The following is a 72,089-nucleotide window of genomic DNA, read 5'->3' on the forward strand; positions in this document are numbered from 1 at the left end:
TGACGGCTTCTGGTGTTCTGCTTTAACCTTGGAACAAGTTAAACACTCCCCAACATATGTTGCAACGTCTGTTTTTAAATTAGGCCACCAATAATGCGTCTTAAGATCTTGGTACATCTTTCCAACTCCAGGATGTATCGAATATCTTGTCTTATGTGCCTCGTTCAATATCAACTTCCTTAATCCACCCAACTTCGGTACCCAAATACGATTTGCAAAATATCGAATTCCATCTTCCCGCATAACGAGTTGCTTCGCATACTTCTTCATTATTTCATTTCCTATATTTTCTTTAGTAAGTGCTTCTCGTTGAACTTCTTTGATTTGTGAGTTGAGATTCATACGAATTTTTATGTTCATTGCTCGAACTCGAATTGGTTCTCGTTCCTTTCTGCTTAGTGCGTCAGCCACCACATTCGCTTTCCCGGGATGATAACGAATTTCACAATCATAGTCGTTTATTAACTCGACCCACCTACGTTGCCTCATGTTCAATTGTTTCTGATCAAAAATATGTTGAAGGCTTTTATGATCAGTAAACACAGTGAATTTAACCCCATACAAGTAGTGTCTCCACATCTTCAATGCAAACACGACTGCTCCCAATTCTAGATCATGCGTCGTATAATTTCGCTCGTGAATCTTCAATTGTCGGGATGCAAATGCAATTACTTTCTTTCGTTGCATAAGAACACAACCAAAACCTTGTCGCGAAGCGTCACAATATATTTCAAAATCATCGTTCCCTTCAGGTAACGATAAAATAGGCGCCGTAGTTAACTTCTTCTTCAGTAATTGAAATGCGTTCTCCTGCTCCGAGGTCCATTCGTATTTCTTCCCTTTTTGCGTTAATGCTGTCAACGGCTTAGCTATTCGGGAAAAATCTTGAATAAACCTTCTATAATAACCGGCTAAACCCAAAAATTGGCGTATCTGCATTGGTGTCTTAGGAGTCTCCCATTTTTCAATGGCTTTAATTTTTGCTGGATCAACCTGAATTCCTTTGTTACTAACAACGTGGCCAAGAAATTGTACTTCTTTCAACCAGAAAGCACACTTAGAAAATTTAGCATAAAGTTGTTCTTTTCTCAACAACTCCAGTATCAACCTTAAATGCTCTTCATGCTCTTGCTCACTCTTGGAATAGATAAGAATATCATCAATGAAAACGATAACAAACTTATCTAAATACGGACTACAAACTCGATTCATGAGGTCCATGAATACAGCTGGCGCATTCGTCAATCCAAACGGCATAACCAAAAATTCGTAATGACCATAACGTGTCCGAAAAGCAGTTTTCGGAATGTCCTCTTCTTTGACGCGTAGTTGATGATAGCCCGATCTTAAGTCGATTTTTGAATAAACACATGATCCTTGCAATTGATCAAATAAGTCATCAATTCTCGGTAGTGGATACCGATTCTTGATAGTTAACTTATTTAATTCACGATAATCTATACACATCCTGAAAGATCCATCTTTCTTCTTAACAAACAAAATTGGAGCTCCCCACGGTGAAGTACTCGGTCGTATGAATCCACGGTCCAGTAATTCTTTTAACTGACTTTGAAGTTCTTTTAACTCGGACGGTGCAAGTCTATATGGAGCACGAGCCACTGGTGCAGCTCCTGGTACTAAATCTATTTGAAATTCTACCGATCTAAATGGAGGTAATCCCGGCAATTCTTCCGGAAAAACTTCAGGAAAATCTCTTGCCACAGGCACGTCGTTGATGCACTTTTCTTTCTTTTCGACTTTATTAACATGTGCTAAAATAGCGTAACATCCCTTTTCTAAACACTTCTTGGCTTTCAAACAGCTAATGAGTTTTAGCTTTGAATTACCCTTCTCTCCATAAATCATCACTGGCATTTTATCCTTACCAGGAATACGAATTGCCTTCTTGGCACAAACAACTTCCGCTCCTATTTTGGACATCCAGTCCATGCCGACTATTACATCAAAACCTCCTAATTCTACGGGTATCAAATCAATCTTAAATGTTTCTCCGGCTAAATTTATCTTACAATCACGACAAATTTTATCGGCTTTAATTAGTTTACCATTAGCTAACTCAATCATGTACTTAGCATCTAGAGGTAATGATGAACAATTCAATTTAGTGTAAAAATTTATACACACGTAACTTCTATCGGCGCCAGTATCAAATAAAATAGATGCTGATAAGTTATTAATGGTAAACGTACCCGTAACAAGCTCCGGGTCTTCTCGTGCCTCTCTAGCATTAATAACAAACGCTCTTCCACGAGCAGGTCCGCCATTCTGATTCGGGCACTGACTCTTATAGTGACCTTGTTTTCCACAACCAAAACAAGTAATGGTAGCCAAAGCAGTTCTATTTGCGTTGGTGGCAGGAGTCTTGTTGCCATTTGTAACGAGAGCCTTACAATCTTCCGCAAGATGACCTTGTCGATTACACTTGGTGCATAACACACTACAGTAACCAAAGTGATGTTTGTGGCAACGGTTGCATAAAGGATTTTGTCCTTTATAACCAAAGCTTAAACCACTACCCGCACCTTGCGTGTTTTCTTGTTTCTTAAAAGATTGTTGTTGGTTACCTCGATCATAATTTCCATTCCACTTTCTTTTGTTACCTGATACCTTCACATCAGTATTGGATACTTTCTTATCCATGATGACCTGATCCATTAGCTCGTTTGCCATGGTTATAGCTTCATGAATTGTCTTAGGTTTCGATGCTGTAACATTTGCCTTGACCTTTTTGGGCAAACCAGCTTTGTACATTTCAATCTTCCGTTCTTCGGTTGGAACCAATTCAGGACATAGCAAAACTAATTCCATGAATCGCTGGTTGTAGTTGGTGATTTCAGTACCAACCACCTTCAAACTTCGTAACTCATCTTCTAACTTAATAACCTCATTCCTTGGACAATACTCGGTGATTATCATTGCTTTGAATTCTTCCCATGGAGTATCATAAGCTACATCTCCTCCTACCGCCTTCACATAATTCTTCCACCATGTGAGTGCACTATCTTGTAAAGTGCACGATGCAAACTTGGTCATGTCTTTTTCATCACAACCGCTGATTTTGAACACCGTCTCCATCTTTTCTATCCATCGGGTTAAACCGATAGGTCCTTCCGTTCCACTGAATGATGATGGCTTGCAAGCTTGAAACGTCTTGTAGGAGCATCCTACACGAGGATTTGGATTAACTGCAGCAGCTCTTGCAGCTTCGACCCATAACATTCTATCGTTCACTCGTTGATTGATGAGTTCCTCGAGTTCTTGTTCCGTCATTCGATTCAATCGCGCCATTTCCTAATGAAAAAAAATAATCATTCACATGGATTATTATAGATGTAGTGTGTATTTATAGTACATTATAGCTTATTAATAATATGAACCAGGTATTATTATAAAAGCCTTTTCTTCTTATTAGCGTTTTATAATTATATCTTGGGTAGTACCTACCCGTTAATGTTCATACTTAATAGCTTAGTACAGAATCAATTACTACAATCTAAATAATACTTAACCATGGAAAATTATTGCATTTCATACTTCAATATTTTACATATGCTTATCTTACATCGAACATTAAGCAAACCACACTATTAATATTATACAAAACATTATTCGGTTCCATGGTTTGACACAGCAGCGCATCGTTTGATCTATTTTCTAGGACGTTTAGACACAAAGATTTGCTTAACGCTTATCCTAACTGTCTGCCTATATTTTGGCTGTGGGACTGAAGAACTGGATGCCGAGACAGAACGAATAGGAATAGCGGGGATAGGGGTGGTAGTGTTGAGTGGAATTGGTGCCACATCATTCTCATTAAACTCGGGATTTGGATTTTCTAATTCATTAGCCTTTCATTTCTTTCCTAGTTCAAACTCGTCTTTTGTAATTTCCTGTATTTCTTCCTCGGGTTCACTTTCCTCCTCGGGTTCACTTTCCTCCTCGGGTTCACTTTCCTCCTCGGGTTCATCCGGAATTTGTGAGTCTTCCCCAAGGATATCATTTTCGTCATCGGACAGGTTAATGACTGGAACGCCATCTGAAGATTCTGATTCGGAGTCGTTGATTGTGATAACAATTTTTGAGCTCGACATCTATCACACAACAACTAACCCATTAGTACTTATATAATATTTACATATAAATTTTAACCAACAGTGATAAGCAATGGTTTTTTTTTTTTTTTTTTTTTTTTTTTTTTTTTTTAAATCAGACCCGGTCAAAGTCCAGACTTACTAATGTATCCTAACGGCTTCTCGGTTAGACACACTAATGCAGACCTGGTTCGCTAAGACCAACGCTCTGATACCACATGTCATAACCCGTCCTTAACCATAAGAACGTGTTAGATAACGTATGATTTCATTGCGAGGTATTGACCTCTATATGCGACATTTTTAAAAAGGAAAACTGCATATATTATACATTACAAACCAAACCATTATTTTTGTTACAAGCTTTAGACAATAAAAAGATGATTATCGTTTAACGATAATCTTCGACTTACAAACTTTACAAATGATAATAACAACACGATTTCTAGCATATTTTACAACACACGTCCTCGGATATGCAGTTTTATTTTTGACACAAATATGAGTACGCATGATCCTGCTTAGATTCAACATAATGCAGCGGAAGCTTTAATTATCACCTGAGAATAAACATGTTTAAAAACGTCAACATAAAGTTGGTGAGATATAGGTTTAGTGCGCAGCAATATATATATATAGACCACAAGATTTCGTATATAAACATTTCAATAAAAATATTCTAAGTGGTTGAGCACTTGGTAACCATACTTAACATTTTCACGTCGCATATTCCCTTTAATATGAAATCTTACTACACCGTACCAAGTGTAGTCACAAAACGAAGTACTGTGCAACCGTTGAATACTGGTCGTCCAGTCCGGTTGGGGTTGTCAGGCCCGATAGATCTATCAACAGGATTCGCGTTTACAATACCGCTGTAAATATTAGTTACCAAGCTACAGGGAAGTATGCCAGTGGTACAACTCAACGTAGAATATATTTTTCAGTTACTTGTGTCCATAATGTAAAACATAAAATACATGTATTCTCATCCCGAAATATTTAGAGTTTAAAAGTGGGACTATATACTCACTCTTGTCTTGATGATATATATATTTTGACTCGGTCTTCCGGTTGATATCACGAACCTATCCATATATAATATATCAATATGTTTTCATTTTAAAACAAACGTTATATATATATATACTTGTTATACTTTTAATATTTTGAATATTTCCTTAGTCCGTAGTTAGCATTCCGATGTTAGTAATTCAATTTTTAATGGTTCATTTTTAGATGTTTAATATACCCGCAATAAACAAAACCCCCAACGAAATAAATAAAACCCCATCGTATATGTATTGGTCGAGATTAATCTTGACCCATGGTACCGGTGTTGTCAAATGACGTGTTGCGTACATAAAGTACCGGTGTTGTCAAATGACGTGTTGCGTACAAACATGGGATCTTATGATTAATCTTCTCGTGTTGTTTACGGGTGATCCTGAACCATATAAAATTGAATTATAAGTACATATATATAAAATATCATGTTATCTTAGAAATATGTGATTTATATCATTTTTTTCCAATTGATCCCGTAGTTGAAATGATCTAGGATAACCAATTTTGTTTCGGTCATAGTTTCTTCGTTACAAATCCGTTTTCGTTGATTCAAATTGCCATCTTCTTGGATCGAGTTCTTCTTTAAGACTATGAACTGTAAATACCTTGGTTTGTATTCAAAATCATACGGCATAAGTGAAACATTAGTGAAACATATGAAGTTAAACATTTTTGTTACAACAAAATCATTTAATGACCATTTTTCTAAAAATACTTATACTTTGAAAAACCAAGTTTTACCTTGTTAAATTAGCATATACATAAGTTATATTACAGGTCTTGAAGTATTTTAAAAGTTAAGTTAGAAGGATCTATTTAGTTTGCAAACAAGTTTGATAACATTCAAACTATGTTCTTGTTGTTAAACTTTTGTACCACAAAATAAGATAGCTATATTTATATGAATCGAATAAGGTTATGAACATAGATTCTACCTCAGGTTCCTTGGATAAAGTTGCTGTAAAAGAGAAGTAAAAATCTAGAATAAAAAGGGTGATGGAAGTGGATGAAAGATTGGAAGTAAGTTGGTGTTCTTGGAAGGTTTTCTTGAAGTGTTTTTGTATGGTTTTCTTATGGTGTTTTAGTATGGTTTTTGAAGCTAGATCTTCATGGAACTTTGCTGAATTGATTAAGGGTTTTAAGGGTTGTGAAAGAGTGTGTGTTTAACTAAAAATGAGGTTAGAAAATGAACTAGAAATGGTGATACTTATAACCTAAAAAAAAAATGTGTATCATGTAATACATGATAAGATTTTTAGTTTGTAATTTTGTTAATTAGTCAAGTAATCATCCAAAAGTAATTACCTAGCTCTAAGGGCATGAATAATGGCTGGTTAGGTGGTGATTTTGATGTGTATTTACTATTAGTAAATACGTATAGGAGCTAGGTATGATACGAGTACAAATACTCTAGGTATACGTATAGAAATTTTGTGAAAAATGAAATGAGGATTCAAATATAGCTATCTTTTGTGAATACACTTATATGGTTTTATGTATTTAAGTTCTTTAAAAGTAATTAAATACATTACTTATACAATATATGTATAACATTATAAGTCTTAAGTATTTATGTCAAATAACGTTACGTATAGTTATTGTTTTGAAAACTTAAGTTAGTAGTTTCAAAATACACATATAACTTGTTGTTATTAATACAAAATGAGATATTAAAACATTTATTAATCATGTTAAATATGTATATATACATTTATATACACAAACGTATAATTATCATATATTGTATAGTTCGTGATATCATCGGTCAAACTAGACGGTCAAACGTTGTGTAAAACTCTTTTCGGAAATATAAGTCTCGACAATTTGGATTGCTTATCATGTTGGCAAGGTTTAATTTATGTAAATATTAATCTTATAAGTATAGTATGATCGAAAAAGTGCGGGTCGTTACATAATAACAATAAGTTATAAGTATATTTTGAAACTACTAACTTAAGCTTTCAAAACGATAACTATACGTAACGTTATTTGACATAAATACTTACGACCTATAATGTTTATACATATATCGTATATATAATGTATTTAATCACTTTTAAAGACTTAAATACATAAAACAATATAAGTATATTCACAAAAGATAGCTATATTTGAATCCTCATTCCATTTTTCACAAGATTTCTATACGTATATCTAGAGTATATGTACTCGTATCATACCTAGCTTCTATACGTATTTACTATTGGTATATACACATCAAATCACCACCAACCAGCCCTTGTTCATGCCTTATGTATAAGGTAACTACTTTTGTTATTTAGTATGACAATTTCACATGATTAAAAGATCTTTTCACAAAATTACAAATTTATACACCTTTTACACCACCATAAATACATGCATCCATTTTCAATTTTTGGAACATCATTTCTCTAGCTAAACACACACACTTACTAGCCTCATGTCTCTCTAAGAACTCCAGCAAAAATCCTCTCAAGAATCACCTTAAACACCACCATAAAAAGATCAACAAAAACACTACAAAAATACAACTTTCAATTCAAGTTTATGTCTTAAGTTGCTTCCAATCTTTCATCCAATTTCATCACTCTTTTGGTTCTAGGTTTTTACTCCTCTTTTACAGCAATCTTGTCCAAGTAACTTGAGGTAGTAACTTTGTTCATAACCTTATTCGATTCATATATATATAGCTATCTTATTGTATGGTATACAATTTTAACAACAAAAACATAGTTTGAATGATTTCAAACTTGTTTGCAAACTAAATAGATCCTTCTAACTTAACTTTTAAAATACTTCAAGACCTGTAATATAACTTAAATATATGCTAATTTAACAAGGTATAACTTGGTTTTTCAAAGAATACCTTAAAAAAACTGTTTTTATGACGTCGGAGTGCAACCGGGGGCTGTTTTGGGTTGGATAATTAAAAACCATCTTGAACTTTGAATTGGAGGTTTATATTCTGGAAAAATGATATTTTTTATGAATATGTTAACACATAAAAATTTCATGATTTAATTCATAGTATAAGTATTTTTAGAAAAATGGTCATTAAATGATGTTTTTGTAACAAAAATGATTAACTTCATAAGTTTCACCAAAATTTGACCTATGACCTATGATTTTGAATACAAACTAAGGTATTTACAGTTCATATTCTTAAAGAGGGACTCGATCCAAGGAAGTGGAAAGTTGAATCAACGAAAACGGAGTTGTAACGAAGAAATTATGACCAAAACAAAATCGGATATCCAAGACTAGTTTAGCCACGAAAATAATTGGAGAAAATTAAATAAATCACATCTTCCTAAAGTAACATGATATTTTATACATATGTACTCATAATTTAATTTTATATGGTTCAGGATCACCCGTAAACAATACGAGAAGATTAATCATAAGATCCCATGATTGTACGCAACACGTCATTTGACAACACCGGTACTTTATGTACGCAACACGTCATTTGACAACACCGGTACCATGGGTCAAGATTAATCTCGACCAATACATATACGATGGGGGTTTTATTTATTTCATTGGGGGTTTATTAAACAACTAAATATGAACCATTAAAATTGAATTACTAACATCGGACTGCTAACTACGGACTAAGGAATTATTAAAAGTATTAAAAGTATTATAAGTATATATATGTGACGATTGTTTAAAAAGAAAAGGTATTGATATATTATATATGGATAGGTTCGTGATATCAATCGGAGACCAAGTCGAAATTACATATCTTCAAGACAAAAGTGAGTATATAGTCCCACTTTTAAACTCTAAATATTTCGGGATGAGAATACATGTATTTTATGTTTTACGCTATGGACACAAGTAACTGAAAAATATATTCTACGTTGAGTTGTACCACTGGCATACTTCCCTGTAGCTTGGTAACTAATATTTACAGTGGTATTGTAAACGCGAATCCTGTTGATAGATCTATCGGGCCTGACAACCCCAACCGGACTGGACGACCAGTATTCAACGGTTGCACAGTACTTCGTTTCGTGACTACACCTTGGTACGGTGTAGTAAGATTTCATAATAAAGGGAATATGCGACGTGATTAAATGTTAAGTATGGTTACCAAGTGCTCAACCACTTAGAATATTTTTATTAAAATGTTTATATATGAAATCTTGTGTTCCATTGTTATAACGCTGCTAGCATCAAACCTATATATCTCACCAACTTTATGTTGACGTTTTAAAGCATGTTATTCTCAGGTATGAATTAAGTCTTCCGCTGTGCATTAGCTCATGTTAAGGATACTACTTGGGACCTTTTAAGCCATGATACAAAGACGTTGCATTCGAGTCATTGGAGTTCAATAGAGAATATAAATAAGTAAATGACAGATTAGGTCATTTGGATATTATGAAATGTTAGACGAAAATGTCAAATATTGATGTAATGATAGTTTGCCTTTTAAGAATAAATGCAACGTTTGTAAAATGTATCATATAGAGGTCAAGTACCTCGCAATGTTATCATATGTTATTGTATTCGTCCCTATGGATTGGGTCGGGTCGTCTCATGTGGTATCAGAGCGTTGGTCTTAGCGAACCAGGCCTTGCATTAGTGTGTCTAACTGGTAGTTGTTAGGATGCATTAGTGAGTCTGGACTTTGACCGTGTCTACATGTCAAAAGTTTTGCTTATCATATCTAGTCGAAAATCATCTGCTTATCATCCTTAAGAATTGCCTGCTTAGTATTCTTAAGTCTAGACACGTCTTACTGCATTTGGTGCATCGATAGTGTATAGACAAAATTCGTATCCTAGCGTATCTGTTGCTATAGACATTGCCTGACGAATTTCAAAGATTCTCCGTAATTCACGGGATTTTGAGTATTATAAATACATATGTAAATTATGTATTGAAGAATACCAAACCCAACTCCTATAATCTATTCCAAACCAAAAATTCATTTCCCCGACTGTACAAGATGAACTCCGCGTCCAGTTCGAATTCCTCCGACTCCGACAGCTACGCTGATATGGATTTCCATTCGGGCTCTGAAGGCAGCGTCACTGGAATGGATCAACCAATTTCTCATCATCTATTCTGGATGAATTGGGGATGGGTTCGTAGTATACTAAATTATTGGAGACAAGAAGAAGGTGATCCCTTTCACCTACCGAATTGCCCCATTGGCGACGAACCTGAAGCACTTACCGGCGAACCTGTTCGAGAAACCATTTTCTCTCTCATTTCTCGAGTATCTCGTCACGATTATATCCTATCCCATATTTCGGATCTTGTTTATTCGCTCACTCCAACCGCCAATCATCCTGGTGTACTAGCAGAAATTAACGAACTTCGCGCTCGTGTGACGGCTTTGGAGAACACGGTGCGAAGGTTACAAACACCAGCAGCAGCACCAGCAGCATAACCAGTACCGTTAACAACATCAACCTCGCAATCTTCAGTACCAGTAGCATCATCGACGTCAACGACATCATCAGCATCAACACCAACCGTATCATTACCACCACCAACAATCACATCCGCACCACGTACCTCAACATCATCATCTGAACTTCGAATATGATCTTTGTTCTACATATCATTCTACACCGATTACCTCTTCTTTACGTATTGTTCTTCGTTCGACATGACGATTATGTAATCTCTAATGTTTTGGAGATTATGTAATCTAGTAATAACGATAAATCAAATGAGTTGAATATTTTATTGACTCATTAAATTCATAGTTACCTCCGAAGAAAATATATATGCAAATATATTTTCATAAAGATTGTAATTAAAAATTTCATTCGTACAAACTGTTAATGATGAAAATATTTTAACGGGTGGGTAGTACCCAAGGAATATTTAGAATTCACATTAACAAGTTACACTGTACATTCTTCGAATCTGATTCAACGATCATTTATTATCCTACTTACAATTACCGATATACGTATCCGTTCACCCCAGATTAACCATTTCCATTTAAATTTCATATTTGGATTTTTACCTATCCGAATCCAACAAGTGGCATAATGAAGAAACATTGGCAAAATAAAAATTGTTAGAAACAGATGAATTAATTAATTGAAATTGTGATAGGATTACACGCTAACTGTTCCGGCTAACTGTTCCCAGCTAACTGATTAATATTTAATTTATCGCAATTTACATTCTTGCAATTTTAATTTCTGTACTTTACATACCGTCGGGACACATGTACAACAACACGTCGGATTAATTCTGAGACAACACGTTGTATAATGGGTCATGATATATATTTATTTATTTTACGCATTTTAAATAATGGGACACGTATACAAGGTTTCGACTTATCATATTGATCCATCTATATATATATTTCGGAACAACCATAGACACTCTATATGTGAAGGTGGGAGTTGGCTATACAGGGTCGGAGTTGATTCCAAAATATATATATACTTTGAGTTGTGATCGACACCGAGACCAGTACACGGGTCACGATACGTATTAAGTAATTCGAATATTATATATTTAGTTCATATATGAATTTATTGAACCATTGGACAATCGGACTATTGGACTGCTAACTTTGGACAATTAAAAATGAGTTAAAATGATGATTATTACATATGAAACTAAACAATCCTTCAAGTTTGCCACTTGATTCTATTTTAAACCTCATTTGTATCTTGACGATTACAATTCGCATTCACAACTTTTCATGATTCTTGAAAACATCTCGATCGAGAAGTTCAACCAGCCGCACCTCGTCTACGGAATAAAGATTTATGCATACAGTTATGCACCTAAAAATTTTTGAACTCGAAGTTATAGTTAAAACGTATCCGCATCGAATTCCTTATCATCCATTAGCAAAAACAATCACGCGATTCCTTTTCAATTAACTAATTTTGTCACAGCTCCACTTCGATATCTCAGTAAGACTACTCTTATTACAATCTCGATATATATATATACGTTGTTCTTTCGCCATCGTTACCGGAGAACCTTTTATATTCCATCATATTACCATCAGCGTTTAATCATCTAAAAATACAATTCTCCTTAAACCATCTTGGTTTGATAACCAATAACCCAGATCCGATAACTTTGAAAATACTGACGAAGCAGCATGTTGTAGAAGGTCTTAATGACCAAATGTTGATGATAAGAGAAGGAAGTGTTAGGAACGCTCGATAGAAAATTGGTACTGAAAACCGGATTGAACAAACCATGAAGGAGACTCTGAACAAGTTACAAGGACTAAACTTGTACATAAAGAATTATGACGATTCTGTAGCAAACACCTTGCTTCTGAATCTAAACCCTTACGGGTCAATCTTCATCATCATCCTTCGACATTAGAAATTCCAAGATATTATCATATCTTTCATTATAAATATCCTCAATATTTCTGAAGATATTTTCACCACTATCCTTATCTGAAATCATTTATCTCTCTGTAATATCTGCGTTACAATATAAAGGAAACTGTGTTAGTTTCTAAATCCTTCAAGTTTAAAATAGGAATGTTCTGAAGCAGTGTTGGGAACTGATGCATGAACTAGTATAATATAATGAAACTTGATCAACTTCATTATATTACAGTAAGTCATGTTAAGTTTCTAATGGAATATGATGATTCACAGTACCGTCATCATGTGCCATGTTACACGACTTTTACATTCTATCCAATTCCGAAACATATTAAGAACAAATCATCTTGATAGTTCTATTTTTCTGGATATTCTGGTAATTTGACAAATCAAAATCGTGCCATTACCATTCCTTTCTTAGAGCATTAGCTATGTTCATTCTGAATTTTATACCTACGAATTTCGAACTATTGATCGCTTGACTCAAGGACGGGAAGAAGAAACGAAGGGACAAAGTCCCAAAATAGAAATTGGGGTATAGATTACAGCAAATAGGAGAGAGTATTAACTATGGATGACAATGATTATGGAAAACAGAAGCAGGAGCATCGAAATATAAGGAAAGATATCCAACCCAATAACCACCCAGAAACTACAAACCGTGTGTATCAATACGTATGGCGACGTAAAGACACGGGAGAATTAGAAACATTATAATTCCAAGAAAATCATAAAAGTGAATAGATTCTTCTAGCGGTAGATGAAAGAGAAGAATGAAAGATATGAAAGTTAGAAGTATAACAAAAATCAGAACGGGATGAAGCATTTTAAAGGATACCTTAAGGTATGAATTAGAGGAGGAAGAGTAAGAGATGTGAGGTATGGAAGTAAGAAAGGGAAGGAGGTGGATTTATAGTGAAATATCCGACAAAGAAATCGAAACAGATTATCGCATTAAATCAAAGGAGATCCTGTTTTCTAAATCATCGAAGAACCAAATCTTATTACATAAGATTTTCTTTAAATCCCTTAAATTCTGGAAATCAATCCTAATCTCGACATCGGTTAAAACAATTCTATATTCACTCATTTCATTCTTTTGTGATAGCTTCACTCGTGCGCTTCACATGACCGAATCGTTTTATCCATATCTTCCAATAATGATAAAACTCTATTAATACCTCATATTCGTCATGAAAACATTCCTATTGTTATTTATGACAACCTCTACCAAATTTCGGGACGAAATTTCTTTAACGGGCGGGTACTGTAACGACCCGGATTTTTCCGATCGTTTTACACTTATAAGATTAATATTTACATAAATTAAAACTTACCAACATGATAAGCAATCTAAATTGTTGAGATTTATGATTTTGAAAAGAGTTTTACATAACGTTTAACCGTCTAGTTTGACCGATGATATCACGAACTATACAATATATGTTAATTATATGTTTGTGTATATATATGTATATATACATATTTAACATGATTTAAGGATGTTTAAATATCTCATTTTGTATTAATAACAATAAGTTATAAGTATATTTTGAAACTACTAACTTAAGCTTTCAAAACGATAACTATACGTAACGTTATTTGACATAAATACTTACGACCTATAATGTTTATACATATATCGTATATATAATGTATTTAATCACTTTTAAAGACTTAAATACATAAAACAATATAAGTATATTCACAAAAGATAGCTATATTTGAATCCTCATTCCATTTTTCACAAGATTTCTATACGTATATCTAGAGTATATGTACTCGTATCATACCTAGCTTCTATACGTATTTACTATTGGTATATACACATCAAATCACCACCAACCAGCCCTTGTTCATGCCTTATGTATAAGGTAACTACTTTTGTTATTTAGTATGACAATTTCACATGATTAAAAGATCTTTTCACAAAATTACAAATTTATACACCTTTTACACCACCATAAATACATGCATCCATTTTCAATTTTTGGAACATCATTTCTCTAGCTAAACACACACACTTACTAGCCTCATGTCTCTCTAAGAACTCCAGCAAAAATCCTCTCAAGAATCACCTTAAACACCACCATAAAAAGATCAACAAAAACACTACAAAAATACAACTTTCAATTCAAGTTTATGTCTTAAGTTGCTTCCAATCTTTCATCCAATTTCATCACTCTTTTGGTTCTAGGTTTTTACTCCTCTTTTACAGCAATCTTGTCCAAGTAACTTGAGGTAGTAACTTTGTTCATAACCTTATTCGATTCATATATATATAGCTATCTTATTGTATGGTATACAATTTTAACAACAAAAACATAGTTTGAATGATTTCAAACTTGTTTGCAAACTAAATAGATCCTTCTAACTTAACTTTTAAAATACTTCAAGACCTGTAATATAACTTAAATATATGCTAATTTAACAAGGTATAACTTGGTTTTTCAAAGAATACCTTAAAAAAACTGTTTTTATGACGTCGGAGTGCAACCGGGGGCTGTTTTGGGTTGGATAATTAAAAACCATCTTGAACTTTGAATTGGAGGTTTATATTCTGGAAAAATGATATTTTTTATGAATATGTTAACACATAAAAATTTCATGATTTAATTCATAGTATAAGTATTTTTAGAAAAATGGTCATTAAATGATGTTTTTGTAACAAAAATGATTAACTTCATAAGTTTCACCAAAATTTGACCTATGACCTATGATTTTGAATACAAACTAAGGTATTTACAGTTCATATTCTTAAAGAGGGACTCGATCCAAGGAAGTGGAAAGTTGAATCAACGAAAACGGAGTTGTAACGAAGAAATTATGACCAAAACAAAATCGGATATCCAAGACTAGTTTAGCCACGAAAATAATTGGAGAAAATTAAATAAATCACATCTTCCTAAAGTAACATGATATTTTATACATATGTACTCATAATTTAATTTTATATGGTTCAGGATCACCCGTAAACAATACGAGAAGATTAATCATAAGATCCCATGATTGTACGCAACACGTCATTTGACAACACCGGTACTTTATGTACGCAACACGTCATTTGACAACACCGGTACCATGGGTCAAGATTAATCTCGACCAATACATATACGATGGGGGTTTTATTTATTTCATTGGGGGTTTATTAAACAACTAAATATGAACCATTAAAATTGAATTACTAACATCGGACTGCTAACTACGGACTAAGGAATTATTAAAAGTATTAAAAGTATTATAAGTATATATATGTGACGATTGTTTAAAAAGAAAAGGTATTGATATATTATATATGGATAGGTTCGTGATATCAATCGGAGACCAAGTCGAAATTACATATCTTCAAGACAAAAGTGAGTATATAGTCCCACTTTTAAACTCTAAATATTTCGGGATGAGAATACATGTATTTTATGTTTTACGCTATGGACACAAGTAACTGAAAAATATATTCTACGTTGAGTTGTACCACTGGCATACTTCCCTGTAGCTTGGTAACTAATATTTACAGCGGTATTGTAAACGCGAATCCTGTTGATAGATCTATCGGGCCTGACAACCCCAACCGGACTGGACGACCAGTATTCAACGGTTGCACAGTACTTCGTTTCGTGACTACACCTTGGTACGGTGTAGTAAGATTTCATAATAAAGGGAATATGCGACGTGATTAAATGTTAAGTATGGTTACCAAGTGCTCAACCACTTAGAATATTTTTATTAAAATGTTTATATATGAAATCTTGTGTTCCATTGTTATAACGCTGCTAGCATCAAACCTATATATCTCACCAACTTTATGTTGACGTTTTAAAGCATGTTATTCTCAGGTATGAATTAAGTCTTCCGCTGTGCATTAGCTCATGTTAAGGATACTACTTGGGACCTTTTAAGCCATGATACAAAGACGTTGCATTCGAGTCATTGGAGTTCAATAGAGAATATAAATAAGTAAATGACAGATTAGGTCATTTGGATATTATGAAATGTTAGACGAAAATGTCAAATATTGATGTAATGATAGTTTGCCTTTTAAGAATAAATGCAACGTTTGTAAAATGTATCATATAGAGGTCAAGTACCTCACAATGTTATCATATGTTATTGTATTCGTCCCTATGGATTGGGTCGGGTCGTCTCACACCAATAGCTCGTGCTCCTTACAGACTCGCACCCAGCGAGATGAAAGAACTGCAAAGCCAATTACAAGAACTTTTAGAGCGTGGTTTCATTCGACCAAGCACATCACCGTGGGGAGCTCCTGTTTTGTTTGTCAAGAAGAAAGATGGTACATTCAGGTTGTGTATCGACTACCGAGAGTTGAACAAACTTACCATCAAGAACTGCTACCCACTACCGAGAATCGATGACTTATTTGATCAACTACAAGGCTCGTCTGTTTATTCAAAGATTGACTTACGTTCCGGGTATCATCAAATGCGGGTGAAAGAAGATGATATTCCAAAGACTGCTTTCAGAACACGTTACGGTCATTACGAGTTTATGGTCATGCCGTTTGGTTTAACTAATGCACCAGCTGTGTTCATGGACCTTATGAACCGAGTGTGTGGACCATACCTTGACAAGTTTGTCATTATTTTCATTGATGACATACTTATTTACTCAAAGAATGGCCAAGAACACGGTGAACATTTGAGAAAGGTGTTAGAAGTATTGAGGAAGGAAAAACTGTACGCTAAGTTTTCAAAGTGTGCATTTTGATTAGAAGAAGTTCAATTCCTCGGTCACATAGTGAACAAAGAAGGTATTAAGGTGGATCCGGCAAAGATAGAAACTGTTGAAAAGTGGGAAACCCCGAAAACTCCGAAACACATACGCCAGTTTTTAGGACTAGCTGGTTACTACAGAAGGTTCATCCAAGACTTTTCCAGAATTGCAAAACCCTTTACTGCATTAACGCATAAAGGGAAGAAATTTGAATGGAATGATGAACAAGAGAAAGCGTTTCAGTTATTGAAGAAAAAGCTAACTACGGCACCTATATTGTCATTGCCTGAAGGGAATGATGATTTTGTGATTTATTGTGACGCATCAAAGCAAGGTCTCGGTTGTGTATTAATGCAACGAACGAAGGTGATTGCTTATGCGTCTAGACAATTGAAGATTCACGAACAAAATTATACGACGCATGATTTGGAATTAGGCGCGGTTGTGTTTGCATTAAAGACTTGGAGGCACTACTTATATGGGGTCAAAAGTATTATATATACCGACCACAAAAGTCTTCAACACATATTTAATCAGAAACAACTGAATATGAGGCAGCGTAGGTGGATTGAATTATTGAATGATTACGACTTTGAGATTCGTTACCACCCGGGGAAGGCAAATGTGGTAGCCGATGCCTTGAGTAGGAAGGACAGAGAACCCATTCGAGTAAAATCTATGAATATAATGATTCATAATAACCTTACTACTCAAATAAAGGAGGCGCAACAAGGAGTTTTAAAAGAGGGAAATTTAAAGGATGAAATACCCAAAGGATCGGAGAAGCATCTTAATATTCGGGAAGACGGAACCCGGTATAGGGCTGAAAGGATTTGGGTACCAAAATTTGGAGATATGAGAGAAATGGTACTTAGAGAAGCTCATAAAACCAGATACTCAATACATCCTGGAACGGGGAAGATGTACAAGGATCTCAAGAAACATTTTTGGTGGCCGGGTATGAAAGCCGATGTTGCTAAATACGTAGGAGAATGTTTGACGTGTTCTAAGGTCAAAGCTGAGCATCAGAAACCATCAGGTCTACTTCAACAACCCGAAATCCCGGAATGGAAATGGGAAAACATTACCATGGATTTCATCACTAAATTGCCAAGGACTGCAAGTGGTTTTGATACTATTTGGGTAATAGTTGATCGTCTCACCAAGTCAGCACACTTCCTGCCAATAAGAGAAGATGACAAGATGGAGAAGTTAGCACGACTGTATTTGAAGGAAGTCGTCTCCAGACATGGAATACCAATCTCTATTATCTCTGATAGGGATGGCAGATTTATTTCAAGATTCTGGCAGACATTACAGCAAGCATTAGGAACTCGTCTAGACATGAGTACTGCCTATCATCCACAAACTGATGGGCAGAGCGAAAGGACGATACAAACGCTTGAAGACATGTTACGAGCATGTGTTATTGATTTCGGAAACAGTTGGGATCGACATCTACCGTTAGCAGAATTTTCCTACAACAACAGCTACCATTCAAGCATTGAGATGGCGCCGTTTGAAGCACTTTATGGTAGAAAGTGCAGGTCTCCGATTTGTTGGAGTGAAGTGGGGGATAGACAGATTACGGGTCCGGAGATTATACAAGAAACTACCGAGAAGATCATTCAAATTCAACAATGGTTGAAAACCGCCCAAAGTCGACAAAAGAGCTACGCTGACATTAAAAGAAAAGATATAGAATTTGAAATTGGAGAGATGGTCATGCTTAAAGTTGCACCTTGGAAAGGCGTTGTTCGATTTGGTAAACGAGGGAAATTAAATCCAAGGTATATTGGACCATTCAAGATTATTGATCGTGTCGGACCAGTAGCTTACCGACTTGAGTTACCTCAACAACTCGCGGCTGTACATAACACTTTCCACGTATCGAATTTGAAGAAATGTTTTGCTAAAGAAGATCTCACTATTCCGTTAGATGAAATCCAAATCAACGAAAAACTTCAATTCATCGAAGAACCCGTCGAAATAATGGATCGTGAGGTTAAAAGACTTAAGCAAAAGAAGATACCAATTGTTAAGGTTCGATGGAATGCTCGTAGAGGACCCGAGTTCACCTGGGAGCGTGAAGATCAGATGAATAAGAAATACCCGCATCTATTTCCAGAAGATTCGTCAACACCTTCAACAGCTTAAAATTTCGGGACGAAATTTATTTAACGGGTAGGTACTGTAGTGACCCGAACTTTTCCATGTTTATATAATTAATTGAGATTGACATTTACATGATTAAATGTTTCCAACATGTTAAGCAATCAAACTTGTTAAGACTTGATTAATTGAAATATGTTTCATATAGACAATTGACCACCCAAGTTGACCGGCGATTCACGAACGTTAAAACTGGTAAAAACGACATGACGATATATATATGGATATACATATGGTTAACATGAGATTATGATAAGTAAGTATCTCCATAAGTATATTAACAATGAGTTATATACATATAAACAAGACTACTAACTTAAGGATTTCGAAACGAGACATATATGTAACGATTATCGTTGTAACGACATTTAAATGTATATATATCATATTAAGATATATTAATATATCATAATATCATGATAATATAATAATTTAACATCTCATTTGATATTATAAACATTGGGTTAACAACATTTAACAAGATCGTTAACCTAAAGGTTTCAAAACAACACTTACATGTAACGACTAACGATGACTTAACGACTCAGTTAAAATGTATATACATGTAGTGTTTTAATATGTATTTATACACTTTTTAAAGACTTCAATACACTTATCAAAATACTTCTACTTAACAAAAATGCTTACAATTACATCCTCGTTCAGTTTCATCAACAATTCTACTCGTATGCACCCGTATTCGTACTCGTACAATACACAGCTTTTAGATGTATGTACTATTGGTATATACACTCCAATTATCAGCTCTTAGCAGCCCATGTGAGTCACCTAACACATGTGGGAACCATCATTTGGCAACTAGCATGAAATATCTCATAAAATTACAAAAATATGAGTAATCATTCATGACTTATTTACATGAAAACAAAATTACATATCCTTTATATCTAATCCATACACCAACGACCAAAAACACCTACAAATACTTTCATTCTTCAATTTTCTTCATCTAATTGATCTCTCTCAAGTTCTATCTTCAAGTTCTAAGTGTTCTTCATAAATTCTACAAGTTCTAGTTACATAAAATCAAGAATACTTTCAAGTTTGCTAGCTCACTTCCAATCTTGTAAGGTGATCATCCAACCTCAAGAAATCTTTGTTTCTTACAGTAGGTTATCATTCTAATACAAGGTAATAATCATATTCAAACTTTGGTTCAATTTCTATAACTATAACAATCTTATTTCAAGTGATGATCTTACTTGAACTTGTTTTCGTGTCATGATCCTACTTCAAGAACTTTCAAGCCATCCAAGATCCTTTGAAGCTAGATCATTTCTTGTCACTTCCAGTAGGTTTACCTACTAAACTTGAGGTAGTAATGATGTTCATAACATCATTCGATTCATATATATAAAACTATCTTATTCAAAGGTTTAAACTTGTAATCACTAGAACATAGTTTAGTTAATTCTAAACTTGTTCGCAAACAAAAGTTAATCCTTCTAACTTGACTTTTAAAATCAACTAAACACATGTTCTATATCTATATGATATGCTAACTTAATGATTTAAAACCTGGAAACACGAAAAACACCGTAAAACCGAATTTACGCCGTCGTAGTAACACCGCGGGCTGTTTTGGGTTAGTTAATTAAAAAAACTATGATAAACTTTGATTTAAAAGTTATTATTCTGAGAAAATGATTTTTATTATGAACATGAAACTATATCCAAAAATTATGGTTAAACTCAAAGTGGAAGTATGTTTTCTAAAATGGTCATCTAGACGTCGTTCTTTCGACTGAAATGACTACCTTTACAAAAACGACTTGTAACTTATTTTTCCGACTATAAACCTATACTTTTTCTGTTTAGATTCATAAAATAGAGTTCAATATGAAACCATAGCAATTTGATTCACTCAAAACGGATTTAAAATGAAGAAGTTATGGGTAAAACAAGATTGGATAATTTTTCTCATTTTAGCTACGTGAAAATTGGTAACAAATCTATTCCAACCATAACTTAATCAACTTGTATTGTATATTATGTAATCTTGAGATACCATAGACACGTAAACAATGTTTCGACCTATCATGTCGACACATCTATATATATTTCGGAACAACCATAGACACTCTATATGTGAATGTTGGAGTTAGCTATACAGGGTTGAGGTTGATTCCAAAATATATATAGTTTGAGTTGTGATCAATACTGAGATACGTATACACTGGGTCGTGGATTGATTCAAGATAATATTTATCGATTTATTTCTGTACATCTAACTGTGGACAACTAGTTGTAGGTTACTAACGAGGACAGCTGACTTAATAAACTTAAAACATCAAAATATATTAAAAGTGTTGTAAATATATTTTGAACATACTTTGATATATATGTATATATTGTTATAGGTTCGTGAATCAACCAGTGGCCAAGTCTTACTTCCCGACGAAGTAAAAATCTGTGAAAGTGAGTTATAGTCCCACTTTTAAAATCTAATATTTTTGGGATGAGAATACATGCAGGTTTTATAAATGATTTACAAAATAGACACAAGTACGTGAAACTACATTCTATGGTTGAATTATCGAAATCGAATATGCCCCTTTTTATTAAGTCTGGTAATCTAAGAATTAGGGAACAGACACCCTAATTGACGCGAACTCTAAAGATAGATCTATCGGGCCTAACAAACCCCATCCAAAGTACCGGATGCTTTAGTACTTCGAAATTTATATCATATCCGAAGGGTGTCCCGGAATGATGGGGATATTCTTAAATATGCATCTTGTTAATGTCGGTTACCAGGTGTTCACCATATAAATGATTTTTATCTCTATGTATGGGATGTATATTGAAATATGAAATCTTGTGGTCTATTGTTACAGTTTGATATATATAGGTTAAACCTATAACTCACCAACATTTTTGTTGACGTTTAAAGCATGTTTATTCTCAGGTGAATACTAAGAGCTTCCGCTGTTGCATACTAAAATAAGGACAAGATTTGGAGTCCATGTTTGTATGATACTGTGTAAAAACTGCATTCAAGAAACTGATTTCGATGTAACATATTTGTATTGTAAACCATTATGTAATGGTAGTGTGTAAACAGGATATTTTAGATTATCATTATTTGATAATCTACGTAAAGCTTTTTAAACCTTTATTTATGAAATAAAGGTTATGGTTTGTTTTAAAAATGAATGCAGTCTTTGAAAAACGTCTCATATAGAGGTCAAAACCTCGCAACGAAATCAATTAATATGGAACGTTTTTAATCAATAAGAACGGGACATTTCATGCAGCTCGTGTTCTTTCTTCATCAGGCGTTGCTCCTTATAATGACGCCACACAGGCGGACTTGCTGTCTAAGCACCCTTCTTCTTTAGCTCCATCCTTGCTTGATATGCCGGTTGATCGGCTTCACCTCGTTACGACTTCTACTGTTGTTTTGGGCCAGATTAAAAGTTTTCCTCGGGGCACATCATGTGGTAAGGATGGTTTACGTGCACAACACCTTATGGATTGCTTGAGTGGTGCTGTTGTGGCAGTCTCGGATGAGTTGGTTGGCTCTATTACCGGGGTCGTTAATCTCTTTCTAGCTGGAAGGTACCCTATGGAATTAGGAGAGTATATAGCTAGTGCTCCCCTCACACCGCTTGTCAAGCCCGGCGGTGATCTTCGTCCTATAGTTGTGGGTACTGTTTGGCGACGTCTTGTTTCGAAGGTTGGCGCTGCTATGGTTGGCCAGTCTTTGGGAAGTTACTTCGGTGGTCTTCAATTTGGTGTTGGTGTTTCTTCAGGTGGTGAGGCAATTCTTCATGCTGTGAATCGGTTGATTGAGGATCGTGGCTCTAATGTTGGCCTCTCTATGTTATTAGTTGATTTTCAAAATGCATTCAATCTAGTTGATCGTACGGTCATGTTGCGTGAAGTTCGCCGCCTTTGTCCAAGCATTTCTCGGTGGGTTGAATTTTGCTACTCTAATCCAGCCAGATTGTATTATGGGAACCACACCTTATGGTCTTCTCAGGGGGTGCAACAGGGTGATCCCCTTGGTCCGCTGCTTTTTGCGTTGGTCTTACAACCCTTGGTTTCTAAAATCAGAGATAATTTTGAGGTTTGTCTTCAGACGTGGTATTTGGATGATGGCACTATTATTGGGGACACTTTGGTGGTGGGGAAGGTTTTGCATTTGATTATGGAGGATGGGCCTCGTTTTGGGCTACATCTCAACGTGGAAAAAACAGAAATTTTCTAGCCTACGGAGGACCCTCGTAGCAGGCAAGTAGGTGTCTTTCCTCCTAATATTGCTCGACCTTTAAATGGTGTTAAGTTTCTTGGGGCCCCCACAAGTTCCGATCCTGGTTTTAGTAGTGAACTGGTGATGCAAAGGGTGACCAAGTCCATTGAGCTTATGGATAAGGTTGCTAAGCTTGATGATCCTCAGTGTGAGTTGTTGTTGCTTAGGGCATGTACGGGAGTTTCTAAACTCTACTTTACCTTGCGTACTTGTCCTCCTAGTATATTTGAGGCGGCTCAACGCGCTTTCGATGGAGCCCTTCGATCTTCCTTGGAGCGTATTGTTACTGCTTCCGGGCCTGGGTTTGGTGATTGGCAGTGGCGGCTTGCCACCTTGCCATTTGCTTTTGGAGGGGGTGTTTATTATGCGGGAGATGTTCGTCATTATGCTTTTGTGGCTTCTCGGTTACAGTCTGCTGGGTTGCAGACCAAGCTCCTACATCATGCGGGTATTGTTGGTCTTGGTCGTGCTTTTGAAGATGCATTGGGTCTGTTTAATAAAACGGTTGGGTTTGATATTTTAGGTAATCCGAGTGAGGTCGCTGCCCCAATACTCATGAAGAAATTGGCAGATGTTTATTTCACAAAGGTTACCGCTTCTGCAGAATCCACTTTTTTGTTATCTCCCCGACAATCGGCCTTATGGAAATCACAGCAGGGTGATCACACCTCTGCTTGGCTAAGGGCAGTCCCTATTTTGGAGTTGGGTCAGACGATGAACGCAAAGACTTACCGATGTGTGTTCTGCTACCGGTTGGGTGTTCCATTGTTCTCTATCTCGACGGCATGCTCTGCCTGTTCAAGGGTTTTTACTGGGGATATTTTCGGGGATCACGCGGTGTCTTGTGCTAGTATGATGGGTATTAAGCATCGACATAATGTTGTTCGGGATTCCCTTGTTGATGTTTGTTATCGATCTGGGATTTCAGCAAGAAAGGAGGTTGACATTGGGTTGTCTGGAGGGAACGACAGGGCCCTCAGACCTGCAGATGTGTTAATTTATTCCTGGGAGTGTGGTCGCGATGTTTGTGTTGACTTGACAGGGTCTTCTCCTTTGACACAGTCTGGGCTTTCTGACTTTGTCCCTGGACGTGCTGTGGTTGATGCGGCTCGTCGGAAGCGGGTCAAGTACGAATCTAGCTGTCAGGCGATTGGTTATGGTTTCATTCCTTTCTCATTTTCTTCCCTTGGGGAATTAGAGAAGGAGGCTGTTTCTTTGCTAAAGCGGGTGCAGAAGAGTTAGATGGCGCAAGATATTGGTGCCGGTGCTGCTGCTCATATTTTTACTAGGATAGGTTTTGCTATTGCTAGAGGTGTGAGGACCCAGATTGTCTCTAGGCTTCCCACTAATTTTTTGTAAGTTTTAAAACTTTTAAGTTTATAATAATAATAATAATAATAATAATAATAATAATAATAATAATAATAATAATAATAATAATAATAATAATAATAATAATAATAAAAATAATAATAAGTATATTATATAATATATAATAGATATATAAATATTAATATTAATATAACTAATGAAAGGATGATTTTAACAAAGACAAAAATACCCTCACATGATAGGTGTTAATAGAAAAAATAGACAGAAAGTAGACGGAAGGACGAGGGATGTAGGTTTTTGATACATTAGGGACGAGGAATGCACAAAAAAAAGAAAAAGGATATAGAGTCAAATTTGATGTAAAGTTCAGGAACGAGGAATGAAATTTTGTCTATTATATACAATATACGAAGTGTCGAAGTATTGTATAAGATTAATATTTATAATTTTTAATGGAAATTTGAGAATTGGTATTGATTTTGAGATATTTTGGGAGGGAGGGATATAGACTAGCTGTAGGCTGTAGCAATATCCGAAGGCAAAAAGGTCCAAGCAACAACCAAAACTAACAATGAGTCTATCTCCATGTTCTGTATCCACACAAACCATACCTTGTATTTTTCACAACAACGTTCCAGGTAATTGTTTATCTATTAACAAATAAAATATCAAGATTTTAGTTTGATTTGACTCGGTTCATGGTTTTTCATTCATAGGTATTTTTATTGCCAATCAAAGAAATCGCAGGCTTCATAGAATAGTCAAGTTTGACTCTTTGAAAACAAAGGTCAATCTTCTTATCTCATCCCCTTTTTTTTTTTTTGAAAGGCAATGTTAGTGGTTAGAGTTAATTCACGAAAATCCCCCCCCCCCCCGAGACTCGAACCCTTGGTCTCCTCGAACACCATGTTAACATGGTGACCAATGAGGCAAAGCCCCATTGGCTATCTCATCCCCTTTATTTCAACCAGCTTCAAGTAGTTGAGTTTCTAATTTATATATTTGTTCTGGGATTTCCATTTTAAGTCAAAAGTTGGTAACTTTATCAAATTATACTAACACAATTGCACTTGGGTCAACACTGAGTTGAAATTTGGGATGAAATCCATCCATATTACTACATTTAATCTTGCAGTTAAAAGTTTGACATGCAAAAGTCAAAAAGAAGTGTAGCTACTGCATGCTATATTATGCTATGCTTAATTTAAGGTGTGTTTGGATATGAATTAGTTTGATTTGGATATTTGAGACTGGTTGTGACTAGAATTATATGGGTTTGAAATCATCTGGTGTGAATAATTAAATACTAAGTTGGCTTTAGTAAACTGATAGTTAAATTTACCTGATGACTACACCAAAGGGCCATTGGCCTAGTTAAACTACATTGTACCATTGTGCTAAACAACCAATTAAAGAAAGCTGTAAGCTTGAGTTTAAGCGGCAGTTTGGTATTTTTTATACCTGGCAATTGAGACCCATTCTCTCAAATTTGGGTCAAATGGGTCAAGCTTTCGGGTCAATTGGATCATGAAAAAAATTATGCCCGACAATGTAAATCAAAACTTAAAAAAAGGTCCAATGAGTTTTCCTACAACCTATTAGCTCGTATACAAAATATAAAAGAACGGGTCAAGTGGGTATCAAATCCTAAAGTTCAATAAAAATAAATAGAGACAGGTCATGGGTCATGTAAATGGGTGAAATGGGTCGAGCTCATCCGTCAACCATATATGAAAGCATTAATGGTTATATCAATTCTTATGTATATTAATATTTTTTCTTATATATATAATAAATGTTAATAATAAATATAAATATAAATAATAATAGTAATAACTAAAACGATATAATAAATGTAAAAAAAAAAAAAAACAATGTAAAACTATATGACCTGTTTGGACCTATTTGACCCATTACCCGTTTTAACCTGTTACCCAAACCGACCCAACCTGACCCGTTTGGACCCATTTAAATTTTTTACCCGTTTGACCCATGACCCATTTCGACCCAAAACCGTTTTGACCCGTTACCCAAACTAACCCAACCTGACCCGTTTGCCAGGTATAGCAACACTTTAAACAAACTAATACTCATTGCCAGGTTACTTCTTGGCTTAAATCTCTTTGACAAATCATTATATTTATTCATTGAAACCCTATCATATACTCATCCGCATATTGTAACGAGAACTGCCATACCAATTACCGGGAATCAGCAATCAGTACTTTGAAAACTCACAGCATATCTACATCAACAGTTACATGTATAACATTTATCTCTTAGAATTATGATCTTTCATTCTAAAATTCTGAAAAGCACTCAGTCGACATCTAACATTGAAGGGTTGTTCCTTTTGTGAAAGTTGCTTCTTTTAGCATTCGGGTTTTATTTATAAAAAAAAAGTTAGTAAAGTGGGGGTTCGATTTGTATTTTAATAAAAGTTAGGGGGTTAAGTTTGTGAAATTTGAAAAAAATATACATATAAAGTGGGAGTTTGATTTGTATTTTAATAAAAGTTAGGGGGTTAAGTTTGTGAAAATTGAATATTAGTAAAAAAAAAAAAGTTAGTAAAGTGGGGGTGCGATTTGTATTAATATCTATTTTAACGCTTAAAAAACTACTCATTTTGTGCCTGTTGGTTTACTCAATGGCAACTATATATGCAGGCGACTGGAGACAACGAAACAAAGCCTAAAACAAAGAGTGTCATATGTACCGATTGTGACGGCAATGGTCAGTTGTTGTTTCTCCTTTTAAACTTTGAATAATAAAAAAGCTGTTATATCTTACTAAAATCAACCTACATGTAATTGTTTCAAACATTCAAACACTTAATTGCAATATGAATATATGCATCAGTATGCCAAATTTTAAACACCTAATTACAATGGCATCTGAAGCCTTATATGCATTTCTGATCCTTCATTTGACACATAACCTTTGAATGTATGGAGCAAAAATGCAGTACTAGACCTAATAAAATGGATTTTCATTGACGTAGTCTGATTTTCAGGGGCAGTTCAATGTTCACAATGCAAAGGTGTTGGTGTTAACCCTGAAGATTTCTTTAACGGACAATTTAAAGCCGGGGCCTCATGCTGGCTTTGCGGGTAATAATGGCTGTGTTCGTCTGTTTTAACATATATGTTTATATTCATTTTCGCGTTAGTCTAAATCTATGCAATTTGTTTCATCCTTATTTCTTGCAGAGGAAAGAAAGAAATGTTATGTGGAAATTGCAATGGAGCTGGCTTTGTAGGTGGTTTCTTAAGCGGATTCGATCATTAGATGTATGTAAAAACTCTCATTATAACATAAAACATGTAAATAACTTTCATTCCAAATAGGCAAATACTATTTCATATTCATTATTCATTATTCTAATGAAACTAGATTTATGGCATAGTCATATTCATATCCTGTAACAAGTTGACCTCAAACAGTATATATGAACTCCTTCATTTTCTTCTCTAACAACCGAGCTGCCTCACAATCAGGACGAAAGACATGAAAAACATGTTTTTCATCTATTGTTTCATATAGCTTCACATTTACGCCTTTTTTCTTCAAAAACTCAGCATACATGACTCCCCGTTCTTTCAAAAAATCCAACTCTGCCACAAAAACAATCACTTTTGGAAACCGGCTCCATTCGGTTTCAAACACCTCCATTTTTTCAAGGTTACAACCATAATAGTCCCGGTTCGAGCCCTCTGGAATACTCAACCGCCAAAACATATCGTTAGACTTCACTTCATCAACCGACCCTTCTTTAGTTTCCAACTCGGTCCGTTTTTCACTACCAAAGTAAGGATGAATAGGCAATATTCCTTTGATTGTGACCGGACATTGTTTATCACGAATCGCAGTGATAGTTACGTGATGAACTATGTTTCCTCCAGCACTATCGCCCGACAAAAAGACCCTAGAAAGATCAGCGTTATCGAGCCAAGGTTCGGTATTTTTTTGTTGGCTTAACCAAATGAGAGAAGTGTAACAATCTTGGTATGCAATAGGTAATTTATATTCGGGGGCTAGACGATAGTCTACCGAAAGAACTATGGATTCGGTAATGGCTGAAAGGTCTCCTAGGAAATGGTGGTAACCTAGCCATGTTGTAGAACCAATGCAAAAACCGCCACCATGAAAGTATACCAAGACGGGTAATGTGACCGCGTTGGTGGTGGTAGGAATGAACATTCGGGCGGTTATTGGTTTTTTCGAGTCAATGGTCACATCTTTGCATTTGTAACCTTGGTATAAATCGAGTGAGGCTGGGGCGCTTGTGGGTATGTGACGTTCAACCGAGCCATCGGAGAGGACTTTGATGAATTCGGATGAGTCAATTACGGTGGTGTTCATGGTGGTTTAGTGGTGGTGTTCATGGGTGGAATGTTTAGTTTATATAGAAGGTGATGGTGAGTTTATAGGTAGGTTGATCATGTTGATTGAATTCTTTTTTGGTCCCATTTCTTTGTGTCATAATCAAGAAAATGAAAAGAAACTGATTATTTTAATATTTGAAACATGTAACATGTGTTCATCAGAATTTTAAAGATTCAATCAAACAGTAAAGTTTTTATTTATTCTTCTTCAATCTCTTAAATTTCGAACTAAATTTTTTATTTCACCAGACAAAAAAAAGTAAACAAAAAGAAAAAGTAAAAAAATAAAATAAACAAAAAATGAAAAGTCATAAAAACGCGCCAGGTAGGGGTCGAACCTACGACTTTCTGCTTAGGAAACAGACGCTCTATCCACTGAGCTACAGGCGCTTTTGATTAATAAAATCATCTATTTCTAACCTATAATATATGAGTCCCTTTTTCAGACACATAACTCATTTCAATCTGATAATTTTGTCAAAAATCTTTTCTGCAATTTCCTCTCCCCAATCTATTTCCGGAGAAAACGGCGGTTTCTAGGGTTGGCAACTGGTGGTAGTATGACGGAATCAGACGGTATGTTTAAAAATTCTTCAATTACTAAACAACAATTAATTAAATCAGTAAGCTTATTATCTTCACTTTTCGATAAGCTCACCGACGAGCTATTAATCGAAATTCTAATTTGTCTGCCATTAAAACCAGCCAGTTTATGTAAGTGCGTTTCATCTCGCTTTCGCTCCTTAATTTCAACTTCATATTTTATTAGATGTTACAAAAATCATCATAATCAGAATCATCACCCGTTCAACAATCCTTTTGCTCTTTATTATCAGTCAAAACCTAATTATGATAACATGATCCAACCTTCTACTATGGGAATCGATTTGATATTTGAATCCCCTATTTTCGAGTCTCCGTGTTTTAACTTATCTTTTATTGCTCATAATGAAGATTTAGAACAACATAGTTTGCAATACTTAGCTTCGAATAACGGATTATTGTTATGCTGTGTGGCTTTAAGTCGTCCTGTTGTTTATTTCGTTTGCAATCCGTTAACGAAACAGTATGTTGCGTTGCCTTTGCCTCCTAGTAATGTTATAGCTGATTATATCGGGTTTATAAGTAAACCACGACATGATTATGATGATAGAAGGGATACCAGCTTTAAGGTGGTTAGAATTGAAGCAGTTTGGTCTGAATCAGAAGGGCACTTATCGAGGACATTGAAATTCGAAATATTTTGTTCGCTGTTGGGAAGATGGACTGAAGAGTATTTTAACTCGAGTTCTAGTTCGAGTTCTAATCCTGAATTGTTTTATTGTAAGGCTTATGGGCATCATAGTGCTGTAGTGTGTAATGGGTTGTTACATTGGGATACACTTTCAACGTGTGGTATTTTCATTTATGATCCTTATAATGGTGAATGTAGAACCATTGGGCTTCCGGATGAGGTAAGTAGGCCGGTATGGGCTTTTAAGCATTTCTTAGGGGAGTCAAATAGTTTGCTTAGGTATGCTCATATTTCTTTGGTTGATTCAAGTTATCAAGTGTTGGAGCTTAAGGATAATGGTAATGGTGGTGAGTGGTTGCTGGTCCACAAGGTTCGTTTCGATGAAATGGAGTCTATGATTCCAAATATTAACAATGATAGTATAAATTTTCTTTTACCACATCCACTAAATCAGGATATTGTTTTCTTCTGGTGTGAATCCTCGAATAAAGTTTTGGAATATAATATGCGGATTAAGGTTTTGAAGTTACCATGTTTTATTCGACATGTTAAGATGATTACTCCTTTGTACCCTATGTTCTTTCCCTTCGTACTTCCTTCTTGGCCTACTGCAGTTCCTCGCCTTGAGCAGCATGACCTTAGCTAGTTAATTAAAATTTCTGTATCGGTTTGCTTTCTGCTGGCTTATTTACGCAAGTATAAGTTTTTAAACCTTTATGACCTTATCATACCATTGTGATTTAATATATGCTCTATTTTAGCTTATTTGTTTTGTTTTTTTTTTGTTTTGTTTTTTTTTGGTTTTTTTTTTTTTTTTTTTTGTTATCGTTTGGTAGTAACGCATTCCTACGCGTTTGATGACAAGAGAATGTTTAATTTTGGCTCAATAATTGAGATATACCATTTAGGAGAATGAGTTTTCTCTTTCCAATAGCCTTGCAGGCAAGTCATACTCCGTTACTTGTCTTGTTTATAAATTACATGTAAGGAATTCAGTTTTTTTGATTATTTGCAGGCAGTTCAACCCTTAAATTAGTTAAACATTTCACTTTTCAAAACATAATTTTTGAAAATCCGCTTGTGAAGTTGACATTGTTAGTACCCATTTAAACTATTTTAGCCAAATTTTAGCCAGTTGTTTAGGGTTTAGGGAGGATAGATGAGGCTCGGTCCTCCACAAATCAGGGAGGATAGATGAGGACGTGACTCATCGTATTAAGGTAGGTTGGTTGAAGTGGAGAGCAGCGAAAGGGGTCTTGTGCGACAAGAAGATACCACTCAAATTGAAAGGAAAATTCCTCAAGGTGGCAATCAGACCTGCCATGTTGTACGGATCAGAATGTTGGCCAATGACGAAGGCCCAAGAGAGAAGGATGGAGGTGGCAGAAATGAGGATGCTTAGGTGGACGTGTGGTAAAACCATGCTAGATATGATCCCAAATGGTGTGTTTAGGGAAAAACTTGGAGTCAGTAGCATCATCGACAAGCTAAGAGAAGAACGACTTCGTTGGTTTGGGCATGTGATGAGACGACCACGTATTGCCCCGGTTAGGAGAGTTGAGGCACTCACGGTAGATGGTGTAAGGAGAAGGGGTAGACCTACTCGTAGGTGGATGGATAGACTAAGACTCGACATGAGGGAGCTTTCGTTGACCGAGGACATGACTTCTGATAGGGATGCGTGGAGGGCTAGAATAAGAATAGTTGAGTAGGGCTACTTTTATTATTATTATTGTTATTGTTATTGTTATTGTTATTACTGTTATTACTGCTATTACTGTTATTATTCTTACTATTACAATTATTAGTATTGTTATTGTTATTATTATTATTTTTTGTATCACTATTATTAAGTATTAGTGTATTAGTATTTGTATTACAAATATTTATTACTATTAATATTTATATGAACTATTATTATTACTATTATTTGTACTACTATTACTATCGTTTTTATTAGTTTTATGTACTGTTACTAATATTATTAAATGAGTATGTTTTTGGTATCTTTGGTTTTGGATGTATGCATGCTTGCTTGGTTGTTTGTACTTATGCACGTAGGTTCTTGTATGTTTGTATGTATGTATGCATGCATGTAGGTTTTGTAATGAAGGTGTGATGCAGTTACACACGTTTTTGTATGTGAGTTTGTTTTTTATGTATGTATATTTGTAGGTAGGTATGTATGTATGCTTGTTTTTTTACTTGTCTGCAGGTGTGGTATATTCACTCATGTATGTATGTTTTGCTAATAGGTTTATGTAGGACTTGGTGTTTATGCTATGTATGTATGGTTGTATGTATGGCTTTATGCATGTATGTATGTACGTAGGTATGTTTCATGCTTGTACGTAGGTATGTCTCATGTATATACGTAGGTATGTCTGGTGTGTATGTAGGTTTAGGTATGTGTGTATGTATGTACGTATGTATGCATGTATGTATGATCAAGTGATTCGCATCGCTCGGTGCATCTTGGGACCATTATGGCTGAGGACGACTTCCCTTGCTCTAGAGTTTGGTTGGTTCCTTTTAGTTGGGTGGTTTCGGGGGTGTCTACCGTAAAGGTGCATGAGTGGTTTTTGGTTTGCTAAGGGTGGTTGGCTCTTTGCTTGCGCAACAACTTTCACCCGGCATGCCCTCGAGTTGCTGTCCACAAGGTCTTTTGGCTCTATTTATTGAGGCAACGACAAGCGTCGTTTTAGTGGCGTCTTGACTGCCGCTCAGAGCCTAAATTGATTCTTAGGCATGCTTTAAACCCCATGAAAATCTGATTCTACCATTTTCATGGCGTCCCCCCTATATTTTATTATTATTATTATTATTATTATTATTATTTTTATTATTATTTTTTATTTATCTTTGTATGTTTTAATTTATTTTTTAATTTCTATTTTCTAGTTTTAAATTTAAAAAAAAAAAAAAAGTCTTTTTTAGCCGGAGGTCCTCACGGAAGCAATCTCTCTACCCTGGAGTAGAGAGGGGGATGAATTTCCTTTACCGTGGGTGGAGAATTCTCTCGACTCGTGGTAACAGAAACGACTTCTCTTCTAGTTTAGGGTAGAGGAAGGATTGTCTACACCTTACCTCCCCCATACCTCGCAGGCGCGGGATTGGGCATTGTTGTTGTTGTTGTTGTTTAGCCAGTTGTTTTTCTTGAAACTGCTGAAAGTTTCATGTCAGAATGTTAAGCTTATGAGTAGCCCATTTGACCTTAAAAGTCAATGTCAAGAAAAAGTATGTGATGTAGCTTACCATCACTAAGCATTAAGACGAGATCACTATCAATAACCGTGTGGATTTTGTGGGCTATCGTGACGATAGTTCTATCTTTAAATTCTTGAGTAATATCTTTTGTAAAATTCCATCAGTAGCAGAATCAGTGGATGATGTCGCTTCATCAAGAACAAGAATACTGCTTTTTTTAAGCAATGCTCTACCAAGACAAAACAATTGTCTTTGCCCAACACTCCATTTTTCTCCCCCTTCAACCACTGCATTCAAACACCACTTTAATTACTTTCATTCAATTGTTTTCTAATTCTTACACAATTTCTTTTTCTGCACACAGTTGTAAAAGTCTCGTTTGGGGACTAGCCCGTCCCGACTCACCCAAAAACGCCTTAAAAGTCGGTCAACGCTAAAAAGTTTGGTCAAAAAGCCGGGCTGAAACATCCCGAGTTGGGTTTGAGTCGGTCAAAATCGGTCAAAGTCAAAATTAGGTCAAAGATTTTATATTTTTAAAAATTAGATTTTGTGTGCGCGCGCGCGCGTGTTTAATTTATTTATTACTAAAAGTCAACGTTGGTCAATGTCTGACTCTTCCATCTAAAGTTATGACCGACTCGTGACTTTTACAACCTTATTCTACACATAAAATCTAAATGTAGAAGACTGTAAATGTAATGAAATGACTATATTACCCTTTTGTGTTATCATTAACTTTAGAATGCAGTACATACCTCCCAGATCGTTTCAGGTCCACTAACATGTACACCATATAAGTTCATGAGTTCCAGAGTACTTTAAAATCAATTGGTGATAGAGGGAGGTTCCCCTAAACTTATTTGCATACATTTCTTTTTATCAGTTTTCGACGTGAGACTATTTTGTATTTCCTTAACCGATTATCTCCAACATATATGACGTTCAACTAAGCCATCAGAGAGGACTTTGATGAATTCGGGGGAGTCTATTATGGTGGTGTCCATGGCTATTAGTGGTGGTGTTCATGGGTGGAATTTTTTAATTTAGATAGAATGGTGATGGTGAGTTTATAGGTAGGTTGATCATTTTGATTGAATTCTTTTTGGTCCTGTTTCTTTGTATTATATTTTTTATAATCAAGAAAATAAAAAGAAAATGATTATTTTATATTTGAAACATGGAACATATGTTCAACAAAATTTCAAAGGTTCCATCAAACAGTAAACTTTTTATTTATTCTTTTTCAAGATTTAAAAAATATAAACTGTTATAAAATATCTAGATTGTGTTATAAAATATCTAGATTGGATGTTAATTTTATTATTATTATATTTCTTGCATAGTAATATTTTATACTATAAATAGACATGTATGGTAACCATTTAAGGTGCACCATTTCTCTTGAAATATCAATATCAATATTTCTTCTCTCCTTCTTCTCTTTTTTCTCTCTTTGTTCTTATAACCATTAAAGGTAGTTATAAGCCTACTGAATTATAACACGTTATCAGCACGAAAAGCTTAGTGTAATTAAAAGATATCTCAAACGATCACGAATCACTAATCAAGGTATGAAATTATTAATAATTTTCAGACTCGAATATATCAAATTTTGGACTACTAACATTTATATTTATGTTATTTAAGTTATATATGGTCGGTTATACCACCTGAATTATATTTCTGTAATCTAACTTTTACTAACTTCACTAACATTTATATTTATGTTATTTAAGTTATATATGGTAGGTTATACCACCTGAATTATATTTCTGTAATCTAACTTTTACTAACTTCACTAACATTTATATTTATGTTATTTAAGTTATATATGGTCGGTTATACCACCTGAATTATATTTTCTGTAATATAACTCTTATTAACTTCACTAACATTTATATTTATGTTAATAAGACCTCATGATTGTACGCAACACGTCATTTGACAACACGGTACTTTATGTACGCAACACGTCATTTGACAACACGGTACCATGGGTCGAGATTAATTCCGATCAATACGAATACGACGGGGTCTTTATATGTTATCTAACATTTATGATTACTTATGCAATTAATCATTATTTATTTCATGCATACTAATGTTTATTCTTAAATTTATAATTTTAAAAGTTAAAATAAAAAAATAGTTTGTATTTTTATTAAAAGTAAATCTTAAAAGTTAAAATAAGAAAAAGTAGTTTGTACTTTTATTAAAAGTAAATCTTAAAAGTTAAAATACAAAAAGTAGTTTGTATTTTTTATTAAAAGTAAATCTTAAAAGTTAAAATAAGAAAAAGTAGTTTGTATTTTTATTAAAAATATATCTTAAAAGTTAAAGTAAGAAAAAAAAGGGGATGGTAAAATGGAATAGTTTTTTGTCAAAAATGAAGTATTGAAAATGAAGTGGTCTCCTTCTATAACTAAAAAAATATATATACTTTTATCAAATAGATTTTTTTGTGGCCGACAATTTCAAACACGAGTCCGTGTTTAGTTTATCAAGAATATCTCTTGCTTTGGTGAAAGGTCACGATCACGATATCAGGTGTTGTGAAAGAATTAAAAAATTGGTCAAGTGGCCTTTTAAAAACTAGAAAAAAAATTTAAACAAAAAGTTTTTTTTATATATTTATAATTTACGGGTAACGTAAAAAAAAGGAAGTTTTTTTTAAAAAAAAAAATAAAGAAAGTGTTTAAATGAGTTTTACAGAAAGGGGGAAAGCAAAGTAAAAAAAAAACTTTTTTCCAAACAAAGGTAAATGAAAGTAGGACTTAATACAAGAAAAAAGTAAACATCTCCTAGACGTGATAAAATCTATCAATGATAAGTATTAGACTTGATGAGCTAAATGTGACAAAAATGTTTCAACATGTCTTATGTTAATTTTCTAAAATAAGTTATTATTATTCCGAGTTTAACACATATACATATGTTAATTAAAAACAACCTTTTTGTTCTTATGTAGTGTTGGGTTGCAATTTTGGTTGTATGCCATAATTCCATCCAGTAGAGTGACAATAGAAAACTTTTGATGATAATCAATAAAAAACTTTTTTCCAAACTTGTCAAATGTTTTGTTAAAAACGTGACCGTTGAAAAAAGGAGGTTGAATAATAAAACTTAAAAAACAAATTATTTTTTTAAGAGTGCATCAAAATGGCCCGTTTAATAATGGGGAGTAAAAATATAGTCAAATTGTTTCAACGAACAAGGGTTCAATTGGATGTCTCTTAAAAAAAATCCGCGGGTACGGGTGATGGATCCAATGGATCCGCATCCACGACCCGCGGGTGCTATCCCTAATTGTGACAAGTACAAATCAACTAAAAGTCTAAAAAATAAATGCTCTTATAGGGACCAAATGTTCACAATAATTGCCTAAGCTAGATATGAAACAAATAGTTCATAAAAAAAAAAAAAAAAAGGTCGTTGTGCGTTTTCGGGATGATAGCCGAAATACACTTACAAAAGTAGGTCAGCCGTCAATTCTTTATGGCCATATCAACGTAGATCAATAAAATCATTTATGGTTTTGATAAAAGATTAATTAAAAATTAATTGTTTTTTGGTCTTGGATTCTCGGTAACAAAAGCAAAGGTTGTTTTTGGTTGCCACAACAAACAAGACAGAGGTTGTTGATTTTTGTTGTTAAACATGGTACAAGTGAACAATAACAATAGATTATTGTTTTTGAAAAGAATAATGATGCGTTAATTTTATTGTATAAAATAAAATTAAAGAAAATGGTTTTCATTGATGACTATGAACAAACGCAAACAAAGTGTTTGTGGTATTTGGTGATTAAAAAAAAAAAAGTGCATCTAAAGCTTCTACTGAAAATAATATGCATCTAAAGCTTCTACTGAAAATTAATGTGCAAGGTACAACGTATAACTATATGGTCAAATTCATTTGAGCATTCGGAGTCACAAGTATATGATGTATATATATATTACTCAATTAACAAAATAGTAAATCTAAATTAATTCATATGAATAGTAAAACGAAATTAATTAATTTACTATTCACATAAAAAAGCGCATATGATAAAAAGCGCATCGCATATGATAAGCGCATATAATAAAAAGCGAATATGATGAAAAGCACAACGCATATGATGAAAATCGCATATGATTAAAAGCGCATATTGTGAAAAACACAGCGCATATGATTAAAAGCGTATATGGTGAAAAGGATATATGATAAAAAAAAAAACACATATGGTGATTTATAAAATAAAAAAAAAACACATATGGTGATTAATGGAAAGCACATATGGTGATTAATGAAAAGTATATTGTGAAAAAGAATCACAAATGTTTCTTGAAAGAATTCAAGGTAAGATATATGAACCAATTCATCCATCATGTGAACCATTTTGATATTTCATGGTTCTAATAGACGCATCTAGCGGATGGTCTCATATTTGTATGTTATCAAGCCGTAATATGGCATTTGCAAAGTTTCTTGCACAAATTATTAAATTGAGAACACATTATTCTGATTACACCATTAAAAAGATGAGACTTGATAATGCTGGTGAGTTAACATCTCAAGCATTTAATGATCATTATATATCTACAGGGATTGTTGTTGAACATCCAGTTGCTCATGTGCATACACAAAATTGGTTTAGCTGAATCAATAGATAAACGCTTACAGCTAATAACTAGACAATTGATAATGAGTACAAATCTCTCAATATTTATATGTGGACATGTAAATTTACATGCTGCGACATTAATTCGCATTATACCATGTGGAAGTCGTAAATATTTTAACTTAATACTTGATTTTGGCCAAGAGCCAAATATTTTCTACCTTAAAACATTGGTTGTGCAGTGTATGTTCCAATTGTATCACCACAACACAATAAAATGGTTCTTCAAAGAAAGATGATAATATATTTTGGATATAAAACATCTTCAATCATAAGATATATTGAACCCATGATGGGTGATGTTTTTACAGCACGTTTTGCTGATTGTCATTTTAATAAAACATTGTTCCCTAGATTAGGGGGAGAAATAAAAATAAAAAATAAAATGATGCTTCATGATGTGAACATCAATTAAGGTATATTGAACTCGCACAAAAGAATGTGAAACGAAAGTTCAAAAATAATGCATATGCAAGAACTTGCAAATTAATTACTTTATGCATTTACAGATATAAAAAAGTGACTAAATCATATATACCAGCGATAAATGCTCCAGCTCGAACTGAAATTCCAAAAGCTGGCAATAATGTCACTGTTGAGTCTTTGCCACGCATCAAACGTGGAAGATCAATTGGTTCCGAAGATAAAAATCCTCGAAAAAGAAAATCAGCTGATAATGAGGTAAGAGAAAGTGTTCAAGAAGAACCACAAATCAATATTCCTTCTGCAGAGGATATTGATAAATGTAAATACTGAAATTGCGATAAATTATGCAATATTATGGAACCGAAATGAAACTAAAATCTCTATGAGATATTTTCATATAATGTTACAATGACATCATGAATAAAGATGATGATCTGGAACTAAAATCTGTCATTGAATATACAAAATGGACATGATTGAGCTCAATGGAAAGGAGCAATAAGAGCTGAATTAGAATCGCTAGATAAAAGAAAAGTTTTCGGATCAATCGTTATCACTTTTAAAGATGTGAAACGTATGGGATACAAATGAATTTTTATCCGAAAAGAAATGTGCAAATGAAGTTACAAGGCAAAACTAGACTTGTAACTCAATATTTCCCACAAAGACCAGAAATGAATTAGGAGGAAAAATTATCCTCCTGTAATGGATACAATTACTTATTAGATACTTAATCAACCTGGTAGTTATTTAAATGCATCTCATGAATGTTGTTACTACTTATCTGTATGGATCACTTAATAGTGATATATATGAATATACCTAAAGGGTTAAGGTATCATAAGCATCTAATGTAAAACCCAAGGGAATATATTCCATTAAATCACAAAGATTTCTAAGTGGGTTTATACAAACGGGACGTATGTGGTATAACCGATTAAATGACTACTTGATAAAAAAAAAGGGTATAAATATAAACTTATTTTGCACGTATGTTTTATAAAAACAATGTTCGGATATGAGATCGTAGTTGTTTATGTCAATGTTCTTAACATCATATGAACAAATAAAGAGATCTATGAAATCATTCAACTTCTAAAGAATTATTTTGAAATGAAAGATCTTGAAAAAACCAAGTATTACCTTGGATTGCAAATTGAGTATATGCCTAATGGTTTACTTGTACATCAAACAACTTATACCGAAAAGATTTTAAAACATTTTTTTTTAAAGACAAACTCATTGTTGTTAGATCACTCAATATTGACACTGATCTATTTCATCCCTGCGAAGATCATGAAAATTTTAACAGATCGGAAGTTCTATATTTTAGTGCAATTGAGGTTCTTATGTATCTTATAGATTATACAAGATCTGACATTTCTTTTGCAGTTAATTTGTTGACAAGGTTCAGCTCAGTCCCTACCAAAAGACATTGGAATGGGATCAAACAAATAGTTTGATACCTTGAGAAACTGCTGATTTAAAATTATTTTATTATAACGTTTCAAAACAAGATTTGGTTGATTATATATATGCAGGTCATTCATCAAATCCTCATAAAGATAAATCTCAAACTCGATATGTATTCCTAAATGGAGATACCACAAAATCATGGCGTTCTTAAAACAAACACTTGTTGCAACATCATCATCAAATCATGACGAAGTGATTGCATTATATGAAACTACTCGAAAATGTGTTTGGTTGAGATCAATGACACAAATCATTATTGATTCTTGTGGACTAGAACGCTATAAAAGACTAACAACTATCTTCACCAACAACTATATATGAAGATAATGCAGCTTGCATAATACAAATGAAAGAAGAGTATCAAAAGTGACTGAACAAAATATAAATACTGACGAGGCACCAAAGCCATAGACGGTCTTAACGGTCATAAGTTTGATGGAAAAGAATGGTATGTTGGTAAGGCTCAGAAAAGACTACAAAGGAATATGAATTGAAACAAGGGTTTGAGCAAACCATGAAGGAGACTGTAGACAAATCACAAGGGCTAAACTTGTACATAAAAGATTTAGATGATACAGTTTCAGATGAAAACCTCAGATTCTTCTCATATACTCAAGATCTCGTAAAAGACAACCAGATTAAAATGAGATACATTCAATCAACAACTCTGCTGATCTTTATACCAAAGCACTGCCAACTGCTATTTTCAGAACACACGTTCATAATATTGGCATGAGACATGTTCAGAAGATGTAACAACTCAGGCGTTGCCTATTTGAGGGGGAGTCAACTCTATGCTGCACTCTTTTTCCCTTAGCTAAAGTTTTATCCCAATGAGTTTTCTTTAGCAAGGTTTTTAACGAGGCAGTACTAGTTATTCTCTAATAAAATTGTCATCCAAGGGGGAGTGTTATAAAATATCTAGATTGTGTTATAAAATATCTAGATTGGATGTTAATTTTATTATTATTATATTTCTTGCATAGTAATATTTTATACTATAAATAGACATGTATGATAACCATAAACAATAAAATATCTAGATTGGTAGTTATAAGCCTACTGAATTATAACATAAACAATAAAGTTCTAATTTTCTAACTAATTTGTTTTTCACCAGCTAAAAACTGAAGTAAAATACAATTAAATCTTGCGAGGTAGGGGTCGATCCAGGGACTTTCTCTTTAGGAAACAGAGGTTCCATCCACTGAGCTACAGGTGCTTGTAGAAAATGAAAATCAATTATTGCATATATATATATATACTGCATCTTTAATATGAGGCTTTTTTTCAGACACATAATTCATTTCAATCTGATAATTTTGTCAAAATTGTTCCTGCAATTTTCTCTCCCAATCTAATTCCGTTGAAACGGCGGTTTCTGGCGGTGGCGACTGGTGGTAGTATGACGGAATCAAACGTTATGTATAACAATTCTTCAATTAGTAAACAAAAATTAGTTAAATCCGTAAGCTTATCATCTTCACTATTCGATAAGCTCATCGACGAGCTCTTAATCGAAATCCTAATTCGTCTGCCATTAAAACCAGCCAGTTTATGTAAGTGCGTTTCATCTCGCTTTCGCTCGTTAATTTCATCTTCATATTTCATTAATTGTTACAAAATTCACCATAATCAGAATCATTACCCTTTCAATAATCCTTTTGCTCTTTATTATCAGTCAAAACCTAATTATGATAACATGATCCAACCTTCTGCTATGGAAATAGATTTGATATTTGAATCGCCTGTTTTCGAGTCTCCGCGTTTTAACTTATCTTTTATTTCTTATAATTATAATTATAGTGATAATGATAATGAAGAGCTAGAAGAACACAGTTTGCAATACCTAGCTTCGAATAATGGATTAGTGTTATGCTGTGTGGCTTTACGTCGTCCGGTTGTTTATTTCGTTTGCAATCCGTTAACGAAACAGTATGTTGTGTTACCTTTGCCTCCTAGTAATGTTAAATCTGTTTTTATCGGGTTTATATGTGAACCGCAACATGATTATGATGATGGAAGGGATACCAGCTTTAAGGTGGTTAGAATTGAAGCAGTCAAGTCTGAATCAGAAAGGCATTTATCGGGGACTTTGAAATTCGACATATTTTGTTCGCTGTTGGGAAGATGGACTGAAGAGTATTTTATGTCGAGTTCTCGTTTTAATCCCGAATTGTTTTATTGTAAGAATTATCGGCATCATAGCGCTGTAGTGTGTAATGGGTTGTTACATTGGGATACACTTTCAACTTGTGGTATTTTCACTTATGATCCTTATAATGGTGAATGTAGAACCGTCGAGCTTCCGAATGAGATACGTAAGCCGGTATGGGCTTGTAAGCATTTTTTAGGGGAGTCAAATGGGTTGCTTAGGTATGCTAATATTTCTTGGGATGATTCAAGTTATAAAGTGTGGGAGCTTAAGGATAATGGTAATGGTGGTGAATGGTTGTTGGTGCATAAGGTTCGTTTGGATGAAATGGAGTCTACGGTTCCAAATATTAACAAGGACTGTTTGGGTTTGCTGTTTCCACATCTACTTAATCAGGATATTGTTTACTTCTGGTGTCGATCGTTGAGTAAAGTTGTGGAATATAATATGCGGGATAAGGTTTTGAAGTTACCATGTTTTATTCGACATGTTAAGATGATTACTCCTTTGAGCCCTATGTTCTTTCCCTTCGTACTTCCTTTTTGGCCTACTGAAGTTCCTCGCATTGAGCAGCATGATACAAGCTAGTTGATTAAAAGTTCAGTATCGGTTTACTTTCTGCTGTCTTATTTATGCAAGTATATGTTTTTAACCCTTTATGACTTTATCATACCATTGATATTAAATATATGGTCTATTTTAGCTTATTCGTTTCTTTTTTTTATATCGTTAATTAGTAACGCATTCCCTCATGTTTGATGACAAGAGAATGTTTAATTTGGCCAAATTTTCAAATTTGTATGAAATATGGATTGTTTTCAATTGAAAGACAAGTACAAGGGTTTGGAACTTTACTCTACTCTATATATTTGAGATGAGACGGATAAACTTCATGAGAGAGTTAAATTATATACAGATTTTCTCTGCTTTTTTTTTATAACAAATGGCTACCTCGACAGTAAATGCAGCTGATTTAAGACATAAAGTATTATAAGGACATATATGTTTTCATTTAATTTTATTTAATGAGAATACTCTAATCTCTAATGTAAACAAATCTTCATTAATGAAGCATTTTTGCTCCAAAAAACCATCTGGGCTTTTTTAGTTAGCTCACTTTGTATCGAAATTTGACCTCATTGAGTACTCCTTGATAAGTCTTGAGAAAAATGAGTTTTCTCTTTCCAATAGCCTTGCAGGCGAGTCATACTCCGCCACTTGTCCTGTTTATAAATCACATGCAAGAAATTCAGTTTTTCGATTATTTGCATACATTGTTAGTACCCATTTAAACTATTTTAGTAATATGTTAGCCAGTTGTTTCTTGAAACTGTTGAAAGTTTGATGTCAGAATTTTAAGCTTGGTTCCTTTGACCGTAAAAGTCAAAGAAAAATCATATGATTTAGCTTACCATCACTAAGCACCAAGACGAGATCACTATCAATAACTGTGTGGATTCTGTGGGCTATCGTGACGATAGTTCTATCTTTAAATTCTTGAGTAATAATCTTTTGTAAAATTCCATCAGTAGCAGAATCAATGGATGCCGTCGCTTCATCAAGAACAAGAATGCTGCTTTTCTTAAGCAATGCTCTACCAAGACAAAACAATTGCCTTTGCCCAACACTCCAGTTTTCTCCCCCTTCAACCACTGCAACCAAACGCCACTCTAATCAGTTTCGTAACTATCGTTTATTAATTCTTCCACAAATTTTTATTCAACACATACAATCCAAATATTCTAACCTGGATATTCCAGTTTCTGGTCCTTCCCTCGAACTATATCTCCAAGTTGACATTTCTCTAATGCCTGAAATAGTATACTTAGAAGTCTGAATGAAATGACTATATTTACCCTTTTGTGTTATCATTACTTTAGAATGTAATACTTACCTCCCAAATATCTGCATCTGAAAATTTGTTTAACGGGTCGAGGTTTCCTCGAACTGTTCCTTCAAACATGGTGGGGTCTTGAGGAATGATGCTAAGCCTGGATCTTAAGTCATGTAGACCTATCTTGCAAATATCAACACCGTCTATTGTGATGAATCCTTCTGTTGGCTCTACAACTCTAAAAATTGCTTGTATGAGTGTCGACTTTCCACTACCAGTTCTACCAACAACACCGACTTTCTTTTTTCCTGGAAATGTGCAGGTGATGTTTTTCAAGACGGATGGGAGATGATCTGCGTATCGAATCTACAGAAAGAAACATACATTCAGCAGAAAGAACGTGCTATTTGTGTTAGTTTTATGGCGCCTTCTCACAGGTGGTGATTTCGACCCATTTACTTATGAATAGGCCGATTGTTTTTAAGGTGTAAAAGAGGCATACCTGCAAATTCGTGAAGGAAATAGTTCCGTTTTCAGGCCATTCATTCGATGGTCGAGAGTCTTCAATCACCAAAGGTGCTTCACTAGTAAGTTTTGAATATTGTAACACTCTTTCAACAGATATCATTTTGTTCTCTGCATTGCATATATTCCATATAACAGCAGCTTGCTGAACATTCAAATTGATTCCGTACGTTACCGCCAATCCTGCAATGCCTGCCATGACACAATACAAAAAACACATTACAGTCAAATTGGTCCCATTTGTGAAATGATGGCTGCAAATGGATTAAAATGAGCTCGGGCTGTAATGGTTCGATGTGTTAATTATGATCACGACCAAATGATTTTATTATTTTAATAAAACTATATAAATATTTCTATATACCGAAAAGAGAATTCGGGCGACTTTTGACCCATTTGACCCATTTGACCTATTTGATTGGTCCTTTTGAGATAGAACATGACCCAAGTCAACTCGTTATTAAGTAACTGGGTCAAAATTGCAACCTTTAACAAATAAAAGAAATTTCCAACGTACTTGGATCAATGATTCCATCAGGAAGAGTTACTAGGAGAACTAGTGAGAAAGCAAACACAAAATTTGATAACTGGTTCAGTCTGAAACAAAGCCATTCGATTGCAGCCACGTTGTGAAACCATGGTCTCGAGTGATTGTCGATAAGACAAAGATTTTTCTCAATAAACCGGTCTTGTTGCTGAAAAGCGCGAATTGTTGCTGCACCCGTGAGTGATTCTGCAAAATGATGAAGGATTGGTGCTCTTTCTATGCCTGCTAGTCTTGCCAGTTCTCTTGCTGTTGGTATGTAATATCTCTGAAATTATTATAATTTATAAATAATCGTAGATAAACTAATAATGTTTTTTTAATCATTTAAAGTCAGTCTCGAGTCGAACTTCTTACTTGGTACCATACACAGACAGCTGTCACAGGAATAAGGATCGCAAATACTTCCCACGCTACTTGTGACATAACTGCCATTGTTCCTAGAAGCTGAATCGTCGAGAACGCACACCATCCTATTCGGTTAGCCATCTCTAAATCTAACACACTTTGATCTGTGGATGCCTGTGCATTATAAGTTGGTATCAGTGTCATCTAAATAAGGATTAATTACACGGACAGACCCTGTGGTTTGCTCAGATTTCACATTCAGTCCCTCAACTTTTTTTATTACTTGGGGAGTTCTTGTGGTGTTCACGTTTTGCGTGTACAATCCTAGAGACTGACGACCGTTAAAATAATCTGTTAAGTGACAGCACATACATTGCACATGAGGGTAAAGTTTGAAGATTTGGATTAGATTTGGATTGGGTTTGAGTTTAAAGAGATTTTTCTTGTTTATGGTATTGGGTTTTCCTAAACAAGCCACTGGGTTTTTTAAACAAGGAGAATGGATAATAGAAGATGACGAAAATTCCCTCATGTGCCTGGCATGTGAGGCCACTTAACGAATATTTTTAACAGACATGAGAGTCAGGGGCTGCACACGCAAAACGTGCAAACCACAAGGACTCCCAAGCAAAAAAAAAGTTCAGTGACTGAACGTGAAATCTGAGCATACGTGTAATTATGTATCTAAATAAACGACTGTTAAAATAAAAATTTATTTTATGAACATATACTCACCCGATTCAAGATTCTTCCGGTTGGAGTTGAGTCAAAGAACGACATGGGCGCACGAAAAATGCTATGGAGCATATTATTAAAAAGCGTTTCAGAAGTTAAAAGGCCCGCTATAGCAACAAGTGAGGCTCGAACCAATATACAAAACGCACTTCCAACCGCCAAAAGTGTATAAACAAGTAAAATAAACCCCATCCCGGTCACTATCTCCGTTGAATCCGTCGGGCACGCCCACGCCATCCAATAATTACTCGCGATTTGTAGAATTTGAAAAGAAGACTGAGCCAAAAGTATAATCGGGACTAGAACGCCGCCTTTTGCTAAAGTCAAATATGACCAATAAATTTCTTTCCCTATGCTCCCTTTTTCCCTTTCTTCTTCATGAACCAATTGTCCATCTTTTTTTGATATTTCTACACATAAATTGTGTTCAGAATCTTGCTTAGTTTGACCAAGTTCTGCGATCAAAATAGGTTCTTCATCGACTTGTGTTTGTTCTGTTTCCCTACTCGAACTCTCGACTGCTTGTACTGATTCTAAAGCTTGATTATGTGCTCCAACTAGAACTTCAAATCCTATGTTTTGTTTCAAAAGTTCCTTAAAAGTTCCAGATTGAATAATTCTTCCATTTTGCATAACCTGTTTTCAGTTTATTCATCAACAGATTAATTATAAAATCTAAGATTACCAATATATTTCTGAAAAAGACTTCATGAATTACCAGAATGAGGTCTGCAGCTGGAAGAAACTCGACTTGGTGTGTAACGTAGAGCACCGTCTTCTCCTTCAGCATCCCCAACAGGCATTTCTATCATAAAAATAATGGTATCAGAAACATTATCATGTGAACGCGCGACCCGCAGGTATCCGTATCCGTGCCAGACGGGTAAATTCACAAAAGTACGGGATGGGTAATATTTAGTACCCGTTTGGGTCGTGGATATATAATATCCGTGACGGGTAACGTCCGACCGTGAATCCGTGATACCCATTTGAGAAACCCGCAGGTATACCCGTTAACCCACATAAATATATTAAATTATACATTAATAGACTTATATTATCAATGCGAATCCATTAATTTGCAGGTTTACCCGCGAGTTGTGGGTATCCACGGGTCGTGGGCACGAACGATAAAATTAACCCGTTGACGGGTAGACGGAGCCCGGAGACAGGTGGGTCGATGGTATAAAGGATCCGTGCCCGTTGCCCACGGTTGCCATCACTGTAAGATGTTAGGATTAAAAAATCTTGAATACTTTACAAACCTGAAACAGTTCTGTTCCTGTATGGGCATCAACAGCGCTAAACGGGTCATCAAGCAAATAAATATCAGCATCATCATACACTGCACGAGCAATCTGAATCCTCTGTTTTTGACCCCCACTCATGTTTATCCCTCTTTCACCAATCTCAGTCAAGTCTCCAGTAGCGAAAAGCTCAAAATCTTTACTCAACGCACACGCTTTGATTGTCTTGTCGTACCTCGTTTTGTCATACGCATTCCCGAACAATATATTCTCTCTAATGTTGCCAGTCAATATCCATGCAGACTGAGAAACATAAGCCTTCGAACCACTCGTTTTAACCGTTCCTGATAACTTAGGCATCTCACCAAGTACACACGACAACAAACTAGATTTTCCCGACCCAACGGTCCCACATATCGCCACCTTCATTCCACGTTTGACTTTTATATCAATTCGGTCAAGATTCGGGGTCGTTGAATCCGGGTCCCAGCTGAATCTTCCGTTTTCAATCTTCACGTCAAATTTGGTTAAATTTCTGGGAACAAACTCGACTGTATCCGATTGAATCTCTTCTTCTTGCAAGTAAGACGCCACACGATCTCCCGATACTTTTCCTTGTGCGATTACATTTAATAAATCGGGTAGATTAAAAATCGGATCTTGTAACATTCGAAATGTAGCTAAAGCGGAAAGAACACGTCCAGCTGTCAACGGGATACCCATTAAAACGCAGCCTCCGAAAGTTAGTACCGAGATGAAAGTCGGGGCGCCCCAGAAAACAAACGCCCCAACGGCGTTAAGTTTTAACGATTTCCAAATCCAATCATACTCAACTTTCCTAAATCTTTCAAGCTTATGAAGATAATGAGTGTCCCATGCTTGAAGTTTAAGTGTCTTTATGTTCCTTAAAACTTCAGAAGTTGACTTCATTCGTGCGTCCTTTGACTCCATAATCTTCGTTTGGTACCATTTTTGAGCTCTCGTTAAAGGGATGTTCCCCGACATTAATATCATTGTCGCCGCTAGTCCCACAAACGCTCCCGTTCCAAGATTTATGTGAAGTATAATCATCGCTAACGTGATTTGAATAGGTAACATAAAGAATGTGTTAATGTACCACATGAAATCCGTTATTCGTTGTATGTCAACACTCATAAGGTTGATAATCTCGCCACTTGTGTGCGTTTGACATGAACGGCTCGATAAAACGAGCCCCTTTTTGTATATGTGAGATATTAAAGCCGCCCTAAGCCGTAGTCCAAGTTGACGTGCACCAAAGATCCATTGTCGTTGCGTTAGTGTCTCCACAACTTTCGCAAGTAGAAACCCGAATGCAATAAGATACCCATCGGTTAAACTTGAAGTTTTCTTTTCGTTTAGAAAATTCACCAAATCGCTTATAAGATATGGCCCCACGTACGATGCTGCAGCACTTATAATGGCGAAAAGGGCATTGATTGCCATTTTTCTTCTAGTAAAAAGATAGATTGCCTTGTAGATAGACAGGTTTTCAGGCCCCACTTGCTTCATGCATTCGTCGAACGATTCTGATGTAACCCGACCCGAATCAATGGGGTCCACATCCGGGACCTCATCCTGGTCAAGTGGTTTCAGGTTTCCCGCTACGAATAACGGGTTCATCCAAGAAAATGTAATGAGTTGAAAGATTGAAGCTTTTCCATATGGGCATTCTCTTTTTGACTCAAAACTGTGTTTGGGGTTCGGGTTTGTTTCTAGAAATGGTTCGGTGATGGGATTTGGGTTAGCCGGGGTTACACTTGTTTTCCCATTTATGGCAAGAAATAACAAAAGGGTCGAACCTAAAAGTGCAAAAAAGTCTATGTATTCAGGTAGTCTCGGGTGATCATGAAGAGAAACTAGAAATTTGACATCTAGGGTTAACCGGGAGGTCGTTAACAAGAAAGTACATAACCACCATGTTCTTAGGATCCAAGGAAAATTGACATTTTTGTTTTTTGGGATCATGTATAGTGCAATCAAGTTCATAATCCATGAAACAATTTGCATGATTTCGGACGATAGTATTGGAATGTCTAGCTTACAATGGGCTTCACTTCTAGTTTTTAAAGTTAGCGGGATCATTATATGTGTAACGAGCAACAAAACAGAGCAGGCTAGACTTAATTTGTAACGAAGGCCGATTTGTATGGTGGTTGGGTACATATCTCGGGTTTTGACTTTTGTTTCGTCGATGGACCATGACTCAATGAGTCTTTTTACGAACCCGAAAAACAGGACAGCAAGGAACCCAAGTTGTAGAATAATGCTGGCAATCTCCCATATGCAGGGTGATCCTGGCTGCAGCCATGGTTGCCATATCTCATTGTACTTCGAACCTGTTATGAACCATAACAACATTTGACTATTCAGGTCAAACCACTAGTAGTCAACATCTAATATGGTATGATTTAGTTTATGTAGATTATGTATCTGGTAACTAGATTATATCTTTGGAACAGATGGAGGATAGTTATATAGAATAGTGACACTTTCAGGCCTTTTTATCTACATTTTGACTTTTGTAGTCAATGTGACACTTTTTAAAATTTTGATTGTAGACTAGTTTGATTTTTGTTTGCTAAATTTAACGCTGTATCCTAGCATGTATAACTTACTATTATGTTATCAGTTTTTGAGCTCAAACATAATAGTAAGTAATACATGCTAGGAATTAGCCCAATATATAGAGTGCTTGAAGCAGTAGTAATAATATTCAAATAGACCTGACATGACGTCGTAAATGAGCATGGTTTTAGCAGGCATCCGATCCCGGAACTTGAACAGCTGGCGACTCGTGTGAGCAAGTATCAACTTTGAAGTCTGCAGCTGTTATCTATCTATCTATATATATAACATTTGAGAGTGATATGATCAATCATCACATCACCTGTATATTATATAGTACATGAACAATCAAAGAACCAAAATGACATTTGGGTAGATATACATTTCAAGATGTTTAGTCATTTTTTCTTATAATAACATAATCAAAAAGCTTTGAGCTAATGCATTATGGTACTATGAAATGTATTTAATGTCCCCTGCTATAATTGTGTTGTCCTCTGGTCTCATTTTTAGCCAGACATATCAAATATTACATTAATTGATGCCAATTTAAGGACTTTAGTTTATTAAAAATTCACTAATACATTTATTTCAATCTCATACCAAAACAAGACCAACATATAATAACATGATCAGAATTATATAGATATATGCAATAGCAAAATAATAGCATAGTTGTTGTATTGGTATCAAAATGTTCAAACTTCACTAGCAACGTATCTTAAATAACAGGTGAGAAAGGGTCAAAAACAGTTATGAGATATACTGGTTAGGACGCATACATATGCGTAAAATATTCGACTTCCACGGATAATCTGAACAGGACCGGAAAAACAATAGCCACAAAATAGCCTAAGGGGATCAAATGAATCAGCATTTTCTTTCATGTATAGATAACAGGTGTAAGGTATATATAGGGGACCACTCTAAGGATGTAATCTATGTTGGATAGCTTAACTTTTGTCCCAAAAAAAAAAGAGAGAATTAAAAGATATGATTGATTGATGTCAAAATAATAATAGAATAGAATCAAACAAAACTGCTACTGAACTGCAGAAAAGAGAGGCAAAGGAGAAATGTACTGAGTTAGTGATATGTTTGTTTTGTTTTCTACAAAAGAGGACAAATACAATAATAATAAGGACCAAAATGTACTGGTGACTGAGAATACTTGATTGTAATATGTCTGTCTAGTTTTTATATATGGAGTGTCGTTTTTCAATTGAAGACCATTTTCTATGTAATTTAGTCCTCTGATTTCATATTTTAAGAGAGAAGCATATACCATGAATATATGTATTCTCTTATATTTTACTCATCTTCTGTGTCCATATTTGTTTTTTTAGGCTATTTATTCTCTTATTTTACTCATCTTCTGTGTCCATATTTGTTTTTTTTTAGGCCTATTGCAATGGTGATGAAATTTTTAGGCGTGTTCATGGGTAGGGTGAGGCAGTTGACGGTGACGCAACAAGAGGCGAATCTAGTTTAATAGCAGTGGCAACACGGGCTACCACTGAAATACTCAATCTAGTGAAAAAATTTTGGGACTTTTAACTAGTGACACAACTGGATAGTGTAAAATTTTTTTGATGACACCACTAGATATTGTAAATTTTTTTGAGCTTTTAACTAGTGACACCAGTGACTAAGATTCCTAGATCCGCCACTGGACGCTACAGACATGTTGGTAAAATGTGGAGTAGTGGGGTAACGTGTTGAGTGATGTGTCAAAATATGAATGAAAGTTGAGGGATAAAATGGATTAAAATTATTAAAAATATACAAATAAAATGATATTAAAAAAAAAAATAGAAATCAATTTGGAAGCTTAGCACGCTTGATTTTACCCCATGCCAAAAATCAACACGCCCAATTGTGAACCTGGACACACCCTTTTATTACCGGCGTGTTGGAGGCGTGCTCCGAGCACATGGGGTCTAACACGTCCCATTCAGTAGGCCTTAGCTAATTGGTTTTGTCTACAGAGTGAAAAAAAAGAGAGAAAAGAAATACAAAGCAGTATTGATCACATCCTTGACTATATGGTAAACACAAAGCGGTATTCATTGGTTTGGTTTTTGATTTTCTCATTTTATTTGGTTCAGTTTATACGATTTAAAAAGAGCAAAATCAAAATCCAAACAGAAAGTCATATTCAAATTAAAAACCCAACTCAAACCTAGACAGAAAGTCGAATGTGAATTTGGTTTGGTTTCATTTGAAATCAATAAACCAAAAAATCACAAATAAACCAAAATTATCATAAAATCAATTTTGAATTCGACATTTGATTTTAAAATCGGTTTGGGTCTTTATATTTTAATAAATATAATATGTTACTAGGATTTGGTTTTAGGTTTAATTGAATTTAAAAAGTAAAATCGAAAATCGAATTTAGATTTGTAAACCTAACAAAACCGAAACAAAAAATCGGTTTCAAATTCAATTTGGTGTTCTTTTTCGATTCATCGATTCGTTTTTTAGTTTAAATGGTTTGAAATAAATATTGAACAACCCTATTTTCGTGTTGGTGATTTTAATGTCATCCAACATGCATTTTAGTTAGTTGCGATTTACTTGAATGCAAGAGTTAGCTTGTTTTACTTAACAACGGGTTCGGAGAGTGTGAAGTACACGCCCGTAAGAGTTGGCTGCTAACTGACACGTAATAGCGGGGTCAAGGGGGTTGCGCCCCCCTGCGGGATCCAAGGGGCAGCACCCCTGGCTGGGGTCGAAATTACACTATTCGTTACTTAGAAAAGGTGCATTCCAATAGTTATACCTTTTCGGTATAACAGTTTTTCCCGCCAAAAATGAAGGGACACACCCTTTCATTTCCCAACTGTTTTCTATAACAGTTTTGTGGACGTTTTTGTTCATATTCTGCATTCATCTAAACAGACAGAAAACACACCCAATTCTCTCAGATAATTTGATCAGAGATTTCGTTGCCAAAAACACTGATTGCGTTCTTATCTTATCCCTGTAAAGATTTCGTGAAACCGAGACAATCGTTGGGTCGAAATACTTTATAAAGAAAATGAACACACGATTCAAGAATCAATCCGGCAGTCAATTCATATCCATTTTCTAACATTTCCGTTATGTTTGTTAAAATTCTCGTGCTCATGTTGTGATCAATTGTGCTTTTCTGTAGGTACATTATTTTACTTCTACGATAAATCCGACAAATTTTTTCAGTCTAAAATTTACATGGTTAAGATTTCTATGTAATTTGCACGATGTGTTTTATAAATAGAAAAATTTGTGCACAAATTTCACTAAACTGATGTCAAATCCTGGATGTGATTTATTTAATTGACACCAAATTCTCCAGCGCAAGGGAGGTATGGCATGAATTAGAACACATTTACAACATAGATTTAATCGAAAACATACATAGTATATGTCAAATACTATGATGTTTGTCTTACTATATGTTCCTGTTACTATCATTAACATGTAAAACACAATATTTGTAACGTGTTTAACCTTCGAGTATTTGATTGAAAACTTGATTGTAGGGAAAAAACATAATTTTGTACGAAAAAGAACAATTCTATTCTATATATGCATATATATGTGATTATGAAGATTCGATTAGAACTAACCTGTTATAGTGCTGGAGATGATCATGTCATTATTTAGAGTAAAGAATCTGAACCGTGGGTTCGTTAACCCGCCCGAACGGTTCTTGACCCGTAACAAAATTTGTGGCTTATGGTGCCAACTTTGAGAGAGAGGTTGTAAACTATATAATATGAGTCAGTGATTGTATATATAACCAAAAAAGTACGTACGCAGATGGCCATAAAGTATAAAAAAAGTCATTTCAAAAAAATAAAATTAAAAAGGGTAATGTTGGTAGATTTTTGTAAAGTTCTCTTTTTCCCAAATAGCATAATAATTATATACGTAGTAAAAATAGATTAGACCACATATTACTCAGCGTGATTCCCCCAATGCCGCCTAGGTGTTGTGAGAAACGCCCCACAAATGCCCGGAATGGGATGTTTGTGGACGTTTGTCAAAATAACATGGAATACTTTAGGTGCGTTTGTGGTTTTTTTATTATTTCTTTAATTCTTTTCCTACCATTTTAACCACTTTTTAACCCAACATCCACTTATATTTTGCCACATCACTCACAAACGGCCCAACAACCTTTGACAAAAGACCCCCATTACGACTCCTCCCTTTACCTGCCATGGTTCAGTCACTGACTTGCCTCAAAAAGTGCACCTTACTCACTCCACATCACAATCACCATTATCTATGGTCTTAGAAGATCTAATGAAGTTAAGTGATATAGATCTATCGATGTACTTGAACAATGGCTATCAAGTTAAACCAATACACATACAACCCTATTACAAATCATTTCACTACACAATTACAAAATAACTGAAATCACACCGCACGTGAACCGACGGTAAAAGTTACACAATCAAATATATTATGCATACAACAATGTAATGTAAATTTTTTAATGTACTACTAAGAATTATATATGTACACGTCGTTATCGCTATGAATTAACAATTTTAAACTTAAATGCGTAGATATAAGGGTGAATGTTCTAGTAGTAAAACACTGGCCCCTAAATGCGTAAATATTTAGAGGTTTCAACTTTGAATCCTAAGAATAAAAAATATATAATATCTCATTGTAGCCACTGTGATTTACTCGTGATGACTCCGAGCTAACCATAAAGTGGATCGTCACACTATGATTAATCGGTAACCGGATAGTCAGTTTAACTTAATTTTTCTAAAACAAGGTTCTTTTATATTAGGGCACTATCTAGTCTAGAGGTATGATAGTGGCCGATTAACATTTCATGTTCACGCTTTGTCATCACTTTGTTTGCAATGGGCACACTGCAATTATCGGCACATATGATCAGTTGATAATGAGGTCACTCTTTTTAACTTTTAAATTATATTCAAATTTGGAGTATTAGTGGAAATTTGACTCGATATTTTCCACAATACTAACTTAAATGCGTGTACTTTATTTGTTTATTTATATATATATATATATATATATATTATATATTAATAATAATAATATTGTCGTTATTGTCGTCAACTTAAAAACCATTTAATTCGTTTGCATCTCACATTTTAGCAAATATCTTATGTGCAAACTCTTTACTTTCCATGATAGGACATATTTCGTCTTGTGTGAAGTTTTAGTTTACTAGTATGTTTTTTTTCTAGAAAATGAAAGGAACAAAATTGCGTATATGAAAATATAATTTATTGAACGACTTGTATATTTATTAATTATTAAAGAGATCTGGGACAACATATGAGTTACAATTTCGTCTTTCTTTCCCAATTTTCCTATGTTTTTTCATGACACCATTTTAGTTGTGACGATCATTCAATTGGGTTATTGATTAAAACGTTCAATTTTCAAACTAACTATAATGAAATGCCCTAAAAAAATGAAATTGACACTCATTGCGATCGTGTGACTAGTGATTTGTGAGTCATGACCGAGGAATTTTCAAGTCACGATCTAGGGTTTACGACCATGACTAGAAAACGAGTCGCAAGGTCGCATGGTCTGTTTATGTGAACCTTGCGAGTTGCGACCGTAATAAGTGTACTTATTATTACTAGGTCACAAAACTAATATTGCGCTCACAAAACTAAAACACTATCATTAAACGAGTGAAAATTATAATTTTTCAGTTCTTTGACGTTGTGAGATGGTTGCAAGCGGTTCTTGAAAATAAACCCTTTTATTTCTCAATTTCTTCGATTACCATACATAAAACAACGAAAACAAACCACCACAGCCGTCAAAAACCTAAAATTTCAAAAGTTCTTTAAGAAACTGAAAGTGGAAACTTGGAGATCTAGCAACTGATTGATAAAGGTTTCAATACCTTACAAAAATATACATCCGTTATGCGCCAATAGTCTTATGGTACGGTAACAAATATGTTTATTTGTGACAATTGTACTATTAAATGTGTTTTGTGACAAGGGTCACAAAACATATTTGTTTATTTGAATTGGACCTCATTAGATCGCTTAATGAAGTATATAGCGTTTCAGATAACTGGTAAATATTTGTGTATTACACGGAGTAGGTTCCCTTCTCATGAAGGAAACCTTGTGGCTTATTATCTCATGCTTCTTTCCTCATTTCCTCTTTTGGAAACTTTATCCTCACACACATACGTACACTTAGAACCCTAAAACCTCATTAATCCTAACTCCAAATCATGTGGTTATGATCTCGTTTGAAAGCTTGTAATCGTTTCTTGTGATTTTGGTAACGTATTAAGGCATTTAACAACTGATTTCTTGTACAAAGTTGAAGTGAAATATGTGATTTGCTAAGCTTTGTACAAATATATTTTTTGGATCAAAATTTGGATTCTGAGGTGTTGTAAATACCAAATGTTGTTAGAAAACGTTTCTAGATGGTCTATCCGTGTTTTTCGTACAAGCTTTAGTGTCAAAACCGTGCAAAAATTACATTTGGGGTGTCTAAACTCGAAAATATGTTGCTGCAGATGAACTGCATCCGTACGGATCCAGACTGAACCCGTATAGATTAGTTGTGCAACCGTACGGATTGAGATGTAGCCATACAGATATAGACCATATGGATCCCTACGGAAGGTCCATGAATCCAAACGGGTGGGACTTGAATCCGTATGGATGGTCGTATTTGTCATACCCCGTCCAAAATTCTTCCTGAACGAACACAATAACATATGGTACCATTGCGATGAACGGACCTCTATATACCATGAACGACTCCATGTAATATGAGCAAATGCACAGCGGAAGATTTCTTTCATACCTGAGAATAAACATGCTTTAAAGTGTCAACCAAAAGGTTGGTGAGCTCATAAGTTTATCATAAACAATAAAAATTCATCATTTTGATAGACCACACGACTTAAATGCTGCATGGTACAAATGGGCCCGAATCCTATACCCACCTGTAATGTACATGGGATATCTTTTAAATACAGTACACCTTTCTCGTGTACGAAATCATCTTTCATAAATCTTAGTAACCGTACACATATCTCGTGCACAAAAATAACATACACATAACCTGTGTATAAAATCATTCTCTCGATACATAACATTCACATCAATTGGTGGCAATTATCATGTCCACATAATTCAATAGTGGCAATTATCATGTCTACATAATTCAATGGTGGCAATTATCATGTCCACATAATTCAATAATAATTCGCAGAACTTCTGTCTGTATAATAATTCATTCGAGGAATGTTTTGCTTGTGTCTATCTCGTCAAACATTTATAAAAGCATTTCATGTATTCGCAGTTCAAAGATATATTTCAAAAGCATTTAATAAAGCAGTTGTAAAAGTAGCGCATGTATTCTCAGTCCCAAAAATGTAAAGAGTAAAAGGGAATCAAATGAACTCACCTATTGTATTTTTTTGTAGTAAAAATACATATGGCGTCATTGAACAAATATAGCGTTGGCCTCGGATTCACGAACCCTTCCAAAGCCTTTCTAAAAAAAATTGCCTATGACGGGGCTCGAACCCGCGACCTATCGTTCTTTGACAACCACCCTAACCAATACTCCATCCATTACTTTCTGTTTTAATTCGTAACTATTTTCTTTTAACCAATTTTCTGTCTGTCATCTTCTTAAATTTAAAACCCAATTCATGATCTTAAATCTTCACAGAACCATTATCATCATCAATCTCATATTCATGATCTTCGTGTACTATCATCTATCGTAACATCATCATCATCATCAATCTATATTATCATCATTAGAATCATCAACACAATATCTTAATCCTAATCCTCCGAATTATAATCATCATCATACATCATAACATAGTTATCACCATCTTAACTCATCATTATCATCTTCATTATCATCTAATCACATTCATCATAAGTAATATCTTCATCACCTTTAAACGCCTAGTATTATCATCATCACGATCACAAAGCTTATCATAATCACGATAATCATTTTCTTCTATACGTACACCACTATCGTCATCTATAAAACTATCATCATCTTTGACTTACCAATGACAATTCGTTTCTGTAACCTCATCCCGAAGTGAGAAACAGAAGAAGGAGTGTTGCAGGCCTGATTGATCATGGGTTTATATTACCCCGCCCATAATTCTCGGCCCAACTACAAGCTTAGGAGCCCAATAGAAATATAATAACCTCGGCCCAATACCACAACAGATATAATCGACCAGCTTCTTTTAAAAGTAATCGGTTTTAAAAAAAAAATTAACTAATCGACTTGTAAGGCAGTAGACCTAGCCGTCTCCCAACATATACTCACGTGAATATAAAAAGCTTGTATCATCCCATTTCCTTTTGTCTGTCACTATCCCAATTGTCTATATGTAACCATCGTAATATCTGTTATCATATTTGTTTTTCTTCGTGGCCCTCCTCAATGATGTGAGCAACCCAATCTTGTATTATATTTTCTGTCGGCATCCACTAACCATAATAATTATAACCATAATATAATAGATATTTTCACCTAATTGGAATCCTAGGTGTGGGATCCGGTATCCCTTTTCTTTTGCTTCTTTTAAAGTCGACCACATCCTTGTTAATCATCACTTTTTATTTCCATCTTCATGCCACTAATCAATCATCTCCTTCGTGTATAATTTTAATAGAAACAATGAGTGGCAGATGCAGTTTACAGTAGCAGTAAAAGAAACAACAAAATAGTAATCGTAGCAGATAGTGGTGGCGGTATACGGTGGTTGGACAGAAAATACCAAACAGCCGGTCGTAGCATTAAGGTTCTATTTGATGGGTGTGTTCGATCAAAGGAAAGAAATGAGAACGGTAAATAGGATAGGAGAATAGAAGTTGTGTTGGTAGGTGATCGTGTGTGGTCATGATCCATCTCAAGCAAAAGGAAAAAGGTGTTGTGGTTTGATAATGATTTGAAACAGAAAGAAAATTTAATGCGTGTTAATGAAGAAAAAGAAAGAAGGGTGACGGTCTTGATGAATTAAGGTGGTGGTTATTAGGGTGGTATGGGTGTTTGCAATGGTTATCGAGACAGGAACAATTAAAGGGGTTCGTGGTGGTTCAAAGATTTGCTGTTGGTGTGGTTGTTTAATGAAAACAGATGAAACCGAAATCGTGTAGTGTTAAATGGTTTTTTTTTTTAGTTGTGGTTCGAACAAGATGTAAGAGACTTGTATCCATGGTTTGGTGATTATAGGCTAACTGATTAAATACAAATGTATATGTAAGTATATATATATATATATCTATATATATATATATATATATATATATATATATATATATATATATATATATATATATATATATATATATATATATATATATATATACATCTAATTATTATTGATGGTAATCGAATGATTGTTTGTATCAGATATGAAAATATCAATTTGTGTTTTGTAGTGTGAATTGAAGTCGACGTCTAACGGATTACAGACAAAGAATCGACAGGAACAAGAATGAAGGAGATAAAGAGAGAAGATGAAAGAAAAATGTAAAGCTCGATTGTAATTGCTAACAGAATGGAATATTTCAGTCCCTAAAGTTTGTATTTATCTGAATTTGTTATCTATCAGATTAATGAAGGTGAAGCGAAGGTGAAATAGACGGCTAACAGATTCTTGGATTGTTCCTTTGTTTGAAGTGTGATTTGTACGAATTTTGAAAATTGAATACAGTGCGATAGTTACATGAAACAAATTCGTACAACTTGAAGACTTTTAACAGTTTTAGACAGGAATCATCAACAATAAGGTTGATGTTGAGTCTCAACAGATTCTGTAATATATTATATCCCTGTATTTATTCTTCTGAATTTATATTATATGTTTGTATATATGTTTCTTATAATTAATCTTAACAAATAAGTAAATATATTAATAATACTAATACTCTTAATGATAATAAAAATTTTAAATAAAAAGATAGTTTTTAGGAATTATGTTATTAAATGTTAATTTTATTACTAATAATAATCATAATGATAATTAAGATCATAATGTTATTACTAATTAATAACATTAGTAATAATGATAATATAATTAATTAAATGTATTATAGTTCATATCTATTATGTAATATATAGAAAATAATAATATTAATAATACTGATTTTAATATTAATATTACTATTGATAATAATAATGAAAGTAATGATAATCATATTTAAATTTGTATATTACAATTTATTACTATTTAACAATTATATAATATATTGAATTTTTAATATTTATTACATATATATATTACAACATATAATATTATAAATTATAAATTCCAATTACCATGTATATATATATACACACACACATATCTAATTATAATTAATTGTTCGTGAATCATCGGGAACAGTCGAAGGTCCAATGAAGGTATAGAACAGTTCAATAATTTTGAGACTCAAGATAACAGACTTAGCTTATCGTGTCAAAATATATTAAATCTTATCGAGAGTTCGGTTTAAAATTAGTCGAAAATTTCCGGGTCACTACAGTACCTACCCGTTAAAGAAATTTCGTCCCGAAATTTGAGTGGTGACAGTTGGAATTGAAATTGAGAATGTTTTAGTACCAGATTTGAACTCAAAATCTTAATAGAAAGATTTTAATCGTCTAAGAATGTTTCATCGAAGAAAATGATATGATTAAGGATTTCTTCGAGATAGATACGCAGATAGTTTTATGAATGCCCCTCTCGGGTTAAGTTCGGGTTCATAATGAATTCGAATCAAGTAACATGGTTTAGGATGAATACAAGTCGAGTAACACGGTTCGTGGTGATGGTAAGGTCGATCAAGCATTACCATCATCACGTTCCATCAGACCTTTCGCATGACTTACTGTAATATAATAATGTTGATCAAGTGTCATTATATTACATTAACTCATGCTTTCATTCCAATATTACTCAATAATATCCAAGGATTTAAAACTCCTAGGGTTTCACTAAAATTTAGAAGTCAAAACATTTTCCGGTATGATGTACTAAAGATAAAATGACAGCGAAGATAATTACAAACAAAAATGTTATAAAGATACTTTCGGAAATGTTGAGGATATTTACGACTAAGGAAGATACAACGATATCATAGAAATATTGAAGATATTATAATGTAGAAAGCAGATTTCGATGTTTTTCTGAGTTTTTTTTTCCACGTACCATTCTTTTATTATCAAACTTTCAACTTTTACAGTCATCAATAGTTTTTGCTGTTTTGTCAGTTCTTTTAATACTCTGAGAATTGATTTCGCAATTTGGGGTGCTTATTCAGAATTTCAGAATGGAAGATCATAATTCTAAAAGCTACATGTTATATGTATACATATAACTGTTGATGTAGAAACGTTGTGAGATTCAAAATAATGATTAAAGCTTTTTGGTACGACAAGTATCGTCACAAGATGCAGATTGGCACAAGATGGGGTTTCGACAAATATAATGATTTTTCGAAAAGTCAAAGATCAATGAAGTTGTCGGTAAGTTTACTGCCAATGTGATGAGATATAAAGGGTTCTCCGATAACAATGATGAAAGGCAACTTATATATCAAAGTTATAATAAAGCTAATCCGAATAAAAGTCGAAGTTGATTTACTGGAGCTGTGACAAAATTGGCTAATTTTGAAAAGGTATTGTAAAGTTATTTTCAATAATAACAAGCCAATGGATCTGGCACAGTTTTGAATTCAAAGTATGACTTCGAAAGATGTAGGAATCTAAAAAGTGATGTCTTCTGTTAAATCTTGACTTGGATTTTGATCAGTCAAAATCCGAATATGAAATTAAATTTGAATGATAATAGTTGTTCTTTGGTGAATGGATACATATATGTGTGGTTGTATGTAGGATAGTAAGTGACCATTGAATCAGATTCAAAGAATGTACAATGTAACTTATTAATGTAGAATCTAAATATTCCTCGGGCATTACCTACCCGTTAAAATATTTTCACCATTAACAGCTTGTACGAAGGAGTTTTTAATCACAATCTTTATGAAAATATATATACATATATATTTTCTTCAGATGTAATTATGGATTTAATGAATCAATATAATATTAGATTAATTTGATTTTCGGTTTGAGCTAGAATAAGTAATCTCTAAAACTATTAGGATCCACATATTCTTCGCAGAATATTAATGAAGTTATGGATCAATACTTCATTTTTAATTATTAGGATCCACATATTCTTCGCAGAATATTAATAAAGTTATGGATCAATACTTCATCGTTAATTGCTGTTGGTTCTCCTTGGTATCTATAGTGCGTATGATGTTGATGTTCGTGGGACAGAGTGTGAAATTGAGGCTTGGGATGCGGATGTTGTTGTTGGTGGTACTGTTGATGCCGGTAATGTTGCTGAAGCTGGTACATTTTGCACCATATTTTTCAAGGCTATAACTCGGGTGCGAGGCTCGTTGACTTATTACTCCGAGATGATTGTCGGAAGGAACGAGCGAGTGAATAAGGTTTTGAATTTGAGATAGTATATAATCATAGCGAGATATTCAAAAAATGAGGGTGAAAATGGTGTTTCTAATAGGTTCACCGGTAAGTGCTTCTGGTTTATTGCCATGAGTGCAGGTTAATGGGTGGAAAGAATTGCCTTCTTCTCGTCTCCATTGATTAAGTCAACTACGAACCCATCAGATGAATTGGGGATGGCTGATTGATTGATTCATTCTGGTGACACTGCTTTCGGAGCTGGAGTGGGACTCCATATCGGAATCCGAGGAACTTGAACTGGTTGTAGAATTCATCTAGCATGGTTAGATAAAGGATTTTTGATGTGAAATGATTTTTGAATATCGGATGATATTCTAATTACATAGAATACCTAATACTTATATATAGTATAGAAGATTCCGTAGATTAAGGAGGAAATTAAGGAGATGTGTCAGACAAGGTTTAATGTGATGGGATATGAATTTGTCTGTACACCATCTATGCAATAATTGAAATAAGACGCGTCGAGACTGAAAATGATAGGTAGATATTTTTCTACATGGAATGATATGCAAAACTTTTGACAGGCAGACCAGGTTCAAGTCCAGACTCATTAATATAACCTAACAACTACTAGGTCGAAGTCCAGACTTCACTAATGCATCCTAACAATTACCTGTTAGACACACTAATGTTGACCTGGTTCGCTAAGACCACCGCTCTGATACCACATGTCATACCCCGTCCAAAATTCTTCCTGAACGAACACAATAACATATGGTACCATTGCGATGAACGGACCTCTATATACCATGAACGACTCCATGTAATATGAGCAAATGCACAGCGGAAGATTTCTTTCATACCTAAGAATAAACATGCTTTAAAGTGTCAACCAAAAGGTTGGTGAGCTCATAAGTTTATCATAAACAATAAAAATTCATCATTTTGATAGACCACAAGACTTAAATGCTGCATGGTACAAATGGGCCCGAATCCTATACCCACCTGTAATGTACATGCGATATCTTTTAAATACAGTACACCTTTCTCGTGTACGAAATCATCTTTCATAAATCTTAGTAACCGTACACATATCTCGTGCACAAAAATAACATACACATAACCTGTGTATAAAATCATTCTCTCGATACATAACATTCACATCAATTGGTGGCAATTATCATGTCCACATAATTCAATAGTGGCAATTATCATGTCTACATAATTCAATGGTGGCAATTATCCTGTCCACATAATTCAATGGTGGCAATTATCATGTCCACATAATTCAATAATAATCCGCAGAACTTCTGTCTGTATAATAATTCATTCGAGGAATGTTTTGCTTGTGTCTATCTCGTCAAACATTTATAAAAGCATTTCATGTATTCGCAGTTCAAAGATATATTTCAAAAGCATTTAATAAAGCAGTTGTAAAAGTAGCGCATGTATTCTCAGTCCCAAAAATGTAAAGAGTAAAAGGGAATCAAATGAACTCACCTATTGTATTTTTTTGTAGTAAAAATACATATGGCGTCATTGAACAAGTATAGCGTTGGCCTCGGATTCACGAACCCTTCCAAAGCCTTTCTAAAAAAAATTGCCTATGACGGGGCTCGAACCCGCGACCTCTCGTTCTTTGACAACCACCCTAACCAATACTCCATCCATTACTTTCTGTTTTAATTCGTAACTATTTTCTTTTAACCAATTTCTGTCTGTCATCTTCTTAAATTTAAAACCCAATTCATGATCTTAAATCTTCACAGAACCATTATCATCATCAATCTCATATTCATGATCTTCGTGTACTATCATCTATCGTAACATCATCATCATCATCAATCTATATTATCATCATTAGAATCATCAACACAATATCTTAATCCTAATCCTCCGAATTATAATCATCATCATACATCATAACATAGTTATCACCATCCTAACTCATCATTATCATCTTTATTATCATCTAATCATATTCATCATAAGTAATATCTTCATCACCTTTAAACGCCTAGTATTATCATCATCACGATCACAAAGCTTATCATAATCACGATAATCATTTTCTTCTATACGTACACCACTATCGTCATCTATAAAACTATCATCATCTTTGACTTACCAATGACAATTCGTTTCTGTAACCTCATCCCGAAGTGAGAAACAGAAGAAGGAGTGTTGCAGGCCTGATTGATCATGGGTTTATATTACCCCGCCCATAATTCTCGGCCCAACTACAAGCTTAGGAGCCCAATAGAAATAGAATAACCTCAGCCCAATACCACAACAGATATAATCGACCAGCTTCTTTTAAAAGTAATCGGTTTTAAAAAAAAAATTAACTAATCAACTTGTAAGGCAGTAGACCTAGCCGTCTCCCAACATATACTCACGTGAATATAAAAAGCTTGTATCATCCCATTTCCTTTTGTCTGTCACTATCCCAATTGTCTATATGTAACCATCGTAATATCTGTTATCATATTTGTTTTTCTTCGTGGCCCTCCTCAATGATGTGAGCAACCCAATCTTGTATTATATTTTCTGTCGGCATCCACTAACCATAATAATTATAACCATAATATAATAGATATTTTCACCTAATTGGAATCCTAGGTGTGGGATCCGGTATCCCTTTTCTTTTGCTTCTTTTAAAGTCGACCACATCCTTGTTAATCATCACTTTTTATTTCCATCTTCATGCCACTAATCAATCATCTCCTTCGTGTATAATTTTAATAGAAACAACGAGTGGCAGATGCAGTTTACAGCAGCAGTAAAAGGAACAACAAAATAGTAATCGTAGCAAATAGTGGTGGCGGTATACGGTGGTTGGACAGAAAATACCAAACAGCCGATCGTAGCATTAAGGTTCTATTTGATGGGTGTGTTCGATCAAAGGAAAGAAACGAGAACGGTAAATAGGATAGGAGAATAGAAGTTGTGTTGGTAGGTGATCGTGTGTGGTCATGATCCATCTCAAGCAAAAGGAAAAAGGTGTTGTGGTTTGATAATGATTTGAAACAGAAAGAAAATTTAATGCGTGTTAATGAAGAAAAAGAAAGAAGGGTGACGGTCTTGATGAATTAAGGTGGTGGTTATTAGGGTGGTATGGGTGTTTGCAATGGTTATCGAGACAGGAACAATTAAAGGGGTTCGTGGTGGTTCAAAGATTTGCTGTTGGTGTGGTTGTTTAATGAAAACAGATGAAACCGAAATCGTGTAGTGTTAAATGGTTTTTTTTTTTGAGTTGTGGTTCGAACAAGATGTAAGAGACTTGTATCCATGGTTTGGTGATTATAGGCTAACTGATTAAATACAAATGTATATGTAAGTATATATATATATATATATATATATATATATATATATATATATATATATATACATCTAATTATTATTGATGGTAATCGAATGATTGTTTGTATCAGATATGAAAATATCAATTTGTGTTTTATAGTGTGAATTGAAGTCGACGTCTAACGGATTACAGACAAAGAATTGACAGGAACAAGAATGAAGGAGATAAAGAGAGAAGATGAAAGAAAAATGTAAAGCTCGATTGTAATTGCTAACAGTATGGAATATTTCAGTCCCTAAAGTTTGTATTTATCTGAATTTGTTATCTATCAGATTAATGAAGGTGAAGCGAAGGTGAAATAGATGGCTAACAGATTCTTGGATTGTTCCTTTGTTTGAAGTGTGATTTGTACGAATTTTGAAAATTGAATACAGTGCGATAGTTACATGAAACAGATTCGTACAACTTGAAGACTTTTAACAGTTTTAGACAGGAATCATCAACAATAAGGTTGATGCTGAGTCTCAACAGATTCTGTAATATATTATATCCCTGTATTTATTCTTCTGAATTTATATTATATGTTTGTATATATGTTTCTTATAATTAATCTTAACAAATAAGTAAATATATTAATAATACTAATACTCTTAATGATAATAAAAATTTTAAATAAAAAGATAGTTTTTAGGAATTATGTTATTAAATGTTAATTTTATTACTAATAATAATCATAATGATAATTAAGATCATAATGTTATTACTAATTAATAACATTAGTAATAATGATAATATAATTAATTAAATGTATTATAGTTCATATCTATTATGTAATATATAGAAAATAATAATATTAATAATACTGATTTTAATATTAATATTACTATTGATAATAATAATGAAAGTAATGATAATCATATTTAAATTTGTATATTACAATTTATTACTATTTAAAAATTATATAATATATTGAATTTTTAATATTTATTACATATATATATTACAACATATAATATTACAAATTATAAATTCCAATTACCATGTATATATATATACACACACACATATCTAATTATAATTAATTGTTCGTGAATCGTCAGGAACAGTCGAAGGTCCAATGAAGGTATAGAACAGTTCAATAATTTTGAGACTCAAGATAACAGACTTAGCTTATCGTGTCAAAATATATTAAATCTTATCGAGAGTTCGGTTTAAAATTAGTCAAAAATTTCCGGGTCACTACAGTATTCGTACGGATGGCCATATCTGTACGGATGTGTATCAGCAGGGCGAGCTTCATTATTTTGCTGTTTATAAGTTGTTATGTTGTATGTGTGTCTAATTTATATTTAGAACACTTTATTGACTCTGTTTGTATCATCTTCAGGTGATAAGAACAGAGAGAAGTCTGAGTAACATTAGACTTCCTAGTTCTTGCTATTTATCAGGTGAGTGAGACTGTCCTAATTTTTATTTGTATGTATTAGCGGGTTAGGCTACTGCTGTCATGCCATGTTTGACCTGACATGCTAGTATATGATGTACTATGTTGTTTGTGATGATTATGTGCACATTGGTATTGTCGGCTTATAGAATTTTGAAGTTGGGCAAGAAGTCAACCTTGAATTGTGAGGTTGGGTTCAAGTGTTACAATTCGTATATTATAGTTTGAATGACGCATCCCGTGCGTCCGGATTAATTGATGTGTTATGTAATTGCATTTAGCTTGATGCTAGATGCCTATAGCTGTTAGGATGTTTCCATTCACTTAGCCTCGTGCTAATCTCCCACATCTCCTCCCTTGTAGGTTAGACTATATAATGTTGGGATTTTTGGGAGAAGCTTGTTTGGTGATATGTTTGACATGACTAACTCTAATGACTGTATTTTGATACTATTTATATATTAAATGCAACACCTCGTTTTTCAGTTACATGTTATTTGGGACATCATTTGAGTTACAAGGTATGTAATCGTATCTTTTGACCCCAAATAAAGTCTGAGTTAATAGAACCTTACCATTTAAAAGTAGACCTTATTACGTTTCAAACGATATTTGATTCATCAAAAACGGAGTTACGGTCTCAAAGTTACGACCAAAACAAGTTTACCAGTTCTGAAGGCTGATTGCGGTCGCGACCATGACCTCGCGGTCGCGAGATTTGAGCCAGGAAATAGTTATGAACTCATTTTTTGAGGTTTTTAGAGGGGTAAAGTGGTCTTTTCACTTATGAACGTGTATATGACTTGAGATCTGATCCAAAACTCATTCTTATCTTCATTCTCATCCACTAAACTCCATTTTAGAGAGAGGAAGCAAACCCTAGAGAGAGAAGGAACTAAAGGAAGAAGAAGGTGTTGATTCTTGCCCAAATTTGGTGTGTCATTCTTGATTCTAGCTACTAGATTCCGTTTTGGTGCTAAGGTAAACCCTATATCCGAATTTTATTGTTTGATTCTTGATTTGAGTTAGGGTTTGAGTTAGTGTTGGGTTATAAACCCCATTTCTTATGAAATTAATATGAACCCGATTATTGTGGGTTTAAGGTTAGATGACGAATTTAGAAGTATTTGTCATGGTTTGGGTGTTAAATCACTAGGTTGTAAGTGTGTTAGTAATTTTGATGTTCTTAAGAACATGTTTGTTAGTCAAAATGGGTGTTGGCCTTGATTTGGTGTTAAACTAGGAATTGAGGCTAGTGTTGGTGTAATAAGTACTTAAGTACTTGGTTTATGTTGTTAATTGGTGGATTAAGGCCTAATCACTAGCCATTAGTGATTATGGGGGTTGAATTTGACATAAGTCAAAGGAGGTCAAGTGTGATATGGGTCAATATTGCACGTGTTGTGGTTTTGGTGTAAATGACGTTTTGAAATGATCACTACCTAAGTAGTAATCTAGTGTCGGGACCTAGTGTAACACCCCGTTAGAATCTACTAACGGTGTATTAACTCCTGGACCCACAATTAACGGTCACACCCTCTATATGAGACGTTTTCGAAAAGCATTCGCAGTAATTTCAAAAGACGTTGTCATTAAATGTAAAATAAATAAAAATAGATCAACATAAATGACAAATGTAAATAATCCCAATATTATTTAAAAGAAATAGTTTCAATGCAAATGTAATTGTCTTGACCAAAAGTCATGCTGGACTCCAATCCAGTATATGTACCAAGCAAGCACATAGTCATCAAAGTTGCGGAAGCAAATACCTCTAAGAACCTGAGATAAAACATGAAAACGGTCAACAAAATTGTTGAGTGAAACTACAGGTTTAGTAAATTAGTTATCGTTTGTTAGACCACGAGATTTTGTTCAAAGTAGTAAAATTTATACATCTGTTATGAGCACTTGAATATAAAGCTTTAACCTGCGGATAGATTTTTTGCTACACGACTTCTTTTACCCTGTAAGTATAAACTGATCATGCATATATGTAATGAAGTAATAAGCACTCGTTCGTTGAGTGAGGTTTGTCAGACCTAACGGATCCGTCACTATAGTTTGAGCTTACAATTGTAATTAAGATATTCAAGCTAAGGGCTTCTTAATCGAACTCATATGTATATTCAGTTTAGTGATCTTGTCTAATTCGTAAAATAGTTCAAAATAGCATGTTATCTCGTCCCAAAAAGTTAAAGTGTATGGGACTGTAGACTCACTTTGATTGCACTTAAATAAATCACAAGTAACGAGTAGTCGGATTAGTACGACCGAATAATGTAACTTTGACGACCCGAAAATTTCTGACCAAATTTAAACTTAATCTTTATATGTTTTCGACACGATAAGCAAAGTCTGTAATGTTGAGTCACAAAACTTTTGAACAGTTTCCATGAAATCATTTGACCTTTGACTATTCCCGATGATTCACGAACATTTGTGTGTAAATAAAAATGTAAATATAAATGAATTCTAAACATAAGTAATATTATATATATTGTAATTTATAAATATGAAAGAGAAACTTATTTGATTTAATTCATTTGTGTAAATAAAAACAATATATGATATTACTATAAATCTATATATATATATATATATATATATATATATATATATATATATATATATATATATATATATATATATATGAAAAGTATATTGAATATATATATATATATATATATATATATATAGATATACATATATATAGATATACATATATATAGATATACATATATATATATATATATATATATATAGATATACATATATATATATATATATATATATATGTATATGTATATATATATATGTATATGTATATATATATATGTATATGTATATATATATATATATATGTATATATATATATATATGTATATGTATATATATATATATATATCTATATGTATATATATATATCTATATGTATATATATATCTATACATATATATATATACATACATATATATATATATCTATATATATATATATATATATATATACATATATATATACATATATATGTATATATATACATATATATATACATATATATATATACATATATATATATATATATATATACATATATATACATATATATATACATATATATGTATATACATATATATATGTATATACATATATATATATATATGTATATATATATATATATATATGTATATGTATATATATATATATATATATATATATATATATATATATGATTTGGAATTTATTTAAAAAACGCTCGTAGCACTCGTTTGTCATCTTGATAGTTATTAATCAAGTTAAAAACGAACTTATGTGATTTTAAAATAAACGGTGATCCGAAAATGAGTTCTATAAATTTTAGGCTTACCAAAAATGTATTTAGGATTTAGTTGTTAAATATTAACACTTTTCATATTTTACCCAGAATCGAGAGGGACAGTTGATGTAATTTTTATTTATTAAATTAATGATTGAATTTTATACCATAATGACCAAAATAAATAAATATAGTTAATTTAAAAATATGAGATTTTTCCGAAGACTTTTATCCGCCACTAGTTATCAACGGATCATGTTATATTATCCGAATTAGAACTATCGGTACTAATAAAGGCTGCTAAACTCGTTTAAACATGGTTAAATTTCATTTGAATAAATTAATATTATTATTAATATTATTATATATATATATATTACTATTCTCTATTAGTCCGTGAATCAAACCTAGACACACAATATCAAATCAAATTTCTGTAGGACATATATTACTATTTCATTCACTGTATAACTTTTGAATTCTATGTTTATATATTATATTATATTTAACTATATGTGTAACAGACTCGTCCCACATCGGTGGGAGAGGAAAACAAAGCACTCCTTATAAGGGTGTGGATACCTCTTCTGGTATGACGCGTTTTGAGGGTGTTTACCCGAGAAGCAAATCCGTGAGGTAGAAGTGCGATCCGGGGTTGTACTCGTGTGCGGGTAGCCCGTCGGTGATCGGCTTGTGTCCAAAGCGGACAATATCATACTACGGGCTGATGGTGATGTTACTTATGGTATCAGAGCTGGGGCCCGCATCGATGTGCACTGCGGGGACGCAGTGTCCCGAAGGGGGGAGAGTTGTAACAGACTCGTCCCACATCGGTGGGAGAGGAAAACAAAGCACTCCTTATAAGGGTGTGGATACCTCTTCTGGTATGACGCGTTTTGAGGGTGTTTACCCGAGAAGCAAATCCGTGAGGTAGAAGTGCGATCCGGGGTTGTACTCGTGTGCGGGTAGCCCGTCGGTGATCGGCTTGTGTCCAAAGCGGACAATATCATACTACGGGCTGATGGTGATGTTACTATATGTATTGATATATAGAGACTTCCATAAGCATGATCAAACAACCAGGTTCCTTCTTCCTGCCTTCATTCGAACCACAAGTAGATCATCTCCATAACCCGT

General features: G+C 34.1%; 5 protein-coding genes and 1 non-coding gene across 8 annotated transcripts; 3 read left to right on the plus strand and 3 right to left on the minus strand.

The window, feature by feature from the left end:
• The first annotated feature begins 25,475 nt into the window (after positions 1-25,475).
• On the plus strand, positions 25,476-28,460 carry LOC139848125 (protein BUNDLE SHEATH DEFECTIVE 2, chloroplastic-like). The gene is made up of 5 exons (XM_071837856.1): positions 25,476-25,657; positions 25,736-25,806; positions 27,686-27,752; positions 28,033-28,129; positions 28,229-28,460. Exons 1-5 carry the CDS (start codon positions 25,591-25,593, stop codon positions 28,305-28,307), a joined length of 381 nt encoding a protein of 126 aa, XP_071693957.1. The 5' UTR covers positions 25,476-25,590; the 3' UTR covers positions 28,308-28,460.
• On the minus strand, positions 28,423-29,387 carry LOC139848833 (probable carboxylesterase 6; the record flags this gene model as incomplete). The annotated part of the gene is made up of 1 exon (XM_071838523.1): positions 28,423-29,387. A coding segment is annotated over one exon (933 nt), but the record flags the coding sequence as incomplete, so codon positions are not given.
• Positions 29,388-29,721: 334 nt separating this feature from the next.
• TRNAR-CCU (transfer RNA arginine (anticodon CCU)) lies at positions 29,722-29,794 on the minus strand. The gene has a single exon. It is a non-coding gene; the product is annotated as a tRNA-Arg (tRNA).
• Positions 29,795-29,904: 110 nt separating this feature from the next.
• Positions 29,905-31,394, plus strand: LOC139849640 (putative F-box protein At3g23970). Its single transcript, XM_071839274.1, has one exon. It carries the CDS (start codon positions 29,965-29,967, stop codon positions 31,282-31,284), a length of 1,320 nt encoding a protein of 439 aa, XP_071695375.1. The 5' UTR covers positions 29,905-29,964; the 3' UTR covers positions 31,285-31,394.
• Positions 31,395-41,722: 10,328 nt separating this feature from the next.
• On the plus strand, positions 41,723-43,280 carry LOC139848318 (F-box protein At5g49610-like). Its single transcript, XM_071838051.1, has one exon. It carries the CDS (start codon positions 41,816-41,818, stop codon positions 43,151-43,153), a length of 1,338 nt encoding a protein of 445 aa, XP_071694152.1. The 5' UTR covers positions 41,723-41,815; the 3' UTR covers positions 43,154-43,280.
• A 237-nt stretch (positions 43,281-43,517) lies between these two features.
• On the minus strand, positions 43,518-54,124 carry LOC139847883 (putative ABC transporter C family member 15). 3 transcript variants are annotated; one of them, XM_071837610.1, is made up of 12 exons: positions 53,999-54,124; positions 50,543-50,660; positions 47,817-50,155; positions 47,270-47,356; positions 46,552-47,187; positions 45,826-45,990; positions 45,442-45,736; positions 44,902-45,116; positions 44,460-44,765; positions 44,313-44,376; positions 43,978-44,217; positions 43,518-43,788 (listed from the first exon to the last, which is right to left on the minus strand). In XM_071837610.1, the coding sequence occupies exons 2-12, from the start codon at positions 50,580-50,582 to the stop codon at positions 43,679-43,681; spliced, it is 4,497 nt and encodes a 1,498-aa protein (XP_071693711.1). In that variant the 5' UTR covers positions 50,583-50,660; positions 53,999-54,124; the 3' UTR covers positions 43,518-43,678. The 3 variants fall into 3 exon arrangements, with proteins under 3 accessions (XP_071693711.1, XP_071693713.1, XP_071693712.1); XM_071837612.1 differs by having other exon boundaries at positions 50,543-50,656; positions 53,999-54,105; XM_071837611.1 differs by lacking the exon at positions 53,999-54,124 and having other exon boundaries at positions 50,543-51,009.
• Between the last annotated feature and the right edge of the window lie 17,965 nt (positions 54,125-72,089).

Source organism: Rutidosis leptorrhynchoides, chromosome 5 (genome assembly GCF_046630445.1).
Source record: "Rutidosis leptorrhynchoides isolate AG116_Rl617_1_P2 chromosome 5, CSIRO_AGI_Rlap_v1, whole genome shotgun sequence".
NCBI classification, from domain to species: domain Eukaryota; kingdom Viridiplantae; phylum Streptophyta; class Magnoliopsida; order Asterales; family Asteraceae; genus Rutidosis; species Rutidosis leptorrhynchoides.

What these genes read in the sequence shown, in the direction of transcription:
- LOC139848125 (XM_071837856.1), top strand. Translation starts at nt 25,591, where the DNA reads ATGAGTCTATCTCCATGTTCTGTATCCACACAAACCATACCTTGTATT. An exon ending in TTTTCACAACAACGTTCCAG is followed by an intron (nt 25,658 to 25,735) that starts GTAATTGTTTAT and finishes TTTCATTCATAG; the next exon opens with GTATTTTTATTGCCAATCAA. An exon ending in TACCGATTGTGACGGCAATG is followed by an intron (nt 27,753 to 28,032) that starts GTCAGTTGTTGT and finishes TCTGATTTTCAG; the next exon opens with GGGCAGTTCAATGTTCACAA.
- LOC139848318 (XM_071838051.1), top strand. Translation starts at nt 41,816, where the DNA reads ATGACGGAATCAAACGTTATGTATAACAATTCTTCAATTAGTAAACAA.
- LOC139849640 (XM_071839274.1), top strand. Translation starts at nt 29,965, where the DNA reads ATGACGGAATCAGACGGTATGTTTAAAAATTCTTCAATTACTAAACAA.
- LOC139847883 (XM_071837610.1), bottom strand. Translation starts at nt 50,582, where the DNA reads ATGCCTGCTAAAACCATGCTCATTTACGACGTCATGTCAG. An exon ending in CATTTACGACGTCATGTCAG is followed by an intron (nt 50,156 to 50,542) that starts GTCTATTTGAAT and finishes GGTTCATAACAG; the next exon opens with GTTCGAAGTACAATGAGATA. An exon ending in TGATGGAATCATTGATCCAA is followed by an intron (nt 45,117 to 45,441) that starts GTACGTTGGAAA and finishes GTGTCATGGCAG; the next exon opens with GCATTGCAGGATTGGCGGTA.